At 46.1% G+C, this 71,918-nt stretch overlaps 1 protein-coding gene across 1 annotated transcript; it reads left to right on the plus strand.

Moving 5' to 3' along the window:
• Positions 1-238: 238 nt before the first annotated feature.
• Positions 239-53,329, plus strand: LOC128822719 (transcription factor BTF3-like). The gene is made up of 6 exons (XM_054004532.1): positions 239-321; positions 694-762; positions 37,233-37,346; positions 37,559-37,760; positions 51,948-52,010; positions 52,957-53,329. Exons 2-6 carry the CDS (start codon positions 694-696, stop codon positions 53,001-53,003), a joined length of 495 nt encoding a protein of 164 aa, XP_053860507.1. The 5' UTR covers positions 239-321; the 3' UTR covers positions 53,004-53,329.
• The last annotated feature ends 18,589 nt before the right edge of the window (positions 53,330-71,918 follow it).

The raw sequence follows: 71,918 nt of genomic DNA on the forward strand, positions 1-71,918 counted from the left end.
GGGAAGAGGCGTAGACTTTGCCTTGCATCCCAGTTCAGCCACACAAATAAATTTACTTTGTGCTTACTAGAGTCCATCGCTCTCTACAAGTAGGGTAACCTTCACTCCCGATCTCATGCCTCTAACTCCTCCTGCGGTGGCGGCTCCGCCTCTCCAGATTTCACTGCCGCATAGGGCGCACTCTCCTGGCTTAGGCAGTGGTAGAGCGGTGTGCATGGCCTCCCTTCCGGCCGCCATCTCGCGTGTTCTGCTCGATCCTCATCCCACTCCTACAACCCTCATCTCCCCCCGCTCTGGCACCGCTGCTTCCGCTCTAAGAAGGTACAAAGGAGACGGTGGGGAGGGACTAGGGTGGAATTTGTTGCGCGACCAAGGGCTGTGGGTTAGTGGGCGGCTGTGGTTGGGGCAAGGCAAGGCAAGGCATGGCATTTACGGGCAGGGCCTCAGGAGAGCTGAGCTGAGCTGAGCTGAGCTGAGCTGAGCTGAGCTGAGCTGAGCTTCGGCGGCACTTTGTGTGGCAGACCGACCACCCCGTTAGGGCTTGGACGGCTTCCCGTCAGGTGTGCGAGTGTAGTGAGGGGTAGCTGCAGAGCCCCTTCAGCTCACCTACCTTACTGTCGGGCCCAGGTTGTGGCCTGGGCTGCTGAGTGCTTCCTGACCTGTTTTGCATGGGTGCTCTTGTTGCCTCCACAGATGAAAGAAACTATCATGAACCAAGAAAAGCTTGCTAAGCTCCAGGCCCAAGTGCGCATTGGTGGCAAGGTAGGAACTGTCTCTCATCCCTGCCTTCAGGATTGTGTGTCATGGTCCATACACTGGGCCTCTGATGTGGGATCCTGAAAACTCGGGTGGGGAGCAGCCTTAAAGACTCCTGCCTTGGCTGGATTGTCCTTGGGGGAAGCTGCACTGCTGCAGGAATCTCTAGTCACTTCAGTAGAAGTAGAATGAAGGAGATGAACCTCCAGCCTTTTCTGTTTGGATTTGTTATATTATAGCTGACTTGTAGCCTATATTCTTATATAGGCTATATTAAAAGGCATCTGGGATGGGGCAACCCTGGATGTATGTACAAACTAAGGAATTAAATGTAGAGCAGCACTGCAGAAAGGGACCTTGGAGTCCTGGTCAATGGTAAGTTGGATATGAGTCAGCAGTGCCCTGGCAGCCAGGAGGGCCAGCCATGTCCTGGGGTGCATCAGGCACAGTATTGCCAGCCAGTCAAGGGAGGTAATTGTCCTGCTCTGCTCTGCACTTGTGCAGCCTCAACTCGACTACTGTGTGAAGTTTTGGGCACCACAATATAAGAAAGTGTTATGAACAACTGTTTAAGATCGCTTAAAAAATCAGCAGCAAGGGTATCAGTAAAAACCAGATTTAATATTAAGCGACAGCATGACAAAGTTTGTTGGCAAGATTCACTCTATTACTTACTAGACAGTTAAGGCACACCAAGGAAAACAAGCAACAACAAAACCAAACAAAATCCAGGCAATCAAAACAGAAATGAACTGAGAACTATCTAGGGGGGGTGTGGGGGTATGCATGTGTGTGCGTGTGTGACAAAAGGATAGTGAGGGCAAGGATAAAAATGAATACGGCCTAAAAGCTTAACAGCACTCAAGCTTAACAGTACTTTAAGTGAACTTATACCTTAAACCTAAGAATTTAACAAAGGAACAAAACTTATACCTTAACCATAACAACTAAGGAATAACATCTCGCAGCATTTAACTTAGTTTATAACTTATGACTTAACCTTACTTACAGGCCTAACCTGCTTAGATATCTAAGGTACTTAAACATCTAAGAAAGCAACATTTCTCCCAGATTTCTTATAGCATATGTACATGTGTATGCACACAAAGAATCAGTGCAAGTTACCTGTGAAAAATTCCCCTCAAGTGTAAGTGAAATATTAATTTCAGATGGCTTTGCATCTCCCTAGTGGGTGAAGGGTCAGGCCTCGAGGAGTGGGGGTATTGTCCCAGGACTCGTCGTCTTTGGGCAATCCTCTGAGTACAGCAAACATGAGAGTTTGCTGGGTCTAAGAGGCCCCACTCAGAGGGAGGTTGCTGGTCACAGCCTGCTGCAGTCCAGAAGAGCTCAAAGGGTCTCATTTTGGAGTGCTGTTTATAGGGTCACTAGAGAGTAGGCTTTAGTCATAACAGTGTTTCATCCTGGCCACAGTTTGGGTCGGTGCTTTCTTTGAAAGTGTGAGAATGGGGATATTATGCCATTCAGGCAAGGAAAACAGTTTCCAAGGCTGTTCATAAAGAAAACAGGAGCTCGTTAGACAGTAGCAGTTCCTGGGAGCAGACAGTGTTTCTGATAAGCCCAAGAAGAGCTAAGCCCATGTGCTGTTTGTCAAGGCAGAGGCCTAACAAGTGTTTCTCAGATCGCAGTGTGGCCTGGAAAAAGGGGGGGGATGCACCACCACAGAAAGATATAAAGCTACTAGAGAGCATCCAAAGGAGGGCTACAAAGATGGTAAAGGGTCTAGAGGGGAAGCCATATGAGGAGTAGCTGAGGTCACTTGGCTTGTTTAGACTGGAGGAGACTGAGGGGAGACCTCAGGCTACAACTGTAGTTGCAGTCTACAACTTCCTCACGAGGGGAAGTGAAGGGCAGAAACTAATCTCTTCTCTCTGGTGACCAGTGATAGGACCTGAGGCAATGGCATGAAGCTGTGTCAGGAGAGGTTTAGTTTGGATATTGGTCACAACCCCAAGCCTGTCTGAATTCAAGAAGCATTTGGACAATGCTCTCAGGCACATGGTGTGAATCCTGTGGCTGTCCTGTGCAGAGTCTGGAGTTGGACTCTATGATTCTTGTGGGTCACTTCCAGCTTAAGATATTCTATGATTAAGATTTGAAGTAAGTAGACCTTTAACAGTAAATGATCTTGGGTATAGTTTTCATAATAGACTAGAGAGCTATACTCGAAATTCTCATGACAAATCTTTAAGATGCCCGTGGCTGTTTTCTTGCTTTTTAGAACAAAGCTGGGGTTTCTGTATTTCTCATACTCTTATCATTGTAGAATAACATGTGTGGAAGACCTTTTTATTTTAACATCTGAATTTATGTAGCTTTGTGATTACTTATAATCTGAAAATAAAAAAGTATGTTGAGTATAGTTGTATGCTAGTAAACATGTTAATTACAGTTTCAGTTTTAAGGCAAGAATTTGTTAGCAATTTTTTGGTTTTTATACCTAAGAAATGTGCACACAATACAGGCTTGTATTTAGAACACAAGCTATTCTAAAATAAGACAATGGGAGTAGTGGTAAAGGACTCTGGAGTGCAGGTAGTTTTTTCATCAGTCTTCCTGATCAAAAGGAAGGAGTTTGAAAGTGTTAGTCAAATTTGGCAAATCAACAAATGGTTGCAGTACTGGTGCCACAGTTGGGGGTTTGGCTACCTAGACTATAGGACTTGGTTTGAGAAACCTGGTCTGCTAGGGGCTGATGGGTCCATCTGTCAGAGAAAGGGAAGATCATCTTTCAGTCATAGGCTTGCCAAGCTGGTGAAGAGGGCTTTAAACCAAAATTGCCGCGAGAGGGGAAACTCAGTCTATCTCACTCCTACTAGTTAGATGCCAGGGCCAGGGAGAGATGCCCAAAGGCTGTAGAGGGATCACAGGTTAGCAGGAGAGCATCTGAAGAGTAGCACCAAGGAATTCCAGCCAGTAAATCAGCTTCATCGGGGACCCAACTTAAATGCCTCTATGCAAACACATGCAGCATGGGGAGTAAACAAGATGTGCACATGCCTCCAGGGCTATGATCTTACTGGCAACACAGAGACATGGTGGGAGGCTCCTGTGATGATTGTTTGAATAGAAGGACACTGGCCCTTTAGGAAGGACAGGCAGGGGAGACAAGAAGGTGGTGTTGCCCTTTATGTCAATGGAGTGCATGGAGCTCCACATGGGGATGGATGAGAAGCGGACGGAGTTTATAGGTCAGGATTATAGGGAGGGCAGGAACAGGTGACATTATAGTGGGAGTCTGCTACAGGCCACCTGATCAGGAAGACTGAGTGAGGCCCTCTACAGACAGATAGGAGCAGCCTCACATTCAGAAGCCCTGGTCCTCGTGGGGGACTTCAACCACCCTGAAAGCTGTTGGAGGGACAACACAGCAGAGCACAAGCAATCCAGGAGGTTCCTGGAATGGGTTGATGACTTCCTTCTCCAAGTGACAGAGGAGCCAATGAGAAGAGGGGCTATGCTGGACCTTATTCTCACCAACAAGGAGGGGCTGGTGGGGAATGTGAAGCTCAAGGGCAGCCTGGGCTGCTCTGACCATGAAATGGTGGAGTTTGAGATCCTTAGGGCAGCAAGGAGTGCACACAGCAATCTCACTGCCCTGGGCTTCAGGAGAGCAGACTTGGGCCAGTTCAAGGATCTGCTTGGTAGAGTGCCATGGGATAGGGCCCTGGAGGGAAGAGGGGCCCAAGAAAGTTGGTTGATATTCAAGGATCACCTCCTCCAAACTCAGGAGCAATGAATTCCAACAAAGAGGAAATCAGGCAAAAATGCCAGGAGGTCTGTGTGGATGAACAAGGAAGTCCTGGACAAGCTCAAACAGAAAAAGGAAGCCCACAGAGGGTGTAAGCAAGGACAGGTAGCCTGCAAGGAATACAGAGAGATTGTCTGAGCAGCCAGAGATCAGGTTGGGAAAACTAAAGCACTGATAAAATTAAATCTGGCCAGGGATGTCAAGGGTAACAAGAAAATCTTAAAATCTTCTATATGCTACCCCGGACCGAGTCCCGCAGGGTAACCCTCAGTTGGCTGGTCAACGGGTGCCTGGATAGCGTAATTAAAATCCCCACCATGAAGACGGAAGGACTCTTGAGCTGCTGGAATCCGAGCGGGTTTATTGAGGATTGATCAACGGAGTAGGGAGGCAGAAATAGGAGCAGGGAGACAACCACACTCAGGGGAGGCAGACTCCGAAAAGCCCCAGGGAAGGAGGGGCCAGAGTATATAACTGGGGAGGGAAGGAGTAACTAGGGTACAAATGATCCAATGGGAAGAGGGTGTAAGGGAGGAACAGGGATGGGGTAACATAAACTGGGCCAATGAGGGAAAAGGGAAGGAGTGGTTTACAGAGGGAACCATTAGAAACAACGAGAACGGGGAACTTTCCAGAACTTGGGGAGATGACAACCACAAACTGACAGGTGATGGGCATGTGCTCATTTGCATTGGGGGGCAGAGGACTCTGGGGAAATGCCTTATGCTAAATGACTGTAGTTTCCCATGGCATTCCCACACTGTCCTCCCCATGGGCACATCCCACGATCTTCTATAGGTATGTCAGTGATAAAAGGAAGACTAGGGAAAATGTGTGCCCTTTCTGGAAGGATATGGGAGACCTGGTTACCCAAGACATGGAGAAGGCTGAAGTACTCAATGACTTTTTTGCCTCAGTTTTCACCAGCACACCACCTGAGTTGTAGAAGGTGAATGCAGGGATTGGGAGAACGAAGAATCACCTACTCTAGGAGAAGACCAGGTTTGAGACCATTTAAGGAACCTGAGGGTGCACAAGTCCCTGTGACCTGATGAGATGCATCCAGAGGTCCTGAGGGATCTGGCAGAGGAAGCAGCTAAGCCAGTATCCATAATATTTGAGAAGTTGTGGCAGTCCAATGAAGTTCCTACTGACTGCAAAAGAGGAAATATAACCCATGTTTTTAGAAAGGAAAATGCATAAGACACCGAATTACAGGCCCATCAGTCTCACCTATCTGGTGCCCAGAAATATCATTGAACAGATCCTCCTGGTAACTATGCTAAGGCACATGGAAAATAAGGATGATTTGTGACAAGCAACATGGCTTCACTGAAGGGAAATTGTGCCTGACAAATTTGATGGCCTTCTATGATGGGGTTATGGTGTTGGTGGATGAGGGAAGAGTGACTGATATCATCTACTTGGACTTGTGCAAAGCATTTGACACTGTCCTACATGACATCCTCGTCTCAACTGGAGAGACATGGATTTGACAGATGGACCAATCAGTGGATAAGGAATCAGCTGGATGGTCATACTCAGACTTGTGGTCAACAGCTCAGTGTCCAAGGGGACAGCAGTGGCTAGTGGCATCCTCAAGGGTCAGTATTTGGACCAGCACTGTTTAACATCTTTGTTGGCCACATGGTCAGTGGGATTGAGTGCACCCTCAACAAGTTTGTTGACAACACCAAGCTGTGTGGTGCAGTCAACACAGCAGAGGAAAGGGAGCCAATCCAGAGGGACCTGGATGAACTTGAAAAATGGGCCCCTGAGAACCTCATGAAGTTCAGCAAGGCCAAGTGTGAGATCCTGCATGAGTACAGGCTGGATGGAGAATGGATTGAGAGCAGCCCTGAGGAGAAAGACTTGGGGGTGATGGTTGATGAGAAGGTCAACATGACTTGGCAATGTGTGCTTGGTGCCCAGAAAGCCAACATTATCCTGGGCTGCATCAAAAGAAGTGTGACAAGCAGGTCAAGGGAGACAATTCTGCTCCACTCTTGTGAGATCCCACCTGGAGTACTGCATCCAGCTCTGGCATCCCCAACATAAGAAGGACATGTGAATCGCTAAAACCGAAAATCACGGACAAAGACTCTCTAACTAGTCAAAGTTAGAAAGTGGTATGTTTATTACGCTGGTGGGTGGCACCATGGGGATCGTCCCTGAAATGTGTGACTGCACTGTACAAGGATTTTTGACTTCTATTCATTTCCCAAAATAATACATATGTGCAACCCTAGCACCTCCCATCCCCGCTTTGTATTAAAATGAGGTTATTAGTTTTCACGTGTGCACAATTCTTCTCTTGAATTGGGTCGGTGGTCTTGAATTGGGTCAGTGGTCCCAGGGATGAAGTCAGGAAGGTCTTTGTCAGGTCTCTATGACCCTCTGGCACAATCCAAGGCCCCCTGCTTCCTGATGGATTGACATAGGGTCCAGGTGCTGGGCATTGTTCTACTGGTTTCAATATGTTCCTATAATGGTTCACTTGCTCCACTTCCTTCTACAAATAAGCTCATAATATAACAATTAGCTTTAGCTTAAGCATCTAATAATCATTAACCTGTCGTTGGTGTATCTAACTTCCATATGAATTGGTTGTAACTCTCAGCTAAAATCTTAACCCTTTTAAATCATGATTCGTTCCCCACTCCTTCTTCAAAGTTAGTAAATTCTTTTACTAATATACAGATTCTTCTTCATCTAGCAAAGCTGCACAGTAGGTGTCTCTTAAAACTGTACCATATGCTCTCAATATTGAAGTTAAAGATGCTACTCGCTGCAACAATCTCCAATTCTAAACAAGTACTGTAATAGACAAAATCAAACATATACTAACTAAGATAAGCAAAACAATAATTCGATGAACTAAGGTATTGAGCAAGCCAGTTGCAGTTGGAGACCACCCAAAGAACACATCTCACCAATGATGGGATGTGCCTTCTTCCAAGCTTTTAAATACTCTTCATATAGTCTCTGTGTCATGGTGTATTGTAATCAAAGTTTTCCTTCCTTCATCTTTAATTTCTTTAAGAATTCTCTTTAATTCATGATGCTTCAACAAATGGGTAACCAAATCTAAGTTCATCCCTATAGGCACAGATGATATTTCTTGGACAGTAATCAACTTCACTTTTATATGTTGGTATGATACGACAGGTGCCTGATAGGAAAAATCACATCCCTCAATTTTGACGAAGTTACAAATGCACAAGTTAAATTGAGTTTTATTCACAGTGATCTCATCCATCATTATAGTGGGGCATGCTGTTCTGAGGTAGACACAACCTTGTCCTGTATACACAAGCAAGGTTGTCTGGTTAATGGGATGCATTTCAAAGTGACAAATACTTTGCTCTGTATCTAAACAAATATCTTTATCATCACTTACATTGCCTTCACATATAAACCCCAATTGTTCTCTCATTGTACAGGGTTCTAAGTTAATAGTTCGTCACATTCTTTTGACCTTTCGTGCCCACATTCTGTGTTCAAAAGGATATAGTATGGTCCCCTTGTGATTTAGCCCTAAAGGAACAATTGGATGTATGAAGCTTACTGATGCATTGTATATGGTTAAAACAAAAGCTGTTACCATACTCGTCAGGGGATCATAAGTAAAATTAACAAAAACCCACTAGGATTGAAGTTATTTTTTTAAATCTGAGGTGTTATCCCAAACAACTTTACGAATTTCGGCAGGGAATATGCCTTCTTCCCCGTCCCTAATAATTGAAGCCACCACCGATTGCATCCATAATTGTGCCTGTGTACACCCAAAAGCCAAAGAAATGTTCCCACTAGCTGTGCCTAAAGTATCAATTACCAATTGACAATCTTGTTCTTCCATATTGTCCTATTCTGGTAATATTTTGGACAATTTCCACTGGCTGGTACCTAATGTCAAGAAGGAAGATTGTAAAGGTTTTTGCAATTTAACCATATCACCACCGAGTGCTGTCAATTTCTTCATTAATACTTCTGAATCCATTGTATTTAGAACCCCTAGTCCCATTCCCAGTAATCCAGTAAGGTCTTTCTTCTGTCTGGACATATAAGGCATACGCTTCTGCAGCTAGGTAGTCTAGTCTATAAAAGAGGTCCTTAAAAATGGAGCACACTTGGGCCAAATGGCAGAGGCATTTACTTGCATTGCCATCTCTACCCGTTTTAATGACCACTTTGGATTCATCAGCAATTTTTGAATTCTGGCCTTCTTAACAGCATGCAGTACAATTTTGGTAATTATGGGAACCATGGATTTTAGAGTGACTTGAGTAGTCATGGTTACTGGTTGAGTTATTTTAACCCTATCTATTCGGGGAGCAGTACAAAACTAAGTTATATTATAATCAATCTTAAAATCCTTGTTTGTGCAACCTTCTATTTTGAGTCTAAACTCTGGGCAATTGGTTAAGCATTTGTCACAGCATTCAGGGCCAATTTGAATAAGTTTCATGGTTTTTTGATGAGATTCATGGAACCTATCCCGGACAAATGCATATTCACATTCCCGAATATCTTTCCCTTCCCACATAGTTGCATTTGTAACTCTTAGCATCTGATACAGAGACTTATGGGAGTCGGAGTCATAGGCTTTCCCTTGGCACTTATATATCCCAGTCACATTATATACAAGTGGTACTGCATTAGCTGTGGCTATAGTGATAATCACAAATGCCACAACTCTCCAGGCTATACCTACTTGATTATCCATTATATTCTCAGTTTCTCTAAGATTTTTGTTTAGGGCCACTACATATCTGTGTAGGGTTTCTTCCCCTATTTGAGTGGGTGTTGTCCCTTCCTGAATTCCATATGGCCTTCCATACAGTATTTCGAAGTGACTCAGTTTTTCCTTTACTCTTGGTTTGGTCCGGATTCATAATAATGCTAATGGAAGAGCCTGAAGCCAAGGGAACTTTGCCTCTTGTCCCAGTCTTATTATTTGCTGCTTAATCAAGTGATTAATTTTCTCCACTTGACCGCTTGACTGAGGAAGATATGGAGTATGAAGTTCCCAGTCTATGCCGAAATGGTGGCTAATTTGCTGCACAATTTTTGAAATAAAATGTGGCCCTCTATCTGAAGACATTATGGCTGGGACTTCAAAACGCGGTATTATTTCTTGTAACAATGCTTTGGTTACCTCCCGCGCTTTGGCAGTTCTCATAGGGAAAGCTTCTGGCCATCCTGAAAAGGTATCTGTTAACACCAATAGGTATCGGTACCCCCCTTTCCTGGGTAGTTCTGAAAATCAATTTGCCATTGCTTCCCAGGTCCATATCCTTTTCCAATTTTCCAAGTTTTAGTTTAGGAATATTTTTGGGATTAGTTTGGAGGCAAAGGGTATGTTGACACGTCACCTGAATCACTGCAAGTTTCTGGCTAGGATTCTGTCTTTCAAGTAATTGTACAAGGCATCTATTCCCCAATGTATTTTCTCACGTTCATCTTTCACTGATGACTATAGCATGTAAGAGGGGATCACAAACCTTCCTTTCCCTTCATCTGTAACAGCCCACCCCTCTTGATTATAACTTCCATTTTCTTTCTCGATAAGCCTTTTTCTTTTTTACTATACCTTGGCTTACCTTCAATAGAAATTTGTCCATCTGGGATTAAGGCTGCCTCAACTGTCTCAACAATTACCTCACCTTTAGCTGCTTCTTTTGCCTTTCTGTCCGCCAGCTCATTTCCTTCCTCCAATTCAGAGCTCACTTTTTGGTGTGCCTTGATGTGCATGATGGCTACCTTTTCAGGTAGCTGGACTGCCTCCAACAGTTTTATTATCTCTTGTGCATGTTTAATACTTTTTCCTTGTGAGTTCAACAGTCCTCTTTCCTTCCACAGGGCTCCATGTGCATACCTCGAGTCTGTGTAAATATTGATTTTCTTTCCTTTTGCCAGCTCTAAATCCCGGGTTAAGGCAATTATTTCAGCTTTCTGTGCTGAGGTGTTGGTAATGATCTAGACTCTATTACCTCTCGGCTTGTGGTAACTGCATACCCAGCATGCCTTTTTCCATTGATGGTGTAGCTGCTTCCATCAGTAAACCAGGTCTCAGTGTCCTCGAGAGGGGTGTCCTTCAGATCTGGGTGACTGGAGTAGGTAGCTTCGATAGTCTCCAGGCAGTCATGGATCACTGGTTCTCCTATACTTCCACTACAGAAAGAAGCTGAGTTCACAATATTAGTTACCATAATTTCTACATCATCTTGTTCCACCATTATGGCTTGGTATTTCAGGAATCTCTGTGGAGAGAGCTAATGTCCCCCCTTTACTTCCAGTACTGCAGACACTGTGTGGGACACTAGCACAGTCATCTTCTGGCCCAAGGTGAACTTGCGTGCTTCTTGGAATTTCACTGCCACTGCTGCAACCACTCTGAGGCATCCTGGCCATCCCTTAGCTGCTGCATCCAACTGCTTAGAGAGGTAGGCGACTGCCCTGCAGTACGGGCCCAGATCTTGTGCTAGTATTCCCAAAGCAATTCCCTGCTTTTCGTGAGAAAACAAAAAGAATGGTTTACTCACATCTGGAAGTCCCAGGGCTGGAGCTGACATGAGGGCCTTCTTCCGTTGGCCAAAGGCTCATGTTGCTTCTTTCATCCATTGGAGGTCTCTGTTTCTTTCCATAATCAAGGCATATAGGGGTTTGACTAGCAGTCCATAATTATAAACCCACAGCCTGCACCACCCATTAATGCCCAAAAAGGTTCACAGTTTTTTTACTGTCTGGGGCTTTGGGGTCTGGCATATTGCTTCCTTGCGGTTCCATCCTAAAGTTCTTTGTCCAGCACTAACCTCATAGCCCAAAAAAACAACTGTTTGCTTCACCATCTGGGCTTTCTTCTGGGATACTTGATACCCCTGTAGGCCCAAAAAGTTTAAGAGGCTTACTGTCCACTCCATACATGCCTCTTGGGTTTTGGTAGCTACCAGGAGGTCATCCACATACTGTAACAGTTGTCCTTCTTCTGATGGAGCTTCCCATGATTCCAGATTTTTTTCCTAGTTGTTCTCCAAATATCGTAGGGGAGTTCTTGAACTCTTGAGGCAGAACTGACCATGTGAGCTGGGTTTTGCATCCTGTTTTGGGGTTTTCCCATTCAAATGCAAACATTTTCTGGCTGGCCTCATGGAGAGGAAGGCAAAAGAAAGAATCTTTCAGATCTAAAACGGTAAACCATGTTAGTTCAGATGTTAAACGAGTTAACAGAGTGTAGGGGTTGGCAACCACTGGGTATAAATCCTCAGTTATCTTAACAGCTCTTAAATCTTGTACTATTCGGTGTGATTCATCAGGCTTTTTCACAGGTAAAATAGGAGTATGGAACTCAGACTGACACTCTTTTAATAGCCCTATCTGTAAAAAGTGTTCGATTACTGGGCTAATCCCTTCTCTGTCTTCCTTTCTCAAAGGGTACTGCTTGACCCTAACTGGTTGTTTTCCTTCTTTAAGCCTAATTTGCACTGAGGGTGCATTCTTCACTCTCCCTGGTATGTTAGAAGCCCACACCCTAGGAAATACCTGATCTAGTATTTTCCTGTGAATCTCATCTTCACTTTCAAATTTAGCCTCATTGGTTATTAGCATCAGGCTTAACAATTCCACATATTATTGGTCCTTAACCTCCAAAGTAATTTCTCCATTTCTGAATATTATTTTTGCTTCTAATTGTTCCAATAAATCTCTACCCAAAAGTGCTGATGGAGCATTGGGCATATATAAGAACTTGTGAATTCCCCATTGTTTCCCAAGTTTATATTTCAATGGCCTACAAAAATAGGCTCTTTCAGATTGGCCAGTTGCCCCCTTTACCATGACATAATCATCTGTTATTTGTATTAATGCTTTATTTAACACTGAATATGTTGCCCCTGTGTCTATCAGAAATTCAATTTCCTTTTCCTTGTTCCCTAGTTTCATTATAACTAGAGGGTCTCCTAGGGTAAGATCCTCTGGTCCACATCAGTCTTCCTTAACATGGGCAACTACCGCCCCCCCTTTTTGATCTCCTCTTCTTTGTTCATCGTCTTTTCTTTGTTCCAGGCACTGGTTCTTCCAGTGTCCAACTCTTGCAGAATGCACATTGATCTCTCCTTAGCTGAGGTGGTCCCTGCCTCAGTGGCCCTTGTCCACATTTCCCTTTTTCTTCTTCCCTTACTACTGCTAATAATTTTTTCATCCCTTCTTTGCACTTTTCTTCCCAGCTACTAAATACTCTCCATGTATCTTCTAGCAAAGTCTCTAAATCCCGCGCTGTCAGACCCTGTATCTTATGAAGTTTGCGTCTAATGTCCCCTGTAGATTGTCCTAAGAATAAACCCACTAGATGTTGTATCCCTTCCTCAGATTTAGGATCTAAAGTTGTATAATGACGCATTGCATCCCGCAAATGTTCTAGAAATTCAGAAGGTGTTTTGGAGGGACCTTGCTTAGTTGTATATAAGGCTGACCAGTTTATTGTTTTAGGGATTGTCCTTTCTAACTCCCTTACTATGAAGTCTTGATAATCCTCTAGTCTTTCCATATCACTAACATCATTAGCATTCTAATGTGGATCCTGAAGAGGAAAGACATCTCTTATATCACTCTGTGTTATTCTACAAGCATCTTCTGCTAAGCTCCCTGCTACCTTTAAAACCAATTGTTTTTCTGTTTCAGTTAAGGCATCCAATAACAATTGGAGATCTGACCAATAAGGTCGATGCTGTTTAATCATAAACTTTAATTTCTTTGCAACACCTATCGGGTCACTCCAATAACGTTTAGCAATATTTTCTTAAACCTCTAAATCCATTGAAAGGAAAAGGAATTTTAACTAACATTGTCTTCCCTTCAGGACTTACTGCTTCCCTAAAAGGTCCTTGTATAATTTTCTTAGTTTGTTTCCAAGTCTGGGATGCTATAGGACCCTCTGGAGGGGGTTCCTCTTGTTCGCTGTTGCTGCTGAGTAGTTGGAAAAATGTAGGAGTAGTCGAGGTGGGGAATAGAATAGAAGCTGGAGTTGAACTTGAGATAGAAACCGGAGTGCATTCAGCTGAGCTTAAAACCGGAGCTGGAGTTGAAATAGAAATAGCTTTGTTTAAAGCTGGAGCTGGGGTTGAAATAGTAGTGGCTTTAATTGGAGTGGAGGATAGAATAGAAGCTGGAGTTTGGACAGAGGTGTTAGAGGGTGGAACGGGAGCTGGAGTTGGAATTGAGGGTGAAGTCTTAGGGGGTGGAACAAAAGCTGGGGTTGGAGTTGAGGGTGAAGTCTTGGGAGGTAGAATAAGAGTTGGAGCTGAAGTTGAGGTTGTTCCCAAATTTGCTGCCCCTCTCCACCCCCCTTGCCTTTTAGGGGGTCGTTCAAACAGGTCCCCCAACTCTTGCTCCAGTGAGTCAGCTGGATATACTTTGTCTGGGTGTGTGCAGCATTGATTTATGGAGCATGCACTACAACACCATTTCAGCCTTCCCTTACTAGCCTCATTATCTTTTTCCAGGGCCAACACAAAGGGGTCAGAGGGAGCCCTGAGTCCACAATCCCTCTGCCACTCAGGGTGATTCCGGAGGGAGAAAAACATGTCAGCATACGTCACCTCTTCCCATTTTTGCTCCTGTCTCAAAAACAACAGAAGCTGTAACAGGTCTCATAATGTAGAGTTCCAGTTGGGGGCCACCTGACCCCCTCTTCAAGCTTATAAAGTGGCCACCACTGTGTGGAAAATTTCATGAGGATCCTTTTATTTTCTATCCCTCCATACCCTACTAGCTCCTTCTAGTGTGCCAAAATACACCCCAGAGGACTACTTTTGGGGATCTCTTTACTCTGGTTGCTTCCCATTGCTCCCCTTCTCCTTAACAAAACCAGTACTCTACTCCAATCCTTGTTATCTCCTCCTTTGCTTCTTGTCTCGCTTCGCTTCCACCCAAACCTGGCTTCACAGATTTGTACAGTCCTTTCCCAGTCTTTTTCTCGCACAGCCCACTGCTCAGGTACTAAATTTGACTTTCCGCACACCAGCTTTAAAATCCTTGATTCTAAATCAGCTCAATCAGGGAGTTGTTGACACTGGGCACACTCTCTGTACCAGTTAGCAGAAGAACAGTAATAATGTCCTGCACAAATCTTACACTGCAGTAACACCCACACACAGTGCCAACCTTGAGATGTACCAAAAGCTGCAGGAAAATTCCCAGAAATGTGAGCTATTCCATTCGCCGCTTCTCAACTCTCTAAATTCTCCACAGCCGGTTGCTCCCAATCCAAAGCCACTAGTCTCCTAGCAGACGTCTGATATAAACCTTCTAAATATATTCTCTCATTTCCCCTGTCTATCCACCAGTTTACTGAATTCACAAACTCCTACGAGTTGAGCCCAAACCACTGAAGCAAAGGAATTCCTTCTATCTGTCTGGCCAGACTGGATTCTCAGATCAAAACCACTCCTATTATAATTACAAACACAATCCCCGTGCCTAAAACCACAAGTGAGCCCTTATCAAAGGCTCCAAACAAACCAGTTTTACTACTTCACACTCGACATGTGCTACACTTTGACACAAGCTATATTTCAAATTCCACAAACATAAATACCTGAACAGCAAAGCACCGCTCCTATAATTTTTCAGAGTCTGAACCCTTTTAACGTGAATGCCTAGTGTTCCCCCATAACCAAAACACACACACACAGAGTCACAGCGGGGAGGGGATTTTATTAAGGATCATGCACACCACTCACTTTGTTTTTCCCTGGACGTTTCAGTCGCCCGAAAACGGAACCATGGGTCCAAACTCCCGCTTGTGTCATTCTAACAGCATATCTCAACAAACAGTCTCACAATTGTTCTTACAGTCAGGACACATTCACAATAGCATAACAACTTTAGATCAGGATTTGCCCTTATGACTGGTAGTCCCAACCACTACCAGACTGAGCCCTCTACGGCGAAACAAATGGCAGAATCCCCTTCTGTCAGCAGCAAAAGCCGGAGTTTGGTACAGCAGTTCAACAAATCTTTCTGCTGACAACCAGAATTCAACTACAACTTTAGCTTGCAAGCACACTACAGAGGCACAAGTTGCCTGTGGAACGTCTCCCACAACTTATCAATGAACATTCCTGACCACACGTATGCCTTACAGGTCACTACTTAAAACTGTTTTAATTTTTAAAGATACCATTTTGTTCGGAGTTTTAGTAGTCAGGGGTCCTTGTCTGCTGCTAGATGAGCAGTCCAGGCAGTGGAGCCCACTCTTCCAGGAATATCTCAGGGGCATTCCGAGGGGGTCTACGTCCCGAGCTGGTCTTACAGCAGAGCAGAGTCTCCTCATGGCTTGGCTTGCCAATTGAATCGTTAAAACCGAAAATCACGGACAAAGACTCTCTAACTAGTCAAAGTTAGAAAGTGGTATGTTTATTACCCCGGTGGGCGGCACTGTGTGACTGCACCGTACAAGGATTTTTGCCTTCTATTTCCCAAAATGATACATATGCACAACCCCAGCACCTCCCATCCCCGCTTTGTATTAAAATGAAGTTATTAGTCTTTCACGTGTGCACAATTCTTCTCTTGAATTGGGTCGGTGGTCTTGAATTGGGTCGGTGGTCCCAGGGATGAAGTCAGGAAGGTCTTTGTCAGGTCTCTATGACCCTCTGGCACAATCCAAGGCCCCCTGCTTCCTGATGGATTGACATAGGGTCCAGGTGCTGGGCATTGTTCTACTGGTTTCAATATGTTCCTATAATGGTTCACTTGCTCCACTTCCTTCTACAAATAAGCTCATAATATAACAATTAGCTTTAGCTTAAGCATCTAATAATCATTAACCTATTGTTGGTGTATCTAACTTCCATATGAATTGGTTCTAACCCTCAGCTAAAATCTTAACCCTTTTAAATCATGATTCACATGGACCTGTTGGAGTGAGTCCAGAGGAAGCCATGAAGATGCTCTGAGGGCTGGAGCACCTCTGCTGTGGTGACAGGCTGAGAGAGTTGGAGCTGTTAAACCTGGAGAAGAGAAGGCTTCAGGGAGACCTTAGAGTCCCTTCCAGTGTCTAAAGGGGCTCCAGGAGAGTTGGAGAGGGACTTTTTAGAGAGTGTCTTGAAAAGATAGGTGTGTTGCATCCTGGAGTTCGGGTTTAGATTAGGGTTTTTAATTTATGTTAAAATAAGTCAAGTTCTGTAATCCCGCGCACCCCCCGTGTTGTTCCCCCCCCCCCCCCCCCCCCCGCGGTTTCTGGCCCAATGCTGCCCGCCGACGGATCTTCCCCCTCTGCCGCTCCTGTAACCACTTCCCCTGTCCGGCCCCGGGAATCCCCGTGCCTGCCACCCCAATCCACATGATCCCACTCAGCCCGAGGCTCGGTGCCCGCTCCTGCGGGGTTCTCTGGTTGGTCGCTGTTGCTGGCGTCACCGCCACTGCAGCCGCCCCTATTGGACGGCAGGCCATGGATCCTCTCGCCCCACCCCTCCATAAAATCCTACCCTGCCGGCACCCAGGCGCCATTTTCTCCCATGCGAGTGCCAGGAGTGGTTACCAATAAACCGTTCCTGCCAAGCACGGAGTAAATGGACAAATTCCTTACTTCTTTACTGGATCCCTAGTGCACGGTAACAGCGGCTGGCCAGCCCACGCGCTCGAGACACGGAGCCGTGTCCGGGAACCTGCGGCAGAAAACCCCGGCAGCACGTGGAAGCTACGCCGCAGCTGGGCTCCCAAGAGCTGCGTGCAGCCGGGGAGAGCGAAAGCTAACGCCGCAAGTGTCTGCTAAGGAAGGCAAAAGCCTCCTCTGAATGGAAAATGTAAACCCACTCCCTCCAAATTATTATAATTTTGAAATTAAAAGGCTCTCAGGCAAAGATATGGGAATAGGAATAACAGTTCTTTACTAGGAAAACTAAAAATACAAATGTAATAGTACAAACAACAACAATAAAAACACTGACAGAGTACAGCCTGACACCTTGTGGGTCAGGGTGTTGGTAGCAGTCTGACTGAATGGTGGCTGCAGTCCTCCTGCAGTGACAGGTGTGGTTCTGTTGGAGCAGTGCTCCTGTAGAAATGTGGAGTTTTCCTCTGAAGGTCTGGTAGGGGTGTAGATGGGCCTGGTCTTCCTCTGGGAATCCAGCGGAGAAGACAGCTATTCCTCTGGGAATCCAGTGGGAAAAAGGCTGTCCTGGTGTCCCAAAATCTCAGATTATATCCAGGATGGAATGCTTGGCTCCTCCCTCTGGGCAGAGCTTCTCACAATGGGATGATATAATTTTATCAGTCATGCAGTGAGACTCAATGACCCATTAACAGCAGATGTCTCCCCGAGAGAAACTGCTCAATTAACAGAAAATAACTGCCACAGCTCTAACAGATGGTAAATAGAACACACACATTATCTTGCAATCTAGGACAGAGAGGCATGGAGTGATGACACAAGGGGCAACAGTTTTAAACTGAAAGAAGGTAGATTTAAACTGGACATAAGAAAATTTTCACTATGAGGGTGTTATGATTCAGTTTTAAAGTTATTTAGAAATTCCTCTGCCCAAATTAAGGTGCAAATGAGACCATATGCCAAAGTCAATAGTATGAGTTTTATTTAATAGTAAATATGAGAGACAGAGAGAGACAAAGAGAGGCAAAAGAAGAGAAAGGAATAGAAAAAAGGTGGGGGGACAGAAAGAGAGTGAAAGAGACAGAATAAGGAAAATATCACCATCTGTGGATCCCAATGATGTTCCACTGACCCTCTCCAGCTGGTCTTCTTGGTGGTGAAAGTTCCCCCAAAAGCATAGAATCCAATGGGTTTATATACACTTAAGCAAGGTGGGAATGTCCAGGTACCTCCCCCTGAGGAGGAGGGGGGAATCTCTTGCAGCAGACTCTGGATCTGTTGCATCATTTTGCATCAAATGCAGTCCTGTGGTGCAAGGCCTCTGAGGAGCGCTTTGGGGGGCCTATGATGGATTATGACACCTTTCCCTCAGCCTTGTTTGTTTCTCCTTAGACCTGAGATGATTAAACTATAATGGCCCCTTTATCTTATCTAGGTGGCTTAACTCACAGTCCAAAGTTCTTCAAGGAGGTTTCTGTGCTTGTAGCTTCTTTATATAGTTTTTGCTAGAATGGGCAAAACTCCTTCATAAAAATGTTTAAGGCCTGAATAATTTTAGTCCCTGACAGTGCGTGGTGAGGCACTGGCACAGGTTGCCCCAAGAAGTTGTCTTTTCCCCATCCCTGGAAGTGTTCAAGATCAGGTTGGACGGGGCTTGGAGCAACCTGGTCTAGTGGAAGGTGTCCCTGCCCACAGCAGGGGGTTGGAACTAAATGATCTTTGAGATCTCTTCCAACCCAAACTACTCTGTGATTCTATTCAGCAGAACTCTTGTTGGCAGTTTCCAGTAGTGTTTATTCATGTGTTGAAGCTTTTTGCCTTTAAATGGATATTTAGTGTGATAGATGAGTAATGCGATGATTGACTCTCACAATTAAAAGGCAAATATTATGTATATATGTTAAGAGAAGTTTTATAGACTTATAGTTATGTTTTACCCCGCTTGCATTTTTATCAGGGAGTGGCCTGGGTTTGGGACATTTGGGAGGGTTGGCTTGTTACTATGGCAACATCTGACCTCCAATCAAGATTTAAGGAAGTAAACTCCACCACTGAACAGCGAAGAAGGAGTCAATAGACAGAACTTTGGGAGGAGCTAAAGGGTTAAAAGGTGGAACATCCATTGTGTAGATGAGCACATGGTGCGAAAGATCCTCTGATCCTGGCACCATAATATTTTCTCTTTTCAGTCTTCTGTTGTATTTTTGAGAAGGTTTTAATAAACCTTTTAAATTTTTCAAAGAGAGTATCATTTCTCAAAATGGGGGCTCCCCCCGGGATTTGCACCTCGCCCCGGTGGCACTAGGAGTTCTCAAAAGGGGCGCCCCTCCACCACAAATTTGGTGGAATCTATCGGACTCTCCCAGGGCCACCGGTGGTCACAGGTTGGAAGCCCAGAGACAAGAGGAGGCTGGATAAAGAAAAGAGAAGAAGGGAGGTGAGTAACATCCTCATAACTATCTTTGGCCAGATAATTACTCCATAATTCTGGTATAGGAAAGCGAACTTCATGCTATTACTATACTAGACCCGTCCTGGTCTGTTTAAGTTTTAGGATATTGGATGGTAGGAGGGAACGACAGGACATGTGGTGAAGAGGAAAGCGGGGATCCCCCCCGTGGCTGGTGGGACATGTGAGATTGAAGGGTTTGTGAGGGGTTTGCAGCACTGAGCCAGTGCACACGGGGGGAGTCAGTGAGCCCATGAGGGGCACTGCCTGAGTCTGGTGCGCGGCCGGCGCTGTGGTTTCCTGAGGCAGCCAAGCAGTGGTAGCCGGTGGTGGGATCAGGGGAAGTGCCAGGGGGGCCAAGTGGCGCTGGTGCTAGCCTGAGCGGCAGGCTTGTGCCAGGACGGGGACTCGTGGAGGGGTCCTCAGCCAGCAGACACAAAGGGAGTCAGTGAGCCCACGTGGGGCAGCACTTGACTCTAGTATGCAGCCAGCGCTGTGATTTCCGGAGCCAGCCTGGACCAGGCTGGTAGAGGGGCAACCACCTAGGTTTGCAGTGGGGAGGGTGGTCTCCCAGGAGTGGGTGTAACACGCAGCCTCGAACTGTGGCGTGGCAGAGCCGGCCTCAGGACTGAATCGCAGCGGGGGCAGAGCTGCTGAGCCAGGCAGGGCGGGGAGCAGAGTGTGACCGTGGGATGAAAGCCCCTGGATCGTAGGTGTTTTTTGGAAGAGGTAAAGTTTTTTTTCCTTTTCTTTTTCTCTTCCCTTTTCCTTTTCCTTCCTCCTTTCCTGGTTTCTTTCTTCTCCTTTCCCTCTCCCTTCTTAGGGAGGCGGGCCTTGCTGGGAGAGTGTGTAATTGGCTGATTGGGGGAGGCGGGCTCTGTCGGGAGGGCCTGTGGTTGGAAAGGTGGGCTCTGTCGGGGGAAGACCTGTGATCTGCTGGTCAGGATGGGGATCATGGGTGAGTAGTGAATCCCCAAGGGAAGAAGCAGAAATTGAGGCGATTCCAATGGGCATACCCCCAGATAGTCCACTGGGAAAGAAACTAGCCTGGTGGAAATATGATCCCAACACCAGAGATAAGGACAAGAACAAAATTATTCAGTACTGCATGGTAGAATGGATCAGAAGAGAAATTAGGAGTGACCATGTATACTGGCTTAGATCTGGATCAGATGAAGGATAGATATGTCAGGCATTAAATATGTATGTAAGAGCTAAGAAACCATTAAATCAGGAAGAGAGTGACTATGCTGCTTGCTGGTTAGGGGAAACCACACCCTTGAAGGTGAGCATGTTTAAGGTAACAGAACATAAAGAATGGGACCCGTTAGACCACTTACCCCCCCACCTCCAGTAGCTCCAACTGCACCTCCCCTACCCCCTGATGGGCCTAGCCAAAACACCAGAAACAGGGTAGCACAATGGGAGGAAAGCAGATCAGAGGATGGGAGCCAAGCATCAGGATTATACCCTCTGAGAGAAGTACACCTGGGTGGGGTGCAGGGAGGAATTGGATTTGTAACCATACCTCTCAGTTCCTCTGATGTGAGAATGTTTAAAAAGGAATTAAAAGGACTATAAGAGGACCCCATTGAGTTAGCAGAGCAGTTAGACCAGTTTCTAGGGCCCAATATTTATACATGTGAAGAAATGCAGTCAGTAATGACCATGTTGTTCACACCAGAGGAAAGACAGATGATCCGGGCAGCTGGAGTACGGATATGGGAAAGGGAACACATGCAAGACCTCCTGGGGATCTGAAAATGCCCATAGTGTGCCCCAATTAGGACCACAACAGCACTGGGGGGAGGCAAGACATGGAGGTATATCGAACATTAATTGTAAGAGGTATCAAAGAGGGGGCTCCACGTAATCAAAATGCCCGTAAGGCTTTCAATGAGCTGCAAAAGAGAGAAGAAACCCCAACAGAGTGGTTAGAAAGATTGAGGAAAAATATGAGGCAATATTCAGGGGTTGACCCTGATACAGTGGCCGGACAGATCTGACTAAAGATAAATTTCGTCACTCACACCTAGCCAGATCTACGGAGAAAGTTAGAAAAATTAGACAGCTAGCAAGTGAGGAGGTTAGAGGATCTTGTAAGAGAGGCACAGAAGGTATATGTAAAGAGGGACGAAGAGAAGGCCAAGGTGAAGGCCAAGGTGAAAGCCAAGGTAATGGTAACTGCCATTAGGGAAGGAAACCAGCACGTAAAGAACTACCCAGGTAAGGGGGGGACCCTGAATGCGGCAAGATAGACGGAGGGGGGATGCAGCCCCCCTGGGACTAGACACAAAGATGAGAATTTGGGGGACAGGGGAACCTAGGACCAGTTTGCTTTTACTGTAAAGAGAATGGGCATATCAGAAAAAATTGCCCCCAGAGGGAAAAGGACCTGAAGGTCTATGAGACTGAGCAAAAAGGGGAAGGAGAAGACTAGGGGTGTCAGGGGCTCTATCTCCTGGGGAAAGAATACCATCAGGAGCCCTTGATAACTTTAAAAATAGGTCCTCAGGAGGAAGAATTTGAATTCCTAGTAGACATGGGCGCTGAAAGAACTTGTGTTTCTAGAATCCCAAAGGGGTGCAGAAAGCGTCAAGATACTGTGCAAGTAATAGGTGCAAAAGGGGAAGGATTCAAAGTCTTAGTTGTAAAGGAAGTAAAGTTTGAAGAGGCAATTAAAATATGAATTGGGGATGTTCTATTAGTTCCAGAAGCAGGGTGCAATCTATTAGGGCGGGACTTACCGGTGCAGTCGGACATTGGAGTACTCCCAGAGGAAGGGAAAATAAATGGTAGTTAAGCTTCTCCAATTAAGGGAAGAGGATGAGGACAAAATTCATGAGATGATGTGGGCCAAACCAAAAAATCGAGGTAAATTGAACATGAAACCTATAGTAATAAAAATAGTTGATGAGAGCCATCCAGTTCAGGTATGATAATACCCATGCTCCCTGGAAGGGAGATGAGGACTGCAACCAGTGATCCAGGACCTGCTTGAAGAAGGGACCTTAGAACCATACATGTCCCCCCATAATACACCCATATTACCAGTAAAGAAGTCAGATGGGACTATCAGGCTTGTCCAAGATTTAAGAGAAGTAAACAAATGAGCAGTGAATCGATACCCAGTAGTGCCTAACCCCTATACACTTTTGAGTAATATTCCCCCATCACACCAGTGGTTTAGCATGATAGACCTAAAAGATGCTTTTTGGGCATGCCCACAGGCAGAGGAGAGTAGGGATATATTTGCCTTTGAATGGCAGGACCCCGATTCTGGGAGGAAGCAACAGCTTTGGTGGACTAGGTTACCCCAAGGGTTTTCTGAATCCCCAAACCTATTTGGTCAAGCCCTGGGAGAAGTACTACAACTCTTCTCCATCAAACCTGAGATAAAGCTCATCCAGTATGTAGATGATTTGCTTCTCTCCGGATGGGAAGAAAAAGAAGTTCGGGAATCCACCACAGCATTGTTAAATTTTCTGGGGAACCAAGGACTTCGAGTATCAAAAGGAAAACTCCAATTTGTAGAGTGTTGTAGATGCCAGCGAACCCAATGGGAAGAATGATGATGTCTAACTCCAGTTCAGAAGGCTGAATGATTTCTTTATTATAATGATGCTATAATACATTAATGTACTATATAAAAGAGGATACTAAAAACGACATGCTACTTTCTCTAACTACCATATCTAACTAACACACAACTCGTGACCTTCTCTCGAGAGTCCAGACACAAATGGATCTGATTGGCCATCAGGCCCAAACAATCCACCATGATCCAACCAAGCGATCATTCCAGATAAACAATTCTCCAAACACATTCCACAAGAGAAAAACAAGAAAGAGAAATAGAAATTGTTTTCTCTTTCATTTCTCTCTGTGCACCTTTATGAAAAATCCTGAGAGAGAAATGTACTTGCCACATATCACCGTTTTAGTATAAATAAAAAAAAAAAACCCAACAAAACCAAAACAAACCTGCATCTGCAATTCTTCTGCAGGGCCCTGCAAAAGAAAGAGCAAACACATCTCAAGAGGTCCCCTTATCAATTTGCTAGTTATCAATCAAAAGCCAAATCACATGCTGATGTGGATTGTTCAAAGAGATCCTTTACCTGCAAACCATCTATCAAATCTCTAAAACAAAGCTTACAATATAAAAACCCAAACAACAATTAAAAGAATGCTCAAATTTCAGAGTCCAAACAGCTGATTCTCAGGAGAAGGTGTCCATTGACTGGAAACGTTGATCTTGACATCCTCAAAAGTCCTTCTCAATGCTGAAACAGATGTTATAAATTGAGGCGAATAATTTGTTCAGCCTTTCAAGAGTCAATCAGAAATTTATTGATTACAGCAAGCTATGGCAAGCAAACAGCGCTGGGTGCAGCCGGGGAGTCAGCGCTCCGCCAACGGTTCACACCGTTTCCCCCTTCCCACAGTCTTTTTATACTCTCTTTCTTCCGTGCCCGCGGTATCTCTGTGTGTATTCTGCGCTTGCGCCCTCTGTTGCTAGGGGGTCTTCTTTTACTCTCTGGTGGTCGTTTGAGGAAGGCTCCTCTCTTCTTCCTTGGTGAAAGTCCACTGCCTTGTAATGATCTTTTCTATATAAGGTTATATGTTATATGCACCTAAGTTCTAGTTACACAACCAGCTTAAGTAATCAACATACTAGCTAGTTTCTGTCTGGCGGTTTTCCGTTATCTACACAAGGCTTCTCCTTTGATTTTCTGTTATCTACACAAGGCTTCTCCTTTCTGTCTTGATGAACAAAGAGTCTTTTCTAACTTATCACAATCCCTCCTTTTCTTTTTCTTTATTTTGTTCATCAAACCTTTTTAGTTCTTGTAAGCTAAGGGTTAAGGTTTCATTAGTCTCAGGATCCTCCAGTGTGGGTTCATATTTGGCCTTTATTGACATGAAGTGAGTGGCTTCTAATCTCCCCTTTACTATGTTTATAATCTCATTAAAAATACACTACGGGGAACTGTTGAACCAGGTTTCACTGACTACCCCTGTGTGATCTGCATAGATACAACACTCCTCTCTGAGCGCTGCACATAGCCTTCTTTGCTGTAGGAACAGGAGGTCTAATCTTCTTTTATTTTGCAAAACTACTTCAGATAGGGATCTTACTGATTCTTCTAAGGCTGATATCGATTGCTCTATTTGCTCTAAGTCTTCGTTCACCGCTACTTTTAGAGAGTGAAATTCTTTCATTTGTTTTACTAAGGAGGCCACTCCTGTGCTTACACCCGCTCTCTCCCATGAGCATTCTTGAGGGTGATATATAATTTTTGGGATTATAACTACTTGTATGCAGTAATTTGAGGTCTCATTGAAAATTTCTAGGAAGATGTAGGGTGTGAGTCTTCTTTTTTCACAGATCCACTTTGTGGTTTTAGCAGGGCGTATCCTCTCGTTTTGCTGTAGTCATTGTTTTGCACAGGAACTCCACGTGCTGGGGCACTCGGCAAATGCATCTCCCCTTCCCTGTTACTGAGGCTAATGTGATTCCTTGCTCTTGTGAATCTTTGTAATTACATGAAGGGGGGTTACTGCCATTTGCATGTCTTGCCTTTTCTGATATTTTAACAGTGTCAAAAAATGGGGGTTTAACATCAAAGCAAAGCTAACAATGTTCTGTAATCTGGGGGTTAGGTACGCTCCCTCTACTAGCTTCTAAAGGGTGTTAAATCGAGAATCCTCGCTAGTGGGTATTATTGTCTGGTTATCAATAGTTGAATTTTCCATTCCTGAGTTACTTTGATTACTGATTATTTCAGCATAACCTGGGTCTCTATCTTTGGCTATTACCGGGTTAGGGCCTACTGGCTGGGTATCTGGTGGGATAGGCTCCTTCTTACTGGGTTCCACGTACTGAAAACCCCATGTTCGTCCCACTGTCCATCCTGGATCTGATGGTTTAGTTACATTCAGATACACAAATTGACAATTCCCCTGATTGACTATGCCGCCCGACCAGTCCTTCTGCGGAGCTTTACAGCCGTGGGGTCCTTAAGAAACAGTAAGCCATTGATCTCCTTCTACTGATCAATCTGATGCTATTGTTTCGCAGCCCCAATACCCACAGAAGTATTCCCCGGGGTAATTGCAATATCCCTTTCTTGGATTTGATGCTGGACACATCGATGGGGGCCAATGTGCATAATGATGATGTAAAACTAGGAGATCTGGACAATATCTGAGTTTGAATTTCTTTCCTATCTACTTGGGTTAATATCTATTAAAAGGGTTGATGTGAAAATTGAGAATATCTTCCTGGTAATAACATAATCAGAATTACAATAACGATAACTTGCCAAGGAGGATGGAGTCCTGGTTTTGCACTTAACTCATAATTCCCTACCCTTCCCCTTTTAGCTTGTTGCCCTTTGTGTCTGCCCGGGGTGGTTGAGTCGGTACCTTTGGGGAGATTATCAATACCCAGTCGGGAATATTTCTGTATTATTCCACTTGGGATTGGGAAGAGCCTGGTTCTTTCCCCTTTGCCTTGCCCGCTGACTTGGCTGCTTCGAGCCGCGGGGATTACCATCTTCTTGGCAGCAGCGGTACTCTCCAGTGCATCCATTCCCTTTTCCCCTTCTAGCTTTATACTGCTCCCAGTTCTTATCCTTGACCGGGGATAAGTCACATGGGACTTCTCTCAGTTCTTTCCGACAACACTGGTTTACAATATGGGCAACAAAGGGGGCAGGTTCATTCAGGTGGAAACAAGAGTTCTCAGGGTTAAGCCCTTTTCTGTAAACCTTCCAGCTCCCTTGGATTTGAGCCTCACCCACTTATTCTCCAATTCCCTTAACTCTAATATGATTCTTGTTAATCCTCGCTCTAGCTCATAGCGGCTGGGGCAGATCCCAGTAGGTGGCTTTCTTTTGCAACAATGGACCCACCACCGTTCTTGGCAAGTTTTACAAACAGGGCACACAAAAGGATAACATTTCTTTACATACTATTCTATAATCATGAACCAAGGGGTAAGTGTCTCCTTTCTGTTCCCCTTCTTGGTCTATTTGGATTACCCACACTGAGTCCGTTAGTCCTTCTTCAAGGTGACCTTCAGGTTTCCGGGTTGGCTCGTTACTTTCCAATGGTCAGCCGTAGTGATCGGTCCTTTAACTCGGCTTGCGTGGGTCCATCCCTTCTCGGCGGTCCGAATTGCAGTCTCTGTGGTGAGTAAAACAACGAAGGGCCCTTCCCAACGAGGTGTTAAAGAATTTTCTTTCCACGATTTAATGAGTACTCTATCTCCAGGTTTAATCTTATGTATTGTCAGGTCTAACCGAGGTCTCTGAGTTAACAGCCCCTTTTCCCTCAATTCTCTCCTTCTGTTCATAATTTGCACAATATAGGCATTGATCTGAGAATCTTTCAAACAAGGGTGATCTACAGGGGCCTCCATGTCATAGGGCATTCCGAATAGCATTTCAAAAGGGGTTATCCCCACATCAGTGCGGGATTGAGTGCGGATATTTAATAGAGCCAAGGGCAAACACTTGACCCAAGACATCTTTGTTTCTAGCATTAATTTAGTTAACTGTTTCTTGATTTCCCCATTCATCCGCTCCACTCTCCCAGAACTTTGCGGGTGCCATGGGGTATGGTACTTCCACTGGGTCCCGAGGGCGGTGAGAACATCTTTTGCTATTTTTGAAGTGAAGTGGGGGCCTCTATCAGAATCTAAGATCTCTATCATCCCGTATCTAGGTATGATTTGTTCTAAAAGCATCTTAACCACCGCATGGGATGTTGCTCTGGCAGTGGGGAATGCTTCTACATAGTGTGTCAAGTGATCTATTAATACCAACAAGTACTTGTATCTCCCTATTTTGGGTAGTTCAGTAAAGTCCACTTGTATATGAGAGAAAGGTCTTTGTGCTAACTCTCTCCCACCCATTGGTCTCTCTCTTTGTTGCTGCTTGTTTACCTTTTGACAGGTCAGGCAGCGTTGGGTTACTTGTTTAGCCAGAGTATAGATTCCTATACACATGTATTTGATAGCAAACTGATCGACTAAGGCCTGGGTGCCCCAATGGGTTTTATCATGTATAGCCTGCAGGATTCTCATGGCTACTCCTTTCGGGAGTACTTCTCGACCATCGGGTAATACCCACTTGCCTTCCTCCTTTTCCCATATTCCCATTTGGTCTAATTTTTCTTTTTCTTGTACTGTGAATGTTAATAAATATTTCTTTGAGCCATGATACCAGCAATGTTTCTTTTGGGGGTTACCACAAACACATCTGATGGAATCATTTCCAAATATTTTTCCAACCTGACCAACGTGGTGTTGTTCCTAAATCATCCCCACAAGCAGAGCAATCCTCCCTTTGTGTAACCCCAAGCTTATGTTTTAAAGTCAGTAGCGCAGCTTTCTTGGCCTCTTGATCAGCTAAATTGTTTCCCCTAATGGAGGCTCCTATTCCTGTTTGATGGCCACGGACATGTACTACTGCTATCTTTTCTGGATATCTGAGGGCTTGTAAAACTCGTCGGATTAGCTCCTCATGTATTAACCCCTTTCCTTGTGAGTTAATTAATCCTCTCTCTTCCCAAATTTTACCGAAAGTGTGTACTACCCCATAAGCATATTTAGAATCAGTGTAGATGGTTCCGGATTTTCCTTTTAACAATTCTAATGCTCTGAGTACTGCATATAGTTCACATGCTTGTGCTGACCAGCTAGGGCTAAGGGGGCCAGATTCTATTATCCTGAAGGTTTTTCCATCCACCACAGCTTATCCAAATTTCCTCTTCCCCTCAACAACCCGAGAGGATCCATCCACATATAACCGGGCCCCTGAGGCTAGTTCTTCCTCTTCCAAATCTGGTCGTATTTTGGTTTGTTCCTCAATTTGTTGGAGGCAATCGTGTGCCAGTTCAGTAGTTGGTTCCCCATATAGGAATTGAGCAGGATTTTGTAAACTGGTAGTTTCTATAGTCAATTTAGGGGATGATATTAGGATGCCCTCATATTTTAGCACCCTGGCATCTGTTATCCATTTTTCAGCTTTTTGTTGCAAGACTCCCCGGATGTTATGAGGGGATAAGACCCGCAGCTCACTTCCAAAGGTTATTTTCCCTGCTTCTTCTACTAAGAGCGCAGCAGCTACTATTACTTGTAAGCAGGTGGGCCACCCTCTACTAACGGGGTCTAAAAGTTTTGAGAGATACGCCACTGGTTTTTTGTTCCCGGCCCAGTCCTGGGCCAGCACCCCATATGCAGTTCCCTCTTCCACATTAATAAATAGGAAGAATGGTCTTTTTAGGTCAGGGAGACTGAGGACTGGTGCATTTACCAATTCAACCTTTAGGGCCTTTAGTCGGTCCTCATCCTCAGGTGTCCACTTGAGTAATCCTTTCTTAGTTAATTTTTCATACAGAAATTTAACTTTTCCACTAAAGTTCACTATCCACTGTCGACAGTATCCAAAAAGTCCTAACAACTGCCGTATCTGTCTCTTATTCTGTGGGGCTTGTAATGAGATTATACCTTGGACCCTTTCAGCATCCAATTTCTTAGTTCCTTCGGTTAACATATGTCCCAAGTATTTAACTTCTTCCTCTACAAACTGTAGCTTAGACTTTGAAACTTTAAGTCCCTTTAAACTCAGGAAGTTTAGTAGCTTTATGCTTTCCTTTCTTACTATCTCCTCCTCCTTGCCTGCGATTAATAAATCATCTACATATTGTACCAAAGCTGTTCCTTCACCTAAGGAATAATCTGCCAATATTTGTTCTAATGCTTGTCCAAATAAATTAGGGGATTCTGTAAACCCCTGAGGGAGGACAGTCCATCTTAATTGTTGCTTTCGATGGGTATCCAGGTCTTCCCATTCAAAGGCAAAATAATCTCTGGAGGCTTCTTTAAGAGGGCAGGCCCAGAAGGCGTCTTTTAAGTCTATTACACTGTACCATTTATTTTCAGGGCCTAATTGACGTAAAAGTGTATATGGGTTAGCTACTACGGGAAATCTTTCAACAGTTATTTTATTAATTTCTCTTAAGTCATGAACTAGCCTATAACTACCATTTGGTTTCTTTACGGGTAAGATGGGTGTGTTAAAAGGAGACATACATGGTTCGAGGAGACCTTGTTTTAAGAGTCTCTCGATTTTGGGTTTTAACCCTTGCCTCCCTTCTTTAGACAGAGGGTATTGTTTTATTCTCACAGGTATTTCAGGGTCCCGGATGGTTACTTCAAAAGGTTCAATATTCAATCTTCCTACAGTATCGGGGGTGTACCACACTTCTGGATTGATTTCAGCTTCATCCACGGTCCTTAGGGGACACAGTTTTACGCTCAATTTCTCTTCTATTACTTCCACTCCTATTCCTAATTCAATCATCAAGTCCCGTCCGAGTAGATTATAATCCGCCTCGGGAACTAATAAAAAGGATCCCACCCCCAATTTAGAATCAGTCTCCAAAAGGACATCTTTTATCACAGGTACTCCAAAAGGCTCCCCTTTTGCCCCAATTACCTGTACTGTGTCAGATGAAATTTTACACCCCCGGGGAAGGGTCTGGACGGTTGATCTTTCCGCCCCCGAGTCCACAAGGAACTCGTATTCTTGCTCCTGGGGACCTATCTTTAGCTTTACCAGGGGCTCCGTTTTTTCTCTTGTCCCCAGGAGATAGAGCCCCTGACACCCCTAGTCTTCCTGAAACTGTTTTTCATCAGCCATCCTTTGTCGGCATTCCCGCCTAATGTGACCCCTCCTCCCACAGTAAAAGCAGGCAATTCCTCTCTCCTCCTTCCTCTTATCAATCCCATCAGTCTGCTTTGGAATTCGCTTATTTCCCCGCACGGCTGCCCCATTCTGTAAAGGGGGGTCAGTTTTCTGCCCTTCCCGAACTGCCGCTACCATCATCCTAACTTGCTTTTTATGAGTTTCATCCTCCCTCCTTACATAAACTTTCTGCGCCTCTCACAATAATTCATCCAATCCTCTTCCTTGCCAATCCTCCAATTTTTCTAACTTCTTCCGAATGTCCACCCACGAGTTCGCTACAAACTGTGTTTTTAGCAGGGCCTCCCCTACTGGGGCATCAGGGTCCACTCCAGAGTATAACTGAAGGATTTTTCTCAGTCTTTCCAACCATTCTGTGGGGTCTTCATCCTTTTTTTGCTGTTCTCGAAAAGCCCTGTGAATATTCTGTCCTCGAGGGACAGATCTTCTTATTCCTTGTATTATAATATTCCGCAAATCTACCATATGGGCTCTGTGTTGCGGATCCTGGTTGTTCCAGTCAGGGCGTTGCATAGGCCACTTGGTGTCTGTGAGGGGCCCTTGTTGGTGTTCATCATCCCATATTCTCATCCCTACATCTCTAATCATCCTCCTTTCCTCTGAGGTGAATAATATACCTAAAATAGATTGTATCTCATCCCAAGTATAAACGTTCGGACACAGAAATTGGTCTAATCTTTCGGCAACTCCAAGGGGGTCCTCTAAGAGATGTCCCATTTCCTTTTTGAATTCCCTCACATCTCCCGAGTTCAAGGGTACAGACACATATCCAACTCCTAAGATATGAGCGGGTTGCCCCGGTTGCCCTGCATTAGGGTTAGGGACCATCCCCATTCCTGCTTCTCGGAGTGGGAACAATCCCAATTCCTCCCGCCTTTTCCTAGTCTGGCTTCTAGTTACCCACTGGTTATTTCCCTGGAGCTCAGCGTTCATCCCATCCCCCTCTGAGTCATCTTTTGACGAGTCATTTTGTGCCAGGGCAGAGGGGTCAGGATGTTGTGGTGAATGTGGAAGCAGGGGTGGGTAAAGATTCCAGGGAGGAGAACGGGGGGGAGGGGTTGGTGGTAGAGGAGGTGATGGAGGGGGAGGAGGTATGTAGGGTGGAGGGGTGGAATCGGGTAGGTCTGTATCCTCTTTCACTCTTTTCTTTTTCTCCCTAGTACTAAGTGCAAACAACTTAGTGCGAGTTTCCCCCATTATCCAGAGGGAGGCGTACTCACTCTCCTCTAAGTTAAAGGGCTCTTTAGAATTCACGTAAATATTTAAAGCCTGACATATCCAATCCTCAAATGAGCCAAACACTGGCCAGTACAACTGGTCTCCTCTTATTTGTTTCCCTCCCCACACCTCTATGCAGTAGTGCACCATTTTCACCTTGTCCTTTCCTTTCCTGGTGGGGAAGGCGTCCCAACTTTTAATCATTAGTCCTAATGGGCTATCTGGAGGAATTTGGGGAAGCTTTACAGGGTTTCCCCCACCCATGGGACCAGAGGGCTTGCTTTTCCTCTGTCCCATATTCCGGAGTGCCTTCACACACACACACCTCCACGCTTCCCTCAATTCGTGGCCCAGCCCGTCGCCGGGTGTGGGAAACGCACTACTATGAGGTCCACACTAACGTCGTCTCACAGAGACGTCTCATTCATTACACTCCGGGATCCCAACCCCGACCGAGCGGGCCCCGCTCCCTCTGAACGGAGCAACCTCAGTAGCCCCGAAGGACCACTGAAAGGTACTTACACAGTCCTGTGTCTTCGCCCGGGACTTTGTGCACAAAGATTAAGGGGTTGCCGGCTATTCTTTGCTTGCCACCGAATTTGGGTTCGTCGGTAAGGGTCCCAGGAGGAGGACTCCTGACCGGGGCTCGCTGCCAAGGCAGCAAGGGCGCCTCCCCGGGAGGAGCTTCCAACGGATAGCCCTTATCTGAGTCACGGCACCAGATTGTTGTAAATTGAGGCGAATAATTTGTTCAGCCTTTCGAGGGTCAATAAGAAATTTATTGATTACAGCAAGCGATGGCAAGCAAACAGCGCTGGGTGCAGCCGGGGAGTCCCTGCTCCGCAAACGGCTCACACCGTTTCCCCCTCCCCAGAGTCTTTTTATACTCTCTTCCTTCCGTGTCCCTGGTATCTCTGGATGTACTCTGCGCTTGCGCCCTCTGTTGCTAGGGGGTCGTCTTCTACTCTCTGGTGGTCGCTGGAGGAAGGCTCCTCTCTTCTTCCTCGATGAAAGTCCACGACCCTGTAATGGTCTTTTCCATATAAGGTGATATGTTATATACATCTCAGCTCAAATCCTGTTACCTACACAAGGCTTCCCCTTTGGCTTCCTGTTATTTACACAAGGCTTTCCCCTTTTTGTCCTGATGAACGAAGAGTCTGTTCTAACTTATCACAGCACCAGTGCAAAGCTAGGGGAAGGGAACAAGCCAAATGAATCTGGGCTCAGCAGCGGGGGTGTCGCTGCTCTGCCCGCCGAGTCTGGGTCCTTTGGCCCGCCCACCGGGGCCAGGTCTTCCACCCTGCCCACTGTGGCTGGGTCCTACGGCCCACTGCCGCTGCTGGCCTTCTGAAAAAAAAAAAAAAAAGAAAAAAAAGAAAAAAAAAGGGGAAAGAGCTGCGTCTTCACTGACAGTTCAATGTGCTGGAAGGCCACGAGTCAGCTTCAGCCCTAGTGGCTGTGGCCATGGCATTCCAGAGATTTTCTCAGTACCTCTGAATTTGGTAACAGTTTTACACAGAAAAGGTAATCCTGCAAACCCTCCAGTTAGAGCTTGGCTATGGCCAGGTCCTTACTCTACCTGGATGAGGATGATTGACAATCAACCCAGATATTTTCTGCATCCAAAGGATTCAAGTCATTTTGGCTTGGCAATTTGACCACATATATATATGACAGCTGAGCCTACTTTCAAAGGAAGTTTGGAAAATCATGATCTGGACGTGATTTCCAACTCTGCTGATTTGAGGTTTATCAGCTGTTGCAGACTCTGGGATGACAGTGAGTGTTATAGTGCCTGATAATTATATAATGTCACATGTGTTATTGATCATGTACATTGTGAAAAACACCAATCACTTGTTTTTTAAAATCTTAAAAGTTTATTAGTAATAAAATAGTTATTAAAAAATAGTAATAAAATTAGAGTAATAAAAATTTGGACAATGAGGATTAAGACACTACGAGACAATAAAAAGCAAAGAATTACGGACGTCCGGATGCTCTCGGGCACTAAGCCACGAAAAGCATGCCTTGTGAACAAAGAATTAAACCTTAAAAGCAATAGTCTGTTGCATATTCATATATCTCATACATGATGCATAAATTCTGTCGAAACAAAGAACTCTGTCTGATCAGTGTCAACGTCTTCTTCTTAATCCTGTGGCGTCTTCAGGGCTGAGCGAGGCAGGAAGAAGTTAGTTTCTTCTGATAAGGGAGCCATAAATTCTTTTTCTCTGGAAGATTTAGATGTCCTGCGGCTGCTATCTTGATGCAAGTACCTAATTCCTTTCTTCCCACGTACATAGTTTCTATTTTAACTACAAAAGCTCTATTATAACTACAAAACTACATTTACCATACTAGTAAAACGTTAATACAGCACTTCTAATCAATATAACATAATACATATAGTATTCAATTTAATATTTGCGAAAAGCCAATCATAAAATATGCATTTTTCACAAGCATTCTCTGATTGATTTCTAAGTGTTGTTAGTAACTTTCTTCAGCTGTTCTCTATTTGAGGATTCAGCTGTTCTCTGTTTCAGGACCAAGAAGGACATTCAGGGATGTCAAAGATGAACATCTCCAGCTAATGAACCTTCTCCTGAAACTCAGCTGTTTGGACTTTAAAACAATGATCATTCATTGCATTGTTGTTTGGTTTTCTAATATTGTAAACCTTGTCTTAATGATATGATAGAAATAGATATTCTACAGGTAAAGAATCTCCCTGACCATTCGAAGTCAGCATCTGACTGACGTTCTAATTGACAACGAGCAAATTGCCAAGCTTGAGCTGTGTTTGTTCTCCTTTCTGCCAAGGGCCCTGCAGAGGACTACTAATGCCACCATTTTCTTTAAACACAAAAGGGTGAATTGTGGCCGCAGCTCTCTGGCCACAGAGAGCAGGCACGACTTTCCCAGGCATTGTCCTGGGGAAGGCTGTGAGAAGATCAGAGAAAAGAATGATAAACAATTCTTATCTTCACTTGCTGCACCTGTAGTTGTGAGCATGTGGAATGTGTTATGGAAATTTGTTTACCAAAGGGTGTTTTCTTAATTGGCCAGTGGTGATGGTGTTTTGGATTCAAGGACCAATCTAGTCTGACTGTATTGGACTGTCTGTAAGGGTGGTGAGTTTTTCTTAATAAGTATAGTATAGTATAATAAAGCAATTGATCAGCCTTCTGGAATCATGGAATCAGTGCTAATCATTACCGCGTCGGGGACCCTGTGCTACAATACATGCCTGTAGTTTGAACACTCTCTTCATGCTTTTTCATTAATTAAAGGGATATTTTAGTGTATTACAGTACATTACCATGGCTTTACCAAAAGAATTTTAGCTTAAGACTAAAGCATCTCTTCATTTTCTTTTTATCTGGGGCTTGGCTCTTTCTTTACTGATTTTCATGTCTTATGTTGTTCTCTATGTGTCTTCATTTTTTTTTTTCCTTACTCGAGAGAGCATTGATGTTTATAGGTTTCATCTGTGCACTAAAAGAGCTAATATCGTGCCTAGGGCCTGCGGAGGGCCATGTGATCTCTGCCGGGTGGTGGTTGGAGCTGTTTATGGTCGAAGATTCTTTGGGGCTACACTGGGGGGAATCTAGGATCTCAGCAGCCAGGCTAGGACTCAGCAGTAGCACGGTGCAGGCTGATGGCTTTCCCTCCCTTTGCCAGGTAGTGAAACAGAGATTTTTGGAGTTAAGTTAACAAAATGAATTTAGCATTTATAATTTAGCTTGTAGAGTTATGTATTGAATTTTAACCTTTTACTTAAGAAACCTCTGCCTGGTACAAAGGGCATAGGAAAATGCAAATTTCTGAAGCTTCTTGCATAAAGAACAATACCAGAAGAGGCAAAGAACCCAGATAAAGAAGCTCCTCTGTCTCCAAGCCTATCAAGACTGACAGACGTACTCAGATAAGCACCAAAGGACTGAAAGCGCACGCGCAGAGAGGAAAAGTTCAAAAGTTCAATCATGAGGAAGACCACAATCTTCAGCCTCAGGACCACCGAGAGACCCCCGTACAACCACCACAGCAAACCACGCGTGCCCAGAAGGGCGTGGACTTATTTAGCATGAGAGGCGAGGACAGGCGGGGCCAGGAGTTGAATATGCATGAAAAAGTTGTGCAATGTATTGCATATGGAACATCTTTGGGAATAAAGGTGTGGGTCAGACTGAGGCTCGGGGCACAAGATTTGGAGAGCTATCTCACTTGTGCCAGGTGCTGACATACATACCCACTTCAAAACTACCCCAGGTTATGGAGTCTATTTATTTATTCCGCGTATCGCTTCAGTAGTTTCTGGTGAAACTCAGTAGTGGCAGAATTTCAGTTGAGTTGTGGGCTGGCCTGGCCGCACTGGGGCGAAGTGGAGCGGGGGGACCCGGAGCTACTCCTGGGACCTGACGGGCCCCCACTTGGCCCGGGCCGGCGGCGGGGGCAGGCTTTAGTGTCAGCAAGATGTTAGCAGCCGCGTCCCGGCCCAGCTTTGGCCGGGGCCCCGCGGCCTCCCCACCTCCCGCCCGGCCACCGCTGGGGCCTGGCCTGGCCTAGCCAGGCCGTGTGGGCCGCGGCAGAGTGGGGCCAGTCTTACTGGCACCCAGTTACCTCTTCAAGGCTGGAAGCAAGGGAGCTATTATCGGGCTTTGTTCATCTTTAAATGTGTATATCACAGAGGTAGATTCAGCTCTTTTAAGTGGCTTAACAGGTTGCTAATGTTCAAAATTATTCACTGTTTGGTTTTGTCAGGCACGGAGGAAGTTCTTAGTAGGTCCTCATAGAGAATAACTTCTGTGGTTGACATTTTTCCCTCTTTACTACTGTGAAAAACACATTCACTCTCCCGTGAAAATTTAACAAGTTTAATAAAGGACAATAGGAGACAAGGACCTTAGAGCTAAGGTTATTATGGCCAGGTGCATCTCGGCACTCAGCCACACTGTTATCTTCAGCATACCCCTTAAATACCTTTTCCCTTATATCAGCCTGTTGCATATTCATAGACCCGTATGCATAGTAAACTTTTTCCCCAAACTAGTTTACACGTTCCAAGAATTGTTTAGCATGGGTCCTCCTTGAGTCTGCCTTTTTAGAGCATGCATATTCCTTGGTTGTGGTTTTAGTCCATTCTTATCACCTCCAGTTTTTGGGCCTTGGTCCACACTGTCTTCAGATGGTGAGTGCTGCTAGTTGGCATATCTGTAGCAGGTGTCTTCTTCATATGTTCATTGGATGTTATCCCATTCAAGCAGGCATTTTAGCACAAGCATAGCTATTTCACTACTATGTCTAAGCTTAATTAATAACAGAAATAAAAACTATATCAAAGTTACTTTAACAATACACATATGAATCCATTTTAATATTTGTGAAAAGTCAGTATTATAATATGTTTCTATAACACTACAAATCAATGCAAAACCAGCACAGCTTGCTTTAGCAAGGAAAAGACTGCTGCAGTGCAGTTGAAGGAGTGGGTTTGTGTGTGCTGTAACACAGAAATAGAACTTTGCATACAAAATTGATTTGTAGATGGCTGAAGAGTAGTTATATGGCCACAAGAATTAGAGTTTGCAAACAACTAATTAAATATTAATTCATAACTTTTTTTTTTTTTTTGCAAAGGGTACTGCCCGCAGAAAGAAGAAGGTTGTCCATAGAACAGCTACAGCAGATGACAAGAAACTTCAGTTTTCTTTGAAGAAACTGGGTGTCAACAATATTTCTGGAATCGAAGAGGTAATTGCTTGAAAGGGGAAAATGCTTTTCTATATAGAAATATAAAATGTATAAAACATAATTTCCTTTTAAGTAACATGTTAAACTTGCCTGTAAATTATCTAGAGGTGCTTAATTGAGCTTTAGGAACTTCAACTAGTTTCCTGTTAAACTGAAAAATCATGCTAAACTGCTTGAAATACTGGTTTTGGTTTTGTTTTCTCCCCTTGCAGGTAAATATGTTCACCAGCCAAGGAACAGTCATTCACTTCAATAACCCTAAAGTTCAGGCATCCCTGGCTGCTAACACTTTCACTATCACTGGTCATGCTGAGACAAAGCAGCTGACAGAAATGCTTCCTAGCATCTTAAATCAGCTTGGAGCTGACAGTTTGACTAGCCTGAGAAGATTGGCAGAAGCCCTACCCAAGCAATGTAAGTTAAAACTTGAATGCATTTCCTGCTGGCAGCTATGGGGCTTATTTGTATAGCTGCAGTGAAATTCAGTGCACTCTTACTGTCTGCAAGCATATTATAAAATGCTGAAGAAATGAGACACTTAAATCTTATTTATAGCTCAAATCCAACAATGAATATAACAGAATAAAGCAGAGGCACCTGTTTCTCAGCATATCTTGCAGCTGGTCCAGGACTAGAAAATTGTAGCCAGACTTGATTTCATGGTAGTTTACTACTTGCTGTGGCTACCATATTTTGGCATACTTAGTTCATTAAAGCTAGATAGAGTTACTCTGAGAAAGTTAGGTTTTAAAAGAAGGTATGTCTGTTTTGACACTTTTAATGGAAACATAAACAATAGGGAGAGGGACTTGAGGACAGACATCTTGCTACTGCTTTGTTCCCTCACAGGTGTGGTGAAGGCATTATTTCTTGCATGGGCTTTTTGATAGCTAAGAGGCATTTATATAGCATTTGTAAGGAAATATATTATAATTTCTGTGTGTGTAGAACAGTGTAGCGAACAGGACTGGCATGATCAGTAAGCTAGATACACCAATTTCATATTCTATCCTTAAATTAGTGAAAGAACCTGAACACTTTTTCTCCCTAAAACTATATGGGAAAAGTAGAGGAGGGACCTAAGTATCTGGTGTTTGGAAAAGGTGGTGCTGCTGCTGCTATAGAGTAAGAATTGGGAGCAGAAGACAGGCTTGTTGATACTGGGACTGATGCCTTAAGTTTTAGCATTTATGTTTTTCAGATCCTGTACTACATTAGTGTATAACTCTGAACTCCATATAGAGTGTTAGTAAGCTGTCTTCACATTTTTGTCAGACAAAACAATCCTTCCAGGCCTGAGAACCAAGGACACCCTCTGCCTCAGGCCCCAAAAAGTATAAACAAATGTGAATGGGGGGGGGGGGAGGGGGAAGCAAACCGGGGCATTATGATTTCATTACCTAAAGCTATAATTGGAGAACTAACCTCTGATATGGAAATAGACCAAACTTATATCTGTCTGAAAAAGTCATGACTGTTGTCCATATTGGGTGTAGTCTCTCCAAGGCTTTTGCACTGCCCAAGGTGTATCTATTGAAGGCCTTTAATAAATACCCACTTTATTCTTTTAACTCTGTCTAGCCTCTGTTCTAGGTAGCCACTACAAGGCATCAGGACCATATTTCATGTCCTGCATGTAGGGTTTTCCTACTTACTTTCTGCTTCTTGTGGCAGTTATGAACTTGATTGTTACGGTTTTTCTTTCTGTGCTTTGCTGCGAGCAAAGATAGACTCTATTCCTAAAGCTGATGATGCTTCTCTCCTCTCAACTTCCCACTGAAAAAAATTCTGCTAGAAGTAGTGTTCAGGAGGTGAGGTAAACTGCTTTCCCAATGAAGCTCAGGTCCCTCCTTCCTAGTGTCAGCTGTGTGGCTTCCTTGTGGTAGAAGTGGGGCTTGAAAGAAAGAAAACTTGAAGGATTTAAAATGAACCTGTTAAGATCTCTCTTCTTATAAAAAGGTGAGACAACTATTTATTTAAGGGAGGGGCTATTTATCAGGGAATGTATAATAGGACAAGGGGTAACAGTTTTAAACTGACAGAGGGCAAGTTTAGATTAGATATTAGGAGGAAATTCTTTATTCAGATGGTGGTGAGGCACTGGCATGGGTTGCTCAGAGAAGCTGTGGCTGCCCCATCCCTGGAAGTGTTCAAGGTGAGGTTGGACAGGGCTTGGAGCAACCTGGTCTAGTGAAAGATATCCCTGTTCATGTCAGGGGGGTGGAACATGGTGGTCTTTAAGATCCATTCCAACCTAAACTATTCTGTGTTTCTATGATTCATGTTAATTCCTCCCTGTTGTTTTGGATGCCACCTGTCCCAGGGACAAATGCTTGTAACAGATGCCTCAAATCAATGTGCCTGCCACTCTTCTGCTACAATTGTTCTTTTTTTTTCACTTCATCACATTTTTATATGTGGAATAATACTGTTCCAAATAATAGCTTTGCTATAGTTATGATAAAGTTGTACTTTTGTCTGGGAAAGGGTGGGGCTGTGTCTGACTTGACAAGAATGTTTGTCATGGTGTAAGTCATTGCTGCTGGGAAAGAATGGAGAAACTTGTTCAAGTCATACAACTCCTGTGGTTTGAATTAAGGCAGCAATCTGATATAAACATGACATAAATATCTCCCTGCTCTTTTATCTCTGAGGGCAGTTTCCTAAGGAATCCCACGCAATAGTGCTCTAAATGGCTGAAAGTTTGCCTCTATGAGGTTTAGGGTCCTAACTACTGTTTTACCCATCCAGTACCCCTCAAAATTAAGAATTCTATCCAGGCATTATGGCTGCAGCCCAGGATGCCTCCAATCTTGACCTCTCCAATAAGTTAGAGTGTTGCATCCCGGGTTGCATTCAGATTAGGGGTTCTGATATGTGTTAGTTAGCCGGTTCTGTGTACCCCTTTGTACACCCCTGTTCCCCCCGTGATGGTTCGCTCCAGGCTGCCTGCCATTGGAGCTTCTCCACATCACTCCAGTAACCACTCCCCATTCTTTCCTGAAACTTCCCTGTCAGTTACCCCATCCCCGCGTCCCCGTCCGTCCCAGAGCCCCGTGTCCGCCCCTGTCGCGTCCCCATTGGTCGCCGTGGTCCACGTCACCGCCACGGCGCCTGTCCCCATTGAGCGGGAGGGCTTCTGCCCTCCTCGTCCCGCCCCCCTATAAAATCCCATGCCTCCCCAGTCCCAGGGCCATTTTGTCCACGCGGCGCTGGGAGTGGGTCACACTTCTCCGTCTCAGCTCTACGCAACAATAAAAGCTCTCCAGCTGACCACGCGGACCAAGTGGACAATTCCTTTGCCTCTTTGTCTCGCCCCTCGTGCACGGCAGCAGAGGCGGCCAGCCCCACCCCGGCACGTGGAAAGCAGAAGCGCCTGGGAATTGCGACAGCCCTGGTCCCGCCGAGAAGCAGCGCCTTAGCCGGGCTCTCCAGAGCTGCCTGGGACCGGGGAAAAACAACGCAGAGCCGCATTAGAGAGACTTTAGAATCATAGAATCATCAAGGTTGGAAGAGACCTTTTAAGATCAAGTCCAACTGTCAAGCCAGCACTACCATTGTAACCCCTAAACCATATCACCCAGCACCAGATCCAGATGCCTCTTAAACACCTCCAGGGATGGTGATTCTACCACCTTCCTGGGCAACCTATTCCAATGCCTGACCACCCTAACAGTAATTTTTTTTTTTTTCTAATATCTAATCTGAATCTCATGTCTCAGGTTAAGGCCATAAGTTCTTCTGCATTAGTGAGCAACAGGTCCAGCAGTGCCTCTCCTCTGGTTGGGCTCTTCATCACCTGTACTAGGAAGTTGTCCTCAAAGCACTTGTATTGGGTCTGGCTGACACGGAGTCAACTTTCCCCATAGCAGCCCTCACAGTGCTGTGTATTGCTAGCTAGAAAGGTGTTGATCACATACCAGTGCTTTGTCATTGAGGCTGTCTCTCCAACAATACCCCCTCTTCACCCCCCAAGAACAGTAGGCTGGTGGTGGGCAAATATCTTTGGAAGGGACATAGCCAGGATAGCTGATCCCAACTGACCAAAAGGATATTAACATCTGTTCAGCAATAAAAGTTAAGAGAAAGGAGGAGGAAGGAGGGGACATTCATTATTAAGATATTTGTCTCCTGGAGCAACTGCTACACATACTGAAGCCTTTGTCCCAGGAAGTGGTCAGACATTGCATGTTGATGGGAAGTAGAGAATAAATCTTTTGTCTTCCTTTGCTTTCGCATGTGGCCTTTGCTTTTGCTTTATTAACCTGCCTTTATCTTGACCCATGAGTTTTGTTCCATCTTATTTTCTTCTCTCTCAGGTCCTGCTGAAGAGGGAAGTGATAGAGCAGCTTGGTGGGCACTTGGTGTCTGGCCACAGTCAACTCACTTCATCACACCACTAATTTCTCGGACTGCTTGCAATTCACTATGACATTTTTCCAGCAGATATCTGGGTGGTTAAAGATCCCTATCAGGATCAGGGCATGTGAGCATGATGCTTCCTGCTGTTGCCTTTTTCTCAAACTGGAAATGAAACTCAAGATATTTTTAGTAAGGAGGTAATATAAAAGGGGATCTTTATTTGAAGGCTGCAGTTGAAACACAAAGTTTCCTTTCTTGACTTAGTCTCTAATTTTCACCCATAAGCTTTCGACCTGCGTATTGCTGTTCTTCAAAGATCACTTCATGCAATCAATCCTGGTTTTGGCATAGACAGCAACTCCCCCACCACTCCTTCCTTGTCCGTCCCTTCTGAATCGTTTATAGCCATCAATCATGGCACTCTAATCATGCAATTCATCCCACCAAATTTCTGTGATAGCAATCAGGTCATGGTTTTCCATCTGGGCAGCTGTTCCCAGCTCCTCCTGTTTGTTTTCCATGCTGCATACACAAGTATAGAGGCATTTCAGCTGGGCTGTCAGCCACGTCCCCTTTTTAGAGGAGCTCACCCTAATTCCCTTGAGGCAATTCACAGGTGTTTTCTGTTTATTCCTCATGCCTTGGCAGCCCCTGGCTCTTCTCAAGTGCTTAGAAAACCATGTCCTTCCTCCAATAAATCTAGTTTAAAGTTCTGTTTATAAGTCCAGCTGGCTTATTACTCAGGACACTCTTGCCCTGCTTGGTTACTTGAGCCCCATGAAAATTAATTTATTCCCCTTCTGGCTGACTTGCACCTTTTAATGTTAGGCATCAGGAGATGGTGCAGTTCTTTCTGGTTTAGGGAAGTTTCTGAGTAGTGTAAAACCATTATAGCTAGCTCATGCAGTCAGGGTTTGCAATTAGCATATGTTGGGGGTGGCATTTGGATAAACAGTCCCCATGCACATCTGCAGCATTTCATGCTCCAGTAATTCCTACCCAAGAGTGATAGCCTTAAAGATGTTTTATGTGTGTTTTTACTGTTGGTAGAAGCTGGAGTAGCCTACAGGTTCCAGGATTCACTGAGTCCTCTTCTTCCACCAGCATACAAAATTCAGACTTCCTTAGATGTGACCTCGTGCACATCTACACTGGTGTCTAGGCAGACCTCTGTCAGGAACTGTAAACTAGATGGATTATCATTCTGCTTTAGTGTGTCAGCCTGCTCACATTTGTAGAATAGACAGACCCTCTACTCCCATTATATTTGCTCCATGTATAAAGCATTGAAATTATTTGTACCTTGTAAATTAGACACTGATTTGTTTCAAAACATGGAATGGCTTTTACCTTTTCTTTTTCAGTTATGTCTCACTTCTGTAGCTTTCTATTCTCATTAAGAAATAGAGTATATTTGATAAACTATGTTAGCAGACTGTAAGTTAAATTCCAAGGGGGACTTGTGGCTTCAAAAATATATATATTAATGCACAAAAATGCACCAGTATATTTTCTAGGAGAATGCACATCTACCTGAAACCTTGTCATTTTATGTAAGCAAAGAAACATAACACTTTTAAATAAAAGCCTTTTTGGATACAGTGGGAATGTTATTATGCCTGTTAATGATAGACATCATACCACATATGCAGACTAGCTAGGCAAGTTGCTTTTGTGGTGCATTTTTGGAAGCAACTGTTCTTTGAGCCCTTTAGGTTATAATGCTTAAGATAAGCTAGGTGTATCTTAATGACAACAAATGCAGTTGCAGGGATTTATAGGGTTTAACCATAGCTTGCCCATTTTCCAACTGTGCTAAAAGCCTGGCTAAATGCTGCCACATTAAGCTTGCCTGCAGATTGCTGTGGTGGGTTGACTTTGGCTGGCTGTCATGTACCCATCAAGATGTACTCTCAATCCCATCCATCAGCAAGATGAGGAGAAGATACAATAAAAGACTGGTGGGTTGAGATAAGGACAGGGAGAGATCACTCACCAATTGCCATCATGGCCAAAACAGACTCAACTTGGGTAAATTAATTGAATGTATTACCAATCAAATTGGAGTAGGATAATAAGAAATAATAACAAATCTTAAAACCTCTTCCCCCCACCCTTCCCTTCTTCCTGGGCTTAACTTCACTCCCAACTCTTCTATCCTCTACCCCTGAGTGACATAGGGGAACGGGGAATGAGGGTTGTGGTCAGTTCCTAATGCTGTGTCTCTACCACTCCTTTCTCCTCACTCTTCCCCTGCCCCAGCATCCCTTCCATGGGCTACAGTCCTTCAGGAACAGGCTTTTCCAGCATGGTTCCCCCATAGGGTCACAGGTCCTGCCAGCAAACCTGCTCCAGCATGGGATACTCTCTTTGCAGATCCTGCCAGGAGCCTGCTCCAGCACAGGCTTTTCACAGGGTCACAGCTTTCTTCAGGCATTTACCTGCTTTGGTGTGGGGTTCTCCACAGGCTGCAGGTAGATCTCTGCTCCACCATGGACCTCCATGGGTCACTGACAGTGGTGACCTTGTCCTTAAGCCCTTTCAGAACAAAGTTTATGCATTCATCTATTTTCATTCTCTAGAAATCAGGATGCAGCAATTTCAGAAGTCTAGTATAAACCCATCTCTTTGCTCATGTTTTTCTTGAAAATGGAGAAGGATTAATTAGGATTAAATGGCGGTTGTGGGCTAAGCTGTCTCATATTCTCAAGGTAGTACAGTGAAGAATAGCAGTAAAAGTAGTGGCACGAGCACCCCAGGACTTGAGATATCTCTTCTTAGCATTATACTGCTTCAGTTTCACAGATGCTCATTGGTCTACTACAGTGGACAGGGTTAAGTCTCACTAGCACTGGCAAATACAATGGGAATAGTTAAGAAATTACTGAGTCAGTAGAGATGTGGACCAGGACATGTGGTTACCTTAACCACTGAAGTATAAAATTGTGTATCCAGTTCCATATTCCTCTGGCTTTGCCAAGGAACAATATCTTTTATTGTCTCTTCTTGGTATTACCATTATCAAGGATGGGAAGTGCCTTGGCTTGTCGAGCCCCTGCAGCTGAACCAAATAGCGGCAACTGTGGTGTTTCACCCCAGAGACACATTTGGCTAGCTGGATGCTGCAGCTGGGCGCATGGAGACAAGTCCAGGCATGCCGGAGCTCTGGTGGCGGCAGAATGGAGCTTCCTCTCATAGAGGGTCCGCTCCCTCAGTTTCCCTCTGCTGGAGAGGCTTTTAAGGCTAGAGTGAAGGAAAGGAGTCGGTTCTGATGGAGAGTTTTAATCCAGAGCTTTTATTCTGGCCCACAGACTTCTGAAGCCAGCAACGGCTCCAAGCAGAACTCCCGGACCACCTGGTTGCTCTCCCTTTTACCTCGGGGAGGGGAGGAGGGGAGGGATAGGGAGCCCACCAACCAGGTATGGAAGAGGAGGTCTCAAGGGACAAAGGACACCTGGATGGCCCAAAGACCCCTGGGGGTAGAGGGCATCTTTTGAATCTGCCCAATCACTCGACGCCCTTCTGGCATTCCAGGAGTGACAGACAGTGCAGGGATCAGGGTGGGGAAAGGAGGGGTGACTGACACACCTAAGAGGAAATCTTCAGGGGAGAAACTGGGGTTCAGGGGTAAACCATGAAATCACACTGCAACATCTCCCCCTTGTTTGGTTTAAAATGAAGAGGACTGGGTTTGGGGGGCAGAATGCCTGCAAAACCACGGTTGGTAAGTTGGTTCCTCTCCTTCAGGAGGGTCAGTATTTTCAACTGAGGCTTCCAGGTCATCCATTGGAGCACTAGGGGCTTCCAAATGGTAGATTTCAGGAGGGGAAGATGAGCTTGAAATTAACTTGCAAACCATGCGCCTGATTAGCCCAAAAACAATGCTAACAACAACAATAACAATAACTAGAAGAAACAGTACTAAAACCACAGTTTTCAGAATAGATCCCAACCAGCCTGAGAGTCCCCAGCCCTTGAACAGTCCACTCAGCCAGTCGTCTGTTTCTTTCTTGAGGTCGTTCACCATGGTTTTCACTTTGTCAATCGTGGCATGGACGTTCTCTGCTTTCGATGACAAGTTGAGGCAGTGTCCTGGCTTGTAAGATAAGCATATATTCTATTTGACATCTGTTGGGCAGTTTTCTTATCTTTTCCAAGAACAATGTCTCCCTCCGGGGAGATATCTTCGGTTAATGTGCCATTGAATGGCTCACTGCATGACTGAGAAAAGGGTGAGGCTCCAGAACACCTACAATACATTGATGATATCATTGTGTGGGGGAGCACAGCAGCAAAAGTGTTTGAAAGAGGCGAGAGGATCATCCAGATACTGCTAGAAGCTGGCTTCGCCATCAAGAAGAGCAAAGTCAAGGGACCTGCCCGAGAGATCCAGTTCCTGGGAGTGAAATAGCAAGATAGATGGCTCCAGATTCCCAATGAAGTCATCAACAAGATCACGGCGATGTCTCCACCAACCAGCAAAAAGGAAACACAAGCTTTCCTAGGTGCCATAGGTTTTTGGAGAATGCACATTCCTGAGTATAGCCAGATTGTGAGCCCTCTTTACCTGGTTACCCGCAAGAAGAACAATTTCCACTGGGGCCCTGAGCAGCAACAAGCATTCACCCAGATCAAGCAGGAGATCGCTCATGCTGTAGCCCTTGGCCCAGTCAGGACGGGACCAGAAGTCAAGAATGTGCTCTACTCTGCAGCCAGGAACAATGGTTTGTCCTGGAGCCTTTGGCAGAAGGTGCCTGGGGAGACTCGAGGCCGATCACTGGGATTCTGGAGCCGAAGTTACAGAGGGTCTGAAGCCAACTACACCCCACAGAGAAGGAAATCTTGGCTGCCTACAAAGGAGTTCAAGCCGCCTCGGAGGTGACTGGCACAGAAGCACAACTCCTCCTGGCACCCTCACTCCCGGTGCTGGGGTGGATGTTCAAAGGAAAGGTTCCTACTACCCACCATGCCACTGACGCCACATGGAGCAAACGGATTGCCCTCATCACCCAGCGCGCCTGTATTGGAAACCTGAATCACCCTGGGATTTTAGAGATAATTACGAACTGGCCGGAAGGTGAAAACTTTGGTCTCACTGACGACGAGGAGCAGGTACAAGCAACAAGTGCTGAAGAAGCTCCGCCATATAACCAACTACCAGCAGAAGAAACACGCTATGCTCTTTTCACTGACGGTTCCTGTCGCATCATAGGGATGAACCGGAAGTGGAAAGCAGCCGTATGGAGCCCCACACGACAAGTTGCACAAGCTACCGAAGGAGAAGGTGGATCGAGCCAACTCACTGAACTCAAGGCCGTTCAGCTGGCCCTGGACATTGCTGAAAGGGAGAAGTGGCCAAAGCTCTACCTTTATACCGATTCGTGGATGGTAGCCAATGCTCTGTGGGACTGGCTGGGAAGGTGGAGAAAGGCCAACTGGCAACGTAGAGGAAAACCAATCTTGGCTGCTGATATATGGAAAGACATTGCCTCTCGGGTGGAGAAACTAATGGTGAAAGTCCGTCATGTAGATGCCCATGTCCCCAAATGTCGGGCTAATGAGGAGCACCGAAACAACGAGCAGGTAGATCAGGCAGCAAGAATAGAGGTGTCAAAGATAGACTTAGATTGGCACCATAAGGGGGAGTTGTTCCTGGCTCGATGGGCTCACGATGCCTCAGGGCAGAGATGCCACCTACAAGTGGGCACGAGACCGAGGGGTGGATCTAACCATGGACAGCATTTCTCAGGTTGTCCATGACTGTGAGATGTGTGCTGCCATCAAACAGGCCAAGCGGGTGAAGCCCCTGTGGTATGGTGGATGGTGGTCCAAGTACAAGTATGGGGAGGCCTGGCAGATTGACTACATCACACTGCCTCAGACATGCCAAGGCAAGCGCTACGTGCTGACCATGGTGGAAGCCACCACTGGATGGCTGGAGACCTACCCTGTGCCTCATGCCACTGCCCAGAACACCATCTTAGGCCTGGAAAAGCAAGTCCTGTGGAGACATGGCACACCTGAGAGAATTGAATCTGACAACAACACCCATTTCAAGAACAGCCTTATCAACACCTGGGCCAGAGAACATGGTATCGAATGGATATATCATATTCCCTATCATGCTCCAGCTGCCGGCAAAATTGAACGGTGCAATGGACTCCTTAAGACTACCCTGAAGGCACTTGGTGGGGGAACATTTAGAAACTGGAAATGAACCTGGCAAAAGCAACCTGGATGGTCAACACCCAAGGGTCCATCAATCGAGCTGGTCCTGCCCAGTCAGAACCCTTGCACACAGTAGATGGAGATAAAGTCCCTGTGGTACATATGGAAGGTATTTTAGGAAAAACTGTTTGGATTAATCCCACCTCAGGCAAAGACCAACCCATCCGTGGGATTGTTTTTGCTCAAGGACCTGGTTACACTTGGTGGGTAATGCAGAAAGATGGGGAAACCCATTGTGTACCACAGGGAAACCTAGTCTTAAGTGAGAACTGGGTGTAAAATTTCATTGTGATGCAGATGGAAATAGAATAAGGGGTGGATAATGTCCTGGCTTGTAAGATAAGCATATATTCTATTTGCCATCTGTTGGGCAGTTTTCTTATCTTTTCCAAGAACAATGTCTCCCTCCGGGGAGATATCTTCTGTTAATGTGCCATTGAATGGCTCACTGCATGACTGAGAAAGTTACATCATCCTATTGTGAGATGCTCCACCCAGAGGGAGGAGCCAAGCATCCCTACCTGCATAAAATCAGCATTTCTTGAGACAGCAACTCAGCCTATTCACTGGATTCCCAGAGGAAGACCAGGCCCATCTACTTTATCACCAGACCTTCAGAGAAAACTACACCCTTCTACTGGATCATCGCTTCAACTCCTCAGGGTGTCAGGTTTATGACTCTATCAGTAGTTTTGTTTGTACTAATTACATTTTTTTTTTAAATTTAGGTTTTTTCCTAGTAAAGAACTGTTATTCCCATTCCCATATCTTTGCCTGAGAGCCTTTTTATTTTGAAATTGTGGTAATTTGGAGGGAGGGGGTTTACCTTTTCCATTTCACGGGAGGCCCTTGCCTTCCTTCACAGACTCTTGTCTTTTCAAACGAAGACAGGCAGCAGAGACCTTCAAATTCTTCACAGCGATGTTTGTACAGGAGGAGCAGATAGTCTATGGCCGCCCTGTTTTGAATGGTGGCTTGCCTGGCAATTTCCTCGTCTGATAAGAGGTCACGCAGGGCAGCAGAAATGAGGTTTGCATGTTTTGCAACTCAACTTTCCAATCGGTCTAATTGTCCCATGCTTTTTGCTGCCGAGATCCACAGCAGAAGGACTGTAATTGCGGTGGCCTTAAATATGGAGCAGTGAACAATTTCCGAATTACAGTCTGGGTCTAATTGCCTTAGGTCCCTTTTTTGGATAGCTAATTTATGTGTATTGTTTTTTATTTGCCAATGCATTAGCTTTGTTCGATTTGGGGTAAACAGGCTCAGCTTGCCAAAGGTGCATGGACCTCTGAGCAGACAAGGGGGGAGGCCTGCCCATGTTCTGTCTCCACATATTAAAAACACACCTTTTGGGAGCCCACGGGACTTATAATCATCATGTTATAGGTAAAAATGATCAAGCCAAATTAATAATTAATAAAATAGATTTTTATTTCGTGACTGAGATTCGGTCTTAGATAGCCTCAATCAAAAGGACAGTGCCAAGCCCGGGATCGGCGCTGGGTGAACACTGATCCGACCTCTACCGCATCAGATCCCCTCTGTTCACGAATGCTGTCTCTGTCCAGTCAGTTTTTATACAGTTTTTTTCTGCCTGAGGCAGAGGTTCTCCTATTCTTCTCTTTGCTTTACATATTCATGGGGTCTCCTTTTCTCTGTGCTGGGCTGGACAAAGCTGTTTCTGGGAAGTGATGAATGCTGATGTTGAGTTATGGGAACCTGGTATTGAGATGCATGTTCCTGACGATGCTCCTGACGACTCTGACTATCTTGATCATAGATATCTCCCGTGTATTCATCGCTGGGTGTCTCCTGGATGGTCCAGGAAAGGGCCCATCTCCACACAGAGCCACGCTTTTTCGTTTGTAAATGAGGTCTTTCTGCTTGCTGCCATCTGTGGTTTCGCAACCTTTCCCCGGCTGCGGCTTGTGGTTTAATACTTTAAGAATTTTTCGTACAAGCACCATTTATTACATAGATATATTTTACATAAGCACAAATTATTCCATAACATATATTACAATCATTTGACGAGTGCATGACTAGGACTGAATTTTTGCACCAGTTTTTGTCTGTGTAGTGTGGGTTGCTAGGGTGAGGATAGGTGTTCTGTTCAACTTCATAATGTGGTAACCGGGGATTAAATTTAAAGTGAATGCAAAAAGTAGCATTCATGGAGCCCAAGAGATGGAATTCTTGTGGCTCCCTTTTTGGCATCATTAACTGTCTTGCCCACTCCTGCCAAAACAGTAGAGGATTGTTAGCAGGGTAGCGACCAGGAGGAGGTGTGAGTGAGTTAACTTTATTTAAAGCATTCCACATTTCGTTTGGGAACTCTGTGGATTTAAAAGGAACTCCCACCAGGCAAGTTGACAGGGGGTCAGAGGCTGCTGCTGTGGAGAGACAGATGTGATGCTGTCCAAGGGCTTTGGTCAAGGTGGTCCATATGTTTGCTTTGGGTTGAGGGACTATCCAGGAGATCGCTGGTGGAATGATCGCGAGTAGGACAAGGAGCAGACTCGGTCTCATGGTGTCTCAAGACTGCACACGAACAGCGGGATCTAAACCGGTAAAAGGAAAATTAAGACAGAAATATATTACAAACTATTCCAGATAGGAGGTGTAAATGGAATTTCTTCCAAGGAACATGTGCGGCATCTCCTCCAGGCAGCATTAGAAACCTGGGGCGCTTCTGTAGACTTCCCTGAGACCTTGGGGACGTAGGGCCTTACCCATTTGGATGGAACCCACTTTAAACCAGAGGGGGTGGACACGCCGGCATATCCACACCCCCATGTAACTAATTTGTAAGGTCCCACTGTCTTCCAAGTCTCAGGGTCCTTTACTAAGACTGGAGGCTTTTCTTTCACTGACATCTGACTGTTCCCCCCAAAGTTGTGTACGATGGGCAGATTCAGGTTGTCAAAAGAACATTTCAGAAAATTAATTGTGAACAGTGTTCTGGACAACCGGATGTGCCCACCCAACTCGGTGCAGTCGGTGTCCTGGTCCGGCGGGGTCTTCACCTAAATAGGACTCGTCAGGGCAGGAGGAGCTACCCTATTCTCCCTCTCGGAAGATCTGGCTCATCAAAAAGGAGCTGCGCTTCCCAGAGGCTCAGGACATCCACGAGTCTTCAATGGAATAAATTCCAAAGTCTCTGTTGGAGAGCTATGTCCTCAAAGCTCTGCCAGTGAACGCCAAGCTGCCATAAAGTCTCTCCGTGGTCTTGTGAGGCTCCGAGAGCTCCACTGTTGAGGAGGGGAGGAGGGAAGGGATAGGGAGCCCACCAACCAGGTATGGGAGAGGAGGTCTCAAGGGACAAAGGACACCTGGATGGCCCAATGGCTCCTGGGGGTAGAGGGAATATTTTGAATCTGCCCAATCACTCGATGCTCTTCTGGCATTTCAGGAGTGACAGACAGTGCTTGGCAGGGGTCAGGGTGGGGAAAGGAGGGGTGACTGACACGCCTAAGAGGAAATCTTCAGGGGAGAAACTGGGGTTCAGGGGTAAACCATGAAATCACACTGCAACAGTCTCTAGTCATGTGTCTACTTGCAGCTTCACAATTGCACCCTAGTTTTCGTGAAGGCCCAGGATCATAAGATCCTAAGATTTCCTTATAACTTACTAATGTTGTAAAATATGTAAGCCTCAAGAACCACTGAGTAATCAATAAACCAAGCTGCTTTTAAGGGAAATTGGTAAAATCAGTCTCTGTGCTTTTAGCTGAAAAATATTACCATGCAGGGCACTCTATATATCTAGTACCAAGATGGTGAGTAGTAAACTTGTTTGGCATGGATCTTCTCATTTTTCAGCTGGTCTGTTTGAGCATTATTAGTAGCATATAATTAGTTGTAGATTTTTATTTAGCAGGGGAACTGGATAGAGAATTGAAATTTAGCTCAGACTCTTTGATAATATTTTCAAAAAGCAAAGCACCTTTGTTATCAAGATGCTTATGGTGAGCTTGACTGATGCTTTTGAACTGCTTGGTCTTGCAGCTCTGGATGGAAAAGCACCACTCGCTACTGGTGGTGATGATGATGACGATGATGAAGTTCCAGGTAAGAACAAGCATGCAGTGGAGGAAAAGGAAGTGAATTTTGCTGAGACATAATATATGCAGTATAAGATTGGGCCAAGGACAGTAAGAGTATTGACTGGTCATTCCTTTCAGTACCTGAAGGGAGGCTGCAAGAGAGCTGGAGAGGGACTTTTTACAAGGGCATGGAGTGACAGGATAAGGGAGGATGGCTTTAAACTGAAAGAGGGTAGATATGCATTAGATATTAATTAGATACTATTTAGATATTGTCCCTCTGTACTTGGCACTGGTGAGGCCGCACCTTGAATACTGTGTCCGGTTTTGGAGCCCTCCAAGAAAGACTTCGAGGTGCTGGAGGGTGTCCAGAGGAACTGTGGCTGCCCCATCCCTGGAAGTGTTCAAATCCAGGTTGGAAGGGGCTTAGTCTAGTAAAAGGTGTCCCTGCCCATGTCTGGGTTGGAATTAAATGATCTTTAAGGTCCCTTCCAACTCAGGCCATTCTGTGATTCTTTTATAGAATTTCTGTGAGTATTGTTTTCAGATACCATAAGAGACTTAGATGGATCATTGGTTTGAGCTAGCATTTTTGTCCCATGTAGGAATAATAGCTATATCTAAGATAATTATTTAATAGTCAATAAGAAGAGTACTAAGAAACTGCCTTTTCAGTATCACTGCTCTGTTGTGGATATGGTGAAGTTAAATGCTCCTAAAATTGTGCTTTATAATTAACTATTTCAAACTTAGTTGTTTGAACAAGAAAAATGAACCATGAAACTCCTAAATGTTGTTTGGTTTGTATTTTATAAGCGGTTTTTGTTTAGTTTTTTTTGCCATGTAACCACTTAATATGACCTGGAACTTTTTTTTTGGGGGGGGGGGGTAGGGGGGGAGGGAGGGGATGCAAGGGAACTGGCAAAGCTGAAGTAGGTCAGACTTGAATTTCAACATTTTTATTTTTCTAGATCTTGTTGAAAACTTTGATGAAGCTTCAAAGAATGAGGCAAACTGAACTAAGTGACACTTTGTGAATAAAATTAAAACTTGAAAAAGCTACATGGAGCTGCTATTTTATATTGTGACTGCTTTTATTTGATTTCATTTTTATTTCCTGATGAGGGCTCAAGATGTGTAATATTTGGAAACTCCTGAACCTGCAGCTCTTATTCAGTTATTGCTTGTACACAGTATTGTTTCTGTGGCCTAGTTTAACAAGCCTATGCTTCGAAATAAGTCAGATTGCTAATCAATCTCTACCTAGACACAAATTTTGAGCAACTTGTCTACAAGCAAAACCCCATCTTTAATGAACTTTGCCATACAATAAAGAATATAAAATGAACTTTCTGGTGTGGCTTTTTGTCAGAAAAGCAAGAAAAAGTAATTGACCATAACTATTAAGCAATCATAAAAGGTCTTGCTTTTTTTTCAGAGCATCTTCCTTTCTGCTCTGTTAGAAAACTGGCTTCTAAAAAAATTTCAGTACATAATGGAGCATTTAAGATTTAATTGGTGAATTCCTAGTGTTTGTGGGTCAGAGCACATGCACTGTGTTCCTAAGACACCTTGTAATCTACTGAATTTAAGAAAGAGACCTGTATTCTACAACTACTTTATGATTGTAGGGGGTTTACGTGGCAAGGTTGAGGGGGCTGCAGGAGTGGCTTCTGTGAGAAGACACCAGAAGCTTCCCTTAAGTCTGACAGAGCCAATGCTAGCTGGCTCCAACACAGACCTGATGCTGGCCAAGGCCGAGCCAATCAGTGATGGTGGTAGCACCTCTGGGACAAAAAATTTAAGAAGGGGGGAAGAAGCTGGGTAGCACCAGCCAGGAGTGAGGCGTGAGAATATGTGAGAGAAACAACTGCAGACAGTAAGGTCAGAGAAGAAGGAGGGGGAGGAGGTGCTCCAGGCACTGGAGCAGAGATTCCCCTGCAGCCCAGGGTGAGGCAGGCTCTCCCCCTTGCAGTCCATTGAGGTCCATGGGGCAACAGACATGCATCTGCAGCCCATGGAGGACCACATCCTGGAACAGGTGCAATTCCTCAAAGGAGGCTGTGACCCCATGGGAAGACCTCACTGGAGCAGGCTTCTGGCAGGACCTGTGGAGAGAGAAGCCCATGCTGAAGCAGGTTTGCTAGCAGGACCTGTGACCCTTTGACTGAAGCCTGTCTGGATGGAAATGTGTAGATCCAAAGTTATGTTCCTTAAGAATTGCTTTCAAGACAGCATCTTTACTTCTGTTAATATTTGATTTAAAATCTGTTTATGGTTCTTCACTGTTGTCTTTGTTGGTTCAGTTTTTATTTCAGCCATTGCCTAGCTGTGAGAAAGTAGAATTTGAGCAATTAGAAAGTGGATGCATAAAGTTTTGTTTTCTCCTTGGTAGAATTATTTCCCATGTATATTATTACTCTCTATGAATAGAGATGCTCGCTTCTGTAAATTTCATTTGCCTCCATGACCGACTTGTGGTTTAACCCAGGCCAGCAACTAAGACCCATGCAGCCACTCACTCCTCCCCAGTGAGATGGGGGAGAAAATCAGAAGAGTAAAAGGGAGAAAACTTGAGAGTTGATATAAAGACAGTTTAATAATAAGGAAAAGGAAAAAATAGCAGAGAGAGAACAATAAAACCCAAGAAAGACAAGTGATGCAAATGAAAACAGTGGCTTACCAACTGCCCCATGCCCAGCCAGTCCCTAAGCAGGAGTACCTCCACCAACCTCCGCCCTAGTTTTATTGCTGAGCACAAGCCATATGGTCTGAAATATCCCTTTTGATCAGTTGGGGTCAGCTGTCCCAGCTGTCCCACACAACTTCTTGTGTACCCCCAGCTTACTCACTGGTGAGGCAGAGTTCATGACACCTGCGATCACATGCTGCACAGTCAATTTTGCAAAAATAATTAGGTAAATCAGAAAAAGCAACTTGTTTGCTAAACTCTGAAATACAGTATACCTTTATTAAACTTTTGTTGACCAGTAAAAATATTTTAGTAACACACCCATAAGAAAATACATTGGTAAGTGCTTTTGTCAAAAGGCTTGGAGAGAAGCAACTTGGAATTAGATTTTGATTGGAGAATTTTCAAATTCCTCAGGTCCTGTGGCATGCTGTGGCAAGAAAGCACTGTGCTGCCTTCAGATCCATGGGTGTGTCCCTCACACTTGTCAGCAGTCGCTGCCAGAGGCTGAGAGTTTTTTGGCTTCTCTCGATCCCCTGGTGAATGACCACATCCTGGGACAGCGATCTCAGTTGCCTGGCCTCACTTCCATCCAGAATGGTGTCATTGGCTGCAGAGTCCCAGGTACGAAGCAGCCAGGTCAGGATGGACTCATTCGTCTGGCGGGTGAATTCCCTCCGCAGGTCACACAGCTCACCCAGGGATAGAGACCAAGTGATGATTTCTTGCTCTGTCTCTTCCGCTGGGTGTGAAGGTCCTGCCACATCTTTGTCAGTCACTATGCGGACTGATTTGCTCTTTGATTTCTTCTTCTGAATGGGGGCAACTGCTACTGGTTCAGGCTGTTCTGGTTCAGTGACTGTTTGTGTGGAGATGCTGGTGGCGCTTTTGGTTCCTTTCTCCTCTGTGACAGTCTGTGTAGACATGGACACTGTTGCTTTGCTTTTGGTTTCTTCCTCCTCTGTGACAGTCTGCGTAAACATGAATGCTGTTGTTTTGCATTGGGTTCTTTTCTCCTCTGTGGCATTCTGTGCGGACACGGACGCTGTTGCTTTGCTTCTCTTTTCTTCTTCCTCAAGAAGACACTGCACCACACCATGTAGTGTTTTGTTTCTAAGCATGTTGCAGACTGTGCAGAGAAGAAAAGCAGAACTAACAACAACACTATGCCGTCCTTGGCATCCAAAGAGAACTCAACATTTTCAAAAACTACTGTGTCAAGCCTGAAAGGCTGGAAAAAATAATTCTTTACCCCTCCCCCCAGGGGCTGGGTGCAATTGTTGAGGCCCTAGACATAGCAGCCTAGATTAGGACAAGCAAACAAAATTGAGTACAGATTCCGAATTATGTTCATTGCCTCGGAGGTTATCATGCAATAGACATAATAAACCAATAAAACAATTTTTATACCATACCCTGGTCTACACAGGAGCATTACAATTGGCAGATAATTCCCCATGTGCGGAAAAATATAGAGAGCTAGGTATAAGACCCATATAAGCATGTTGAACATCATAGCGAATAGGTGGCTTCTACAATACAAAATTGTAATTATGGCTTTTCTCATTACCTTGCTGCCTCATGTTGGGTGCCAAAATTATGTTCTGGTTTGAAAGCAAAACCAGTGAGAGACTCCAAGTCAGAAATAAAATTTATTAAGAAAAGGAAAAAAAAACTAAAAACAAAACCAAAATACATGCAATAATACAAAAGAAAAGCCACTGACAGAGTCAGAATACAACCTGACACCCTGCTAGTTAGGGTGGTGGTAGCAGTCCAGATGAAATGGTCTTGTTTATTACGGCTTGGTGTTCCCCGGAGGTCCGTCTGGCCCCCGGGGCAGCAGATGCCGTAGGTGTCCCGGATAGCACTGTGCTGATGAGGCACAGCCTGCCTGGGCCCTCCGGCTAGCTCCGAGCCGCTGGCTACCTTGCGAGCACTTGTGGAGTGATTTCAGCTCTTAGTGATTTCAGCTCTGTGCTCGCAAAGTGCCTCAGCAGACTCAGAGAAGGAGAGAGGTGAAGGCTGTGTGGAGTTCTGCGGAGATGTCTTTATTGGCAGCTTCTGCAAAGGGTTCCAGTTACAGCTCTTCCATCTGAACTGGGCAATGGTATGGGTTTATATAGGCTATTGAGGGATCAGGATTTGTCCTATGGCTGAGGTCGAGGAGCATACGACCTATAGCCTTACAGAGAGATAACAGGGGTCTGATATGCGGAAGAGGGGCAGCTCTGTTCCACTCATCGTGACTCTGCATTTCTTATCTTAGGCTAGTGACCACCATGGAGGCCTTGCAGGGCCTCTGGCTGCTACACTTGTTGAAGTGGTGATCCCGTAGAAAAGATCTGGTATCTCTTGTCCTCTGCAAACCAGTGGGTAAGGGCTGCTTGTTCTTTCCCAAACTCCAGATTATATCCAGGTGGGGATGCTTAACTCCTCCCCCCTGTGCAGAGCATCTCACAATGGGCTTATATCATTCTATGAGTCATGCGGTGGATCCTTGATTGCCCATTAAACAGAAATGGCTCTCGGAGGGAGTTATCTCCGAGTCGGCAAGGCATTGATGGGTCCATTAACAGGAGATAAGGAAAAAACAATGCCCCTCTTGCTTTCAACAGTTCTTGAAGATGGGTATGGATATTCTCAGTTCAGTCAGAGAAAAAGAGAGACAGCTTTCTAACCGGGCGAGAGCCTGGGAAACAGTTGGGAAAGAATGTAAATAATTCTCTAATATCTTTTGTTGTTCACATTGTTTATAGATATGTTCTGCTACCGTGCGTCATTTACTGCATACCAATGGTGTGAGATGTTTTTACTTTAAGACCAATGACATTAATCTGCACAATGTTCTCTATATATAGAGCGGTGTATTTAAAATAAATCAGTTTCATTTCTTGCCTTCTAACTTGGAGTCCTTCTGTTCCTGTCCTGCTCAACAGCAACAGATGGGGATAGAATACATCTTTATATTGTAACCTAGGACACAGGACAAGGATTCGGGAACTGGCTGGTTGTGACTTTGTGTGCATACACTTGCCTGTTGACCTTCTGAGGGATGAGACATCCCCAGAGAGGTTGAAGAAGGAAATGTTTGAGCATCTCCTTAGAGAAAACAGAACAATGGAGATCGCTCTGGAGGATTACAGCAGACAGATCTCTGTCCACGCCCCTGCCCACAAATTATTTGCATCAAAATTCCAATTGGTTCCAAAAAACAAAAGGAGCTGAACACCACTCAAGGCTCTAACGGTCTTTACTGATGCGTCCGGGGCTTCTCGCAGGTCAGTGATGACCTGGAAGGACCCCCAAAGTCAGCAGTGGGAGACAGATGTAGAATATGTTGAGGGTTCCCCTCAAATTGCTGAGTTGGCCACAGCAGGCAGGGCTTTTGAAAGGTTTTCGGAGCCATTCAATTTGGTTACAGATTCGGCCTATGTTGCAGGGGTGGTATCCAGAGCTGAGAATGCAGTTCTCAAGGAGATCTCAAACAAAGTACTTTTTGAGTTGCTCTTGAAACTGATCCATGCTTTCTCCCACCGAGAGCACCCATTTTATGTGATGCACGTGAGGTCACACACCGATCAGCCTGGCCCGATTGCTGAGGGGAATCGGCGAGCCGATTCTCTTGCAGCCGCCCCTGTCAAGTTATCGAGGCTTCCTGACATCTTCCAACAAGCGAAGCTGAGTCATCAGATGTTCCACCAGAATGTGCCTGGCCTGGTCAAGCAGTTCAAACTCAAGCGCGACCAGGCTAGAGCCATCGTGGCCACATGTCCCCATTGCCAGAGCACAGCCATGCCATCGCTGGGTGCTGGAGTCAACCCTCAAGGGTTGGGAAGCTGTGAAGTGTGGCAAACTGATGTTACCCATATCCCCAAATTTGACCACCAAAAGTATGTATGTCTCCATTGACACCTTTTCTGGTGCAACTTATGCCTTGGCCCACACAGGGGAAAAGGCAGCGCATGTAATCCAACACCTGTTGCAGGCCTTTTCAGTGGTAGGAGTCTCCAAAGAGTTCAAAATGGACAATGGCCTGGCCCATATTTCCAAGGCCCTCAATGAGTTCCTGCAAGGATGGGGAATGGAACACAACTCTGGCATCCCCCACTCCCCCACTGGTCAAGCTGTGGTTGAGCGAGCCTACCAGAAACTCAAAAGGGTCCTGATGCATCAATGGGAGAGCAGCAGAGGGCTAACACCACAGGGGAGATTGTGTAAAGCCCTCTTCACCATGAGCTTTTTAAACTGCTCATTTGAGAACACGAACACCCCAGTGGTCAGACATTTCTCCCCTCATGGCAATCACAGGCTTCAAGAACACCCGCCTGTGCTAGTTCGGGACCCTGAAAGCGGCAAGATTGAGGGACCATACAAATTGGTGACATGGGGATGTGGGTATGCCTGCGTATCCACGCCCCTGGGACTGCGGTGGATCCCAGAGAAGTGGGTGAAACCGTATGTCCCCAAGCATCCCAGCAGGCCACCAAACAGAAACAATCAAGTGTCAGCAGTGAGTATGAAGAAGAGAGGACAAAAACAGCTTGGTGGAGAAGGAGATCCTAACTCCCCTTTCTACCTCAGTTTTCCTTTGTTAAATATGTTTATTGATGATTTCAAAAATTTAAGTAGTCCCTATTAATCTTTGCTATTTCCTAGAGATGTCATCCTTTTTGTGGGTCCTCCTTGTCACCATCCTCCTGGTGCCAGCCTTGGATGCATGGATTGTCCCACCATCCAGAAAGAACATCCAAAAGCACGGTCATCCATGCCTTCTTAAAGAAAGATGAATCCAAGGGCTGGCTGAGTAACATCTTTCAAGGATGGGGACCCAAAGGATGGCTCTCTTCTGTTATAAAGACTCTCTGTTAGGTTTTTTCCGTTATGATAGTTTTAGTTATGTTTTCCATTTTAAAAGATATTGTTTGTCTTCCGTTGAACAATTGATCTCTACCTCCACCAATGGTTTCTTGATTTGTACCCCAGTTCTGAATACTGCCCAGATCTCTCTTTTTGAAAAAGAAAGGGGGAGATGTTGCAGTTCATGGTTATTTCATTAAGTTATTGTTAAATGGTTCATTCTATTATCCCCCCATGCTTTCCCCAAGTTGGTTTTTCCCTAAGTTGTACCCTCCCTTAGAGCTGTCCCTCAAGCTATTCCCCTCCCTTTGTTCTAGTCCCTTCCCTGCCTATCAGGGCAACCCTGTCCCTTTTTCCTGAATGTTCCCTGCCACTCACCCCCTGGGCCAATCCCTGATTGAAATACCCCTTGGAAATCCCCTAATCCACAGTGCCCCCATTGGCCCATGTGACCTTTCCCTCTCCTCCCCCTATCCTGATTGGTTCCACAGTGTTGATGTAATCCCCTTGCTCCACCCTTGAAATCCCCCTATTAGTTGATTTTCTGTATCCACCCCCTGGTTTGTAGCTGTATTTAACCCCTTGCATCGAGGTGCTTGGGGCTCTCTTCTGCCTTACCCCCTTCACCTGGAAAAAAATTTCCCTGTGAAACCTCAAGACAAAGAGCCTCCTCCTCCCTCCTTCACCTGGTCCCTGCCATGGCTGTAACAGCGTGCACTGTAGAGCTTGCAGCTCTTCAGGTTCAGCTGTGGGCAAACCCCAGTCCCCAGCTGTTCCCCACTCCTGTCATTGCTACCGGAGTGTACAGAGCTAGCCCGAGTTCCAGTGGGCTTCAGCAGGAAGTCTGTGGTGGGTTGACCTTGGCTGGGTGCTAGGTGCCCATTAGGCTGCTTTATCACTCCCCCTCCCTAACTGGACAAGGAAGAAAAAATATAACAAAAGGCCCATGGGTGGAGATGAGGGCAGGGAGACATCACTCACCAATTACTGTCACAGGGAAAACAGACTCGACTTAGTGAAATTAACTGAATTTATTGCCAATCAAAAACAGAAATAAGATAACAAGAAATAAAAATATATAATCTTAAAACATATGTTTCCCAACCTTCTCTCCTACCCGGGCTCAACTTTAATTCGGACTCTTCTACTCTCTCCCCCTTGAGCAAGAGGACAGGGAATGGAGGATGCAGTAATTTCAGCACATGTGCCTGCTATTCCATCCTCCTCACTCTCTTCCCTACTCAGGGAGGTAATAAAAATTCCTCCCGACCCCCATCACCTACCCAGGTGCCACTTCAGAATAGGTATGAGGCCCTGGATCCAGAGGGCTGGCCAGATGATGTAGAAGAAAATGATCCATCCAGTGAACCTCCCAATTGCGCTTCATCTGTCAGACAGATAACCACCTCTAATGGTGAAAAGAAAAGAAGGGTAATCGTAGTAGGTGACTCCCTTCTGAGGGGAACAGAGGGCCCCATATGTTGACCAGACCCATCTCACAGGGAAGTCTGCTGCCTCCCTGGGGCTCGGGTATGGGGTATTACCGAGAGACTCCCTGGGCTGATTCAGCCCTCTGATTATTACCCACTGCTGATACTCCAAGCTGGCAGTGATGAAATTGAAAAGAGGAGCATCAGGGCAATTAAAAGGGACTTCAGGGCACTGGGTCAAGTGGTTAATAGGGCAGGAGCACAGGTAGTGTTCTGCTCAGTCCGTTTGGTAGCAGAGAAAAACAACGAAAGGAATAGGAGAGCCCACATGTCCTGGTTTAGGGCAAATTTGGGAGAAAACCTCCAAAAAGGGCCCCCCGAGAAAGCAAACCCACATGGCCCCTCCCCACAACTGGTTCGGGAAGAATTTCCTCAGAGAGAAGTGGAAAAAACCTATTTATTTAAACAGGCAAAGCACTTCCCAGCACACAAAATAAACAATACCAGGTGATAAAACTCATTCGCCGCTCTGAAGAGATGACAAATTCAGAAAGTCCTTCCTGGGAGTGGTTGCTCTGTTATCAGTCCCTCTGGCACTGAGAAAGGCTGCTGCTGCCCAGAGTAGGCCCTGGTAGGCCACAAAGTGCGAGCTCTCGGTGTTTCCCCAGGTCCCAGTCCAGAGCAAGTTCAAAGAGATCCAAGAAAAGGGAAAGAAAACCAGTCCAGGGAAAACTTGGCCTGCCTCAGCTAGCTAAACTAACTAAAAAGCAAAGGAGCACAGTGTTCTGCCCCATCCGTGCCCAGATAACACAGTGGAGTTCTGTGTTCCAGCAGACTGTGGAGGAGTGAGTGCAGGCTGATAACAAAACTCCGTGCTTCTTCCCGCCTTCGCTCTCAGAGACCATCTTGAAGGCACAGAATATAATATCCAGCATAAACAGAACACACGATTGGGGATACAAGCATCATAACGTCACCCTAGGACATTCCACCCCATATCGTCAACTTACTACCAAACATCATGCATTTTCGTAATGCAAAAAAAATTACATCTGTTCCCCTCAAAAATTACAAGCAATACCCATCATGCATCTGTCATGTCCCCACACCAGACCACTGAATCCAGGCCCCAGACTACAGAGCTGCAGGATTCCCCACTTTCATTTTACTCACTCAAAACTCCATCTTTCACTTGCTCAGACTTTGGACACCTACACATTTCCTTCTATCTCATGTCTGTGTGGTTTAATGTACAGACAATGGCAGTAACATCCAGCAAACAGTGATATTTGCATATGAGTCTCACCCCACAATCAGATCTCCCTGAGGTACACATCATGTTCTTCCATCTCTGCATTATCCACCATGTGCAACCTGGTCCCTGAGCAAAGACAACCCCACAAATGGGTTTGTCTGTACTCGAGGCAGAATTGATCCACACTGTCTTCCCTAACAAACCTCTAACATATACCACTGGGACTTTATCTCCGTCTACTATATTCAGGGACTCAGACTGGGCAGGACCTGCTCGATTGGTGGAACCTCGGGTGTTAACTAACCAGGTGGCCTTTGCTAAATGCAGCTCCCAATTTTTAAAAGAACCCCCACCCAAGGCTTTCAAGGTGGTTTTTATCAGTCCATTGTACCTCTCCACTTTGCCTGCAGCTGATGCATGGTAGGGAATATGGTACACCCACTCAATTCCATGTGTCCCTAGCCCAGGTATGTTATTGAAATGAGTCCCATTGTCTGACTCAATCCTCTCAGGGGTACCATGCCTCCAAAGGACCTGCTTTTCAAGGCCCAGGATGGTGTTATGGGCTGTAGCATGAGACACAGGGTAGGTTTCCAACCATCCCGTGGTGGCTTCTACCATCGTGAGCACGTAGCGCTTGCCTTGGTGTGTCTGGGGCAGTGAGATATAGTCAATCTGCCAGGCCCTCCATACTGCTGCTTGGACCAACGCCCACTATACCATAGGGGCTTCACTCGCTTGGCCTGTTTGATGGCAGCACATGTCTCACAGTCATGAATAACCTGCAAAATACTGTCCATGGTTAAATCCACCCCTCGGTCTTGTGCCCACTTATAGGTGGCATCTCTACCCTGATGGCCTGAGGCAGCATGGGCCCATCGAGCTAGGAATAACTCCCCCTTGTTTTCCCAATCTAGGTCTATCTTTGACACCCCTATCTTTGCAGCCTGATCTACCTGCTTATTGTTTTGGTGCTCCTCATTAGCTCAACTCTTTGGGAGATGGGCATCTACATGGTGGACTCTCACAGGTAGCCTCCCTATCCTGGTAGTGATGTCTTTCCACTCTTCAGCAGCCCAAATTGGTTTTCCTCTACGCTGCCAATTAGCCTCTTTCCACCTCTCTTGCGGGGATTGCTGGACTCCAGGACGGTTTGGGTGGGTGGTAACGCAGGATCTCTGAGGCCCGGTCTTTAGAGCATAGGGTTTATTATAAAGGATGAAGGGCCCTGCTTAGAGTTGCTAGCCGCAACTCGTGGCAGGCCCGGGGAGAGCGGGGGGGAGAGAGAGGGAGAGAGAGATGGTGCCAGGTGGGTGTCCCAGCAGGAAGGTCCGAGAGAGGGAGAGAGAGAGAGCGTCCGGTCCCTCGGCCACACCTTATCAGGGGGCTTCAAGGTGGGCTGGGACAGGACTTGGGCCAATGGGGTTACAGACATCGGATACTTCAGGGGAGGGTTACAGGTATGGGATGAACCATACATTGGGGGGTGAGACAGGACATTCCATTTGACCTTAGGATCTATCAGAAAGGGGGGATTGCATTATTGTTTTCGGGATGCTCAGTAATGAAGGTTTGGTATTTCAAACCTCGTTTTCATCTCGATATCTGTATTCTCTGATTCTTTTGCCAGGCCCTCATATTTATAGGGCCTTGCTATTTCATCTTCCCCAACATCTCCCCCGTTCTGATGAACAACTAAGATGCTAGATACTGTCTTACTCATTATGTTCTGCACACACTGAAGTATACAGGGTACTGCTACTAAAACTACAATTATCACTATCAGAACAATCAAACCTACTTTACAGAGTTCCTTTAGCCAAGGTGCAAAGCTCCAACCATCAAACAAGTCGTCTAGCCAGGATGGGCTATCTGTTGTAATTTGGTTAGCCAAATCCCTCAAATTTTGTAGCTGTTTATGAATGGAAACAGAATGGTCAGACAGATTCATACAACATAATCCTTCAAAATCTTCACAGCCATGTCCATGTGCTAGTAAAAGAAAGTCAATAGCAGCTCTATTTTGTAAAGTGGCATGTTTCACTGCTTCTTCATCTGTTAGCAAATCACTGATTATAGTAGAGGTAGCATTTACTTCTTTACTGAGCCAACACCCTAACTTGTTTAACTGTTTCAATGCAATCGAGGAACTTATCTGAGGTAGAAAAACACTTATAAGAGTCGATTTTCCTGAGTTCCAAGGGTGAAAATCACTATCACAGTCGTTCTCGTATTGATGTCCCCAGGAGGATCTAATCCTCCTGCTTTTCTTTCTTACTACCCTTTTTACACTGGGAGCAATTATTTTAAGTTGCCCCATGGCACAAGGGCCACCATCTATTTTTGAAGGTATACCTTGCCAGGCCCTGTCTCCACAGATGAGCCAAATTCCTTTAGGAAATCGAATAGGAAGTTTGTTAAAACGATCTGCGTGAGGCTCATCATATATGAGAAGCTTAGTTTGATTGCACCAAGAGGTTATATTGCTATAAACTGGGTGATAAGGGGTAACGTTTAAATAAGGGCCGCCTTCACCTAGGAAATGAAAGAAGTAGCAGGTGTCCATAGTTAATGAACCTAGGATTTCTAGCTCTTGAAGGTCAGATTTATCAATTTTAGAATTATCAATATAAGTTTGGTGTCTTTGGCTAGGAGTGGGAGATACGTGATGATCGTCGTATGGCCAGTATTTGTCAAGAGTAACATTATCAAAACCTTCTGGAAGAGGTACCCCAACTAAGCAGGTTGAAAAAGGTTTGTCAGGGCTTGTGTCAGATAGACAGATGGTATCAGAGCCTGCAGACTTGGCTAAAGCAACCCAGACATTCGTCTTTGGTTGACTTACAGGTAAAGCTTCACTACAAGAACTAAAACAAAAGAACAAAAGCAACATGCACGCGCGCAAACGATAAAACTTCATTCTTTTCTTGAGCTGTTCCTGGCAGATCACTTTCTCCTGATGATTCTGCGCAGCTCAGGTCTGGGTGCTTGCTTCTTGGTTTGTACTTGTGGAAGTACTGGCTGATGTGAGGGTGTCAGCGGGCTTCGATGTGTGGTAGGGCTTCACGTTCTTTGCTGGGACCCACTTAAGTCCTCCACCTGTGGAAACACATGCAAACCCCTTTCCCCATGTTATAAGATTGTATGGTCCTTCTATTTGTCCTGAATCTAAGTTTTTAATCAAAACTGGGGGGTGCTCTTTTAGTTTTGCTTTTTTGTTGTTCAAAAAGTGTCTGTAAATGGGGGGGTCAGGCTCTTCTGCAGAGCTATTTAGAAAATTGTAAACATACAGAGCCTTATTCAGCCTCCTTTGAGGTGCAGCCTGGTCTTCTCCCCCTTTCTGTTGATCTAAAATGCGTTTCAAGGTTTGATGTGTTCTTTCTATTATACCTTGGCTCGTGGGAGAGTAAGGAATGCCAAATGTATGGCGAACACCCCAGTCATTCCGGAACGCTGCTAATTCTTGTGAAGCATATGAAGGGCCATTATCTGTTTTGATTTCTTGGGGGACATCCAAATAGGAAAAAGCTTGTGAAAAATGCTCAGCTGTTTCTCCTGTATTTGTCAAAGTGGCTGTCACATTCAACCTTCCCCCTTCTCGTTGCACGGTTTGTGTGCTTGGCTGTAGTCCAGTCCTGCTTGGGTCAGGTGCAGGAAGCGGTGGCTGCGGCAGGGACGCGGTGAGAGGAGGCACGGTACCCAGTGACGATGGAGGCAGGTGAAGGGCGGCTGGAGGCTGTGTCTGCGCAGGGGCTGCTGATGGCTGTAGCGTTGGGGTTTCCAGAGGCTGTGCGAGGCGCGCTGCAGTGGGGGCTACTTGTGATGGGGCTGTAACAGGAACCGGCTGGGCTGGTGGTGTGGGCGGAGACACTTGTAGATGCAGTAAACCCGGAAGTTCTGGTGACGCGGGCTGGTGTCCTGCGTCTGGAATTGGGAGCGGTGGTGCTGGCGTGGGAGGGCACGGTGATGTCGGCTGGGGGTAGACTGCAGCATGGAGCGTGTGGGCGCCGGGAGGCTGGATCAAAGGCGTGGTGGAGGCGGCGTGGTGGGGCGGCGGTGGTGTCGCGGTGTGAGGCAGGTCTTCCGAGGGTGGCAGGGACTGCGCATGCGGGGGGCGTGTCACGGGGTCCGCGTGGTGAGCCATCATGGCGGCCGCCTCGGGGAGTGCAGCAGGGACCGTCTCTGTGGCCACAGAAGGGAACGGCAGGGCGCCGCCGCCCGCAGGGGGTGGCAGCGCCGCGGCGTGTAGCCCCGGGGCACCCCTGCGCGATGGGGGCGGGTCGGGCCGCGGCGGCACCGCAGCGCTCCGAGCCGGCAGCGGCGCCGCAAACAGAGGTGCACTGGGGGGCTCAGGGGCAGATGGCTGGGCTGCTTTCGCGGTTCCGGCGGTGGCCGCAGTCCCCGGCGCAGCTGCAGCGGTGGTAGGGACGGGAGAGCTGGCTAGGGACCGCCGCGGAGTGGGGACAGGGCGCGGAAGGCTAGGCGGCATCTGTGCCGTGGAGCTCAGCCGCTGGTAGCTCGCAAGCTGGGCTGGAACAGGGACCGGGCGGTCGGGGAGGCACGGGACCATGGCGGTGGGCGTGTCTGAGGGGAGCAGTGACAACGGTGGGGGAGCCACCACGCGGGAGGCGCGGGGCGGCTTGGCGGGCTGGACCGCTCCGTCCCGCGGCACAAAGGACGCTGCCGTGTCAGGCTGCGCCGCGGCAGCGACGGGAGCATGAGCTGCTTGCAGAAACGTGGCCGCGTGACTCTGCAGGAGGCCGGCGATGGCGGCAGCCACAGAGACACAGCACATGGCTGGGGGAGCGGCGGGACTCGCGGGGGGGGTGGGGGGGTACAGCCGGGGCTGCGGGGGGAGGGGGAACCAGGGCCGGTGCAGCGGCCGCAGCGGGGGGTGTTGTCGCGATCACATTGCTGGGCGGGCTCGCTGGGGCGGAGGCGGAGGAGGGGCCCGACACGGAGCGGGGGGGGCAAACCGCGGCAACCAGAGCAGCAGAGGTTAGTGGAGTGGGGGGTGCGGGGATGGAGGGAGCGGCAGGAGGGGCCGCGGGGTCCGGTGGGGGGGCTGGGGCAACGGACGCCGCGATCACGAGTGCGGGGGGAGGGGCCGCGGGTGCCGCAGCCGCGCGGCGCGGGGGGGAGGCGGGGGGCGTGCCCCGCTGCGGACTCGCGGCAGCGTGGAGGGAGTTCTCAGGGACAGCGTGGCCAGGCTGAGCGGCTGCCGCGGGCTTTTGCTGTGCAGCAAAGAGCTCAACCAATGCTCTGCACGCCGGGAGGAGATGGACGCCAGTCAAATCCCGGCGTGAAATATCATTAAAGAGTCTATTTCCAACTGAGTCCCAAAAGTCTCAGGTAAAGACGGCTGAACGGTCCGCATTCGGGAAATTAACTAGAGTCCATTCTAAAAGGTTTTTTAGCTCTTGCTTAGGTAAAGTACTGTTACTGCAGCGTAAAGAATGCTTAAGTTCCTTATAGAGATCCCGATCAGGGGCAGAGTGGGATTGTCCCATTTTTACACCAGTGTAGCTCACCTCGATATCGCAGGGGCAGGGTCCTCACTCAGAACTCCGACGTGGGGGGCTGGCCAGGCACTCCAGTCGGCGCTCAGGACTCTGCTTGAGGTCCCCCTCAGAGCTCCGGTTTCAGGCATCGCTCAGGAACGTCTTTCCGTGCTCGGGGCCTCCAGACTACACTCAGAGCTTCAGCGCGGGCAGTGCAGAGCAGTGCTCGCCTGTGCTCGGTGCACGTGGCGGGGTGCCACGGCAAGGTTCCTCAGAGAGCTCTAGGTAGCTGCCGCACAGCAGCGGCCGCCTATGCTCGAGGATTGCCAGGCAAATTCCTCCAAGAGCTACAGGTACTCGCTACCTTGTAACGAATTCCTGTGCTCGAGGATTGCCTCGGCAAAGTTATAGAGCTCCGGCTTCCACGCTGCTCATCAACGATACGCCGTGCTCACGACACCGATTAGGAGGCTACAACTGGTTATTTAGTTACCGTCCATGGAGAAGTCTCCCACAGGTAGAAAAGCTGAAGAGGTCTTCAGACACGTGGGGTTGCCGGTCTGTGGGGGTCGGTCTTCCTCATTGGGCGCCAATCTGCGGGGATTGCTGGACTCCAGGACGGTTTGGGTGGGTGGTAACGCAGGATCTCTGAGGCCCGGTCTTTAGAGCATAGGGTTTATTATAAAGGATGAAGGGCCCTGCTTAGAGTTGCTAGCCGCAACTCGTGGCAGGCCCGGGGAGAGCGGGGGGGAGAGAGAGGGAGAGAGAGATGGTGCCAGGTGGGTGTCCCAGCAGGAAGGTCCGAGAGAGGGAGAGAGAGAGAGCGTCCGGTCCCTCGGCCACACCTTATCAGGGGGCTTCAAGGTGGGCTGGGACAGGACTTGGGCCAATGGGGTTACAGACATCGGATACTTCAGGGGAGGGTTACAGGTATGGGATGAACCATACATTGGGGGGTGAGACAGGACATTCCATTTGACCTTAGGATCTATCAGAAAGGGGGGATTGCATTATTGTTTTCGGGATGCTCAGTAATGAAGGTTTGGTATTTCAAACCTCGTTTTCATCTCGATATCTGTATTCTCTGATTCTTTTGCCAGGCCCTCATATTTATAGGGCCTTGCTATTTCATCTTCCCCAACACTCTCTAACCAACCCCCAAAGAACATTGGCTACCATCCATGAATCAGTGTAGAGGTAGAGCTTTGGCCGCTTCTCTCTTTGTGCAATGTCCAGGGCTAGTTGAATGATTTTGAGTTCCGCAAGTTAGCTTGATCCACCTTCTCCTTCAGTGGCCTGTGCAACTTGTTGTGTGGGGCTCCATACAGCTGCTTTCCACTTCCGGTTCATCCCTACGATGCAACAGGAACCATCAGTGAAGAGCGTAGTGTGTTTCCTCTGCTGGCAGTTGGTTGTATGGTGGAGCTTCTTCAGCCTGTGTCACTTTTTCTTGTTCTTCATCCATGACACCAAAACTTTCACCTTCGGGCCAATTTGTAATTACTTCCAAAATCCCAGGGCAATTCAGTTTACCAATACGGGTGCGCTGTGTGATAAGAGCAATCCACTTGCTCCATGTAGCACTGGTGGCATGGTGAGTGGAGGGAACCTTTCCTTTGAACATCCACCCCAGCACCGGTAGTCAGAGTGCCAGGAGGAGTTGTGCTTCTGTACCAATCACCTCTGAGGCGGCTTGGACTCCTTCGTAGGCAGCCAAGATTTCCTTCTCTGTTGGGGTGTAGTTGGCTTCAGACCCTCTATAGCTTCGACTTCTAAATCCTAGTGGTCGGCCTCGAGTCTCCCCAGGCACCTTCTGCCAAATGCTCCAAGACAAACCATGGCTCCCGGCTGCAGAATAGAGCACGTTCTTCACATCTGGTCCTGTCCTGACTGGGCCAAGGGCTACCGCATGGGCAATCTCCTGCTTAATCTGGGCGCAAGCTTGTTGCCGTTCAGGGCCCCAGTGGAAATCGTTCTTCTTGCTGGTGACCAGGTAAAGAGGGCTCACGATCTGGCTGTACTCAGGAATACGCATTCTCCAAAAACCCATGGTGCCTAGGAAAGCTTGCGTTTCCCTCTTATTGATTGGTGGAGACATAGCTGTGATTTATTGATGACATCCGTAGGAATCTGACGCTGTCCATCTTGCCACTTTACTCCCAGGAACTGGATCTCATGAGCTGGTCCCTTAACTTTGCTCTTTTTGATGGTGAAACCAGCTTCCAGGAGGATTTGGATGATTTTCTCTCCTTTCTCAAACACTTCCACAGCTGTGTTCCCCCACACAATGATGTCATCAATATACTGTAAATGTTCTGGAGCCTCATCCTTTCCTAGTGCAGTCTGGATCAGTCCATGGCAGATGGTAGGACTGTGCTTCCACCCCTGGGGTAGTCAGTTCCAGGTATACTGCACTCCCCTCCACGTGAAGGCAAACTGGGGCCTGCATTCTGCTGCCAGAGGAATGGAGAAAAATGCATTGGCAATATTGATAGTGGCGTACCACTTTGCTGCCTTGGACTCAAGCTCGTACTGGAGCTCTAACATGTCTGGCACAGCAGTGCTCAATGGTGGAGTCACTTCATTCAGTGCCTGATAGTCCACAGTCAATCTCCATTCTCCTTCAGATTTACACACAGGCCAAATGGGGCTGTTGAAGAGTGAGTGGGTTTTGCTGACCACCCCTTTATCGTAAAAGCAACCCCCAATGCCTGGGAAGAATGAGCTCTGAACTCCAATGATTTCAGAAGGGTAATTAATTACTTTATTAAACTATATTATACTGTGACTATATTACACTAAATTACACTAACAAGAACTATCCCTAACTAACTAGAAAACCCGTGACTCTCTCCCAAGAGTCCCGACACAGCTGTGGATCCAATTGGTCAATGAATCCAATCAATCATCACCAGAACCCAATCAAGCAATCACCTTGGGTAAAAAATTTCCATACCACATTCCACATGGGCACAAACACAGGTGCAGATAAGAATTGTTTTCTATTCTTCTCTCTGTGCTTCTCCAGGAAAAAACCCTGAGAGTGAGAATTATGTCTGTCTGTTCAGAGAATGTAAATGCCACACCCCTTGGCTCTCCAGCTCTCAGATCATCTTATGGATGGGAACCACAGCATTTTGAGTTGTTCTATTCTGTCAGCGATGCACTGTCGACGTGGCAATTGGTACCTGTTGCTCTTCTCCCTTCAGAAATCCTACTATAGATTGATTCTCAGACCAGGCAAGGTGTTCAATTGCTGGACGCCCTCTGTCACTACAGCCGCTATCCCAAATGCCCACCTGAGTCCTTTTGGGTCTTTGAAACACCCACTTCGGAGGTAATCTATGCCCAAAATGCATGGGGCCTCTGGGCCAGTCACAATAGGGTGTTTCTTCCACTCATTTCCAGTCAGGCTCACATCAGCTTCCACCAAAGTAAAATCATGTGATCCTCCTGTCATGCCAGCGATAAAGACAGATTCTGTCCCCACATGTCTCGATGGGACTAATATGCACTGCGCACTGGTATCAACTAAAGCTTTATATTTTTGTGGTTCTGATGTGCCAGGCCAACGAATCCACACAGTTCAAAAAACACAGTTTTCCCTCGACTCTACCTGGCTAGAGGCAGGGCCTCTCTAAGCCTGGTTATCCTTCTTTCCCTGGGCATATGTCTTGGAGGTTCCTTCAAGGGGATCGGACATGTCATCATCATCATCATACCTGGCAGTTCGGCTATGGGCAACTGGAGCTGCTTTCCTTTTGGTGGAACTTCCTCTCTGAGTCTTGCCTTCCTTCAATTCACGCACCCGTTGTGCCAGAGCAGCAGTAGATTTCCCATCCCATCTCCTCATTTTTTCTCCGCAATCACGCAGGAAGAACCACAGCTCAGCTCGTGGGGTGTACCTTCTCTCCCCATCTGGGGAATGTCTGCGTTGGATACCAGAACTTCTGATCTGTACTGCTGAGATTTGGGGAAGGTCTCCTTTAATCTCCTCTCTGAGTTTCTTATGATTCTCCTCTATCTTGTCCTCTACTTTCTGCAGATGTGTTTCTACTGCTGTGATTCTGGCATGAGTTGGGCCATGTACAGCATCTGCATATGCTCAGAGCTTCCTCGCCATATCAAGCACGGTCTCATCCCTCTCATCCGACTTCATTATTGCTAAAGCAGAAGCATATTCTTGTGGTCCAAG

This window comes from Vidua macroura (assembly GCF_024509145.1).
Source record: "Vidua macroura isolate BioBank_ID:100142 chromosome W unlocalized genomic scaffold, ASM2450914v1 whyW_random_scaffold_30, whole genome shotgun sequence".
Taxonomy (NCBI): domain Eukaryota; kingdom Metazoa; phylum Chordata; class Aves; order Passeriformes; family Viduidae; genus Vidua; species Vidua macroura.

Bases quoted from the DNA above. Each gene is read 5' to 3' on its own strand.
- LOC128822719 (XM_054004532.1), top strand. From the start codon at position 694: ATGAAAGAAACTATCATGAACCAAGAAAAGCTTGCTAAGCTCCAGGCC. The intron at 763-37,232 runs GTAGGAACTGTC...TTTTTTGCAAAG, and splicing joins AAGTGCGCATTGGTGGCAAG to GGTACTGCCCGCAGAAAGAA. The intron at 52,011-52,956 runs GTAAGAACAAGC...TTATTTTTCTAG, and splicing joins TGACGATGATGAAGTTCCAG to ATCTTGTTGAAAACTTTGAT.